Source organism: Trichoplax adhaerens, genomic scaffold (assembly GCF_000150275.1).
Source record: "Trichoplax adhaerens TRIADscaffold_8 genomic scaffold, whole genome shotgun sequence".
Taxonomy (NCBI): Eukaryota; Metazoa; Placozoa; class Uniplacotomia; order Trichoplacea; family Trichoplacidae; genus Trichoplax; species Trichoplax adhaerens.
Genome location: NW_002060950.1, coordinates 2,572,074 through 2,644,162, shown reverse-complemented (window position 1 = coordinate 2,644,162; position 72,089 = coordinate 2,572,074). Strand labels below are relative to the sequence as shown.

Genomic DNA, 72,089 nt, shown 5'->3' with positions numbered 1-72,089 from the left:
AGGTGTTATTCATCGCAAGAAAATCTCAGTGATATGAAATGATGTTCTGTATTGATTATAAAAGCAAATAGCTTCTATTTCATCCATAGCAATCTGGTTACATTGTAGATTGCTGAAAAAGGCAAAGATTGACTTTGAAAGGGAATTTATGTAGAAATAGGGATACAGTAATGTAGTACTTTTGCTTAATTTGAACTGATTTATTTCATTTCACATACGTGTTATCTATATCCAGAAGAATTTCATCATTAGGATTTTAATAAATTGGTTTGAGCGTTTCAAATGATAAATGATAGGCTCAACAACGATCAAGTTTTTTAATGATATCGTAAAATATTTGCTTACTTGAATGAATAAGAAATTAAAATTGATGATTTTGTTTTACTCATTATAATGAACCAATAACATCATATCCGTAAACATGTGCATACGTATGTATACAGCCTTTTGAAAGATTCTTTTATTTCAATAACAGTACAGTACTAATTATTGCTCATGGCGACCTCGATTTGTATAATTACGTTGTCATAGATATTAAAAATAGTACATGAATCAGTTTACAAGTACCAATAGCATTTCTAGCCATAATAGATGTATTGATCTGATCAATCCACCTAGACTAATTACCTTCAAAACCGTATAACAATGTTCTTATCACTGTCACTGTGATTTAAAGCAATAAAAAATGAAATAATGGCATCGCTTTTACAGTAAAATTTATTATTACCTACTATAAATGAACTCGAATAAATAGACTGGAGTTCTATTAAAGAGCCACTATCAACGATTGTCACAAAACAGCTTTGCAACAAGATAACGCAATATACGATCAATAAGTCAATTCCTTGAACCACGTATCAAGGAACGATATCTGCACTATCACAAACACTTTTGCTCTACTAGCAGACTACACAAAGACTTAAACACCTCGTATTTTACGTTAAACACTAAGTTGGACAATTCTCTTTATTTCACGATATACTGCATTTATATACTGTTCCTCAATAGTTCATGAGTCATAGTTAATACAATTAACCTCGGAATCATTTACTGAATTAGATATTAATTATAGCTACTGCTCCCTTAATGCAGACAACAGTATTTACGAACATAGACATATAATGACTAATACAGAATAGTCAGATTACGATATGTCCTATCACGGAACATTTCCATGATAATTTACAGTCTACCATAAGTAAATTACAATCACAATGATTCGAACTGTAAGCAGACGATTTGCATTCCCTATTATAACTATTAATTTCAGTATGTGTATAAGTGTCACTGTCATAAAAAGTCAGTGCTATATTAAAACACAGTATATCCAAATTAGAAGTTAACTAAATAAGGATAGTCTAACAGAATTATCCTAACATAGTTATTTCTACTGCAATACAGTATTTAACACTGTAACAACGATTTATCAGAATGAAAATTTTTTATGGCTAATAGTGAATTCAACATAAGCTCGATTGGATAACTGGAGTAGCTGCTAGTAATCAAATCACATAGAGAAACCATTTTTACGCAAGCAGCAACTTTATTGCTATATTTTCTGTTGCAAATAATGCTTAGATTCTTCAATATATTTATATATGACGCTTAATAAATCATTAAAATTGAGAAATAAAAGAATGCAAAGCAATAAAACTGTAGTAATAAAAAAGATCATTTTGTCTATGGATTATTGTATAAATTACCGTATATTATCAACTTACATTGTAGAATTACTAATAGAAACAGCCTTCAATTGGTATATAATTATATAAATACAGATGCAATGTAATTACTATTTAGCTATACTTGCTTCTTAAGCATTTGCTACTTTTATTGTACAACTACATGCGTTTAAATAGATTTCTATGGTGAATTTCAATGTTAACTGAAGTGAATTCATATTTTACAATTTACTAGATTAATATATATATACAATTACTAAATAGACATGTAAATATTCTGAGACGTACATAGCTACGGGCTATTCGGCATTGAAATGCTTATTCTCCGACCATAGACGGTTTAATTGTTAGAGCTTAGCATATCTATTAATCGACAGTAAATTCATTCGCAATAGTTTAGATTTCATATCGTAATTTTACTACTGTAGTATCAAATAGAAGCCCTGTAAAATTAGACTTAAAAAATAGCGTAGGACTTTCTTTGCATTATTCAAAAGTATTCATTATTCATGAACCAATTATTTTTTAATTCTTAATGCAGTGCCATGTCACATATATAGTCTATTTCTTGCCTATGTTGCTAAATACAACCGCCTACACATATTTAAATGCAGAAATAATTTTGCGCAACGTTTTCAATGAATATTTGAAAATATTTCTACATGCGATAATTATTGTATCAATTGAAGGGACACTTTGGCAATATCAGGATACAATTGAAAGCTTTAATTTTTGCGGGATTATCTCATCAAAATCATCGAAGATAATGTGCAAACCTAAAATCTTAAATCCATATTTGTTTCCAATAAATTTAATGCTTATGCTGTCGATAAAGACTTTCTTTCTTAACGAAAACTACGTATTGACAAATATTTCCTGTCAAACGGCTACGAAATACTATTCACTCATAATTACCTTATAGCAGTTATTCATGACTTTTGTTATGACATTTTATGGTAAGGGTATTTAATGGTAGAATAGATGAATCATAAATAATTTGCAAAATCATTCCTAGGGAATGGTTTCCTGCTAGTGAATTTTCGGCGCTTGTATAATTTTCGATCCTGTGTGCTACTTAAGCTTTTTTTAAGTTGAAGAATTAAATTTGCGATAGCTCCGTCCTGATACAGTACTGTAATAAATATCCGATAAATGAACGATTTCATATATATTCATAAAGGTACGCGCTAAATTCTGATTAAAACGCTATTTGTACATGAATACAGAATAAATATTGGACTGTAATATATTAAGGATTTAAAATACTAGAAAAAGTCGATCTTAATTATATATATAACATATATAGATTAATGGAATAAATTCTCATCTCATTGTTCAGTTCAAAGGAAAAAGAATTTGGAGCTGAAAGGTCTTATAACTTGGCCGAAAGAAAGCCAAAATTGATTTGGATAGAATAGAGATTTCACGTATGAATTTTATAGCCGTATAGGTGGCAAAGTATAACAAGGCTCCCGTAGAAATTACCAAAGCTAGAAATTGTAGAGAATATCTGTACCTTTTTACTTAACAACAAAGACCTTTAGGGGTAGAATTAACGATAACTATCCGTCTCATCTAGCCACTTCTTCGCGGTATTTTGCGATGGAAACGATAAGTGGAGGACTAGTGGACTAGTTAGACTCCGACAACAATAGATCGTAGCATGATCTACTAAAAAAATTTCAAGTACGGTCTTAAGGTTTAGACTAAAATCAAATCAAAACTATCGCAATTTTACGAATTATGCCATATTTACAATTTACATATGGGTGTCAATGTTGTTGAAGACCATAATATTATTTACTAACCATATGTTAGAATAATCTTAGCAATAGCAATATCAAAGTAATAGTTATTATGTATAAAAGGTAAATTATGTATTTCTTAAAATTGCTGTAGTATAATAGAATCTGTATAAGAGCGCTTACTGTATCTCTTTTATTGATGCTATCTTAAACGAATTATTAATTTTATTTCCTAATACTACAGATAGATGCATGTTTTCGTGTTTTAAGTTGTAAAGTCGCAAGATATCGAAGGTATTTCTAAGTATATTGCTTCAATTCATGGCTTTAACATTGACATAGAAATAATTTTTAGGTGATTAAAGGATATCAGCAACCCTATCGCAGAAGATAGGTGTTAAAGATTAGAGCCAAAGTTTTTCGTACCTTAATCTAGTAAGTGCCCTATTTTAAGGATACGCTATTGCTACCCTCGTAGAATTAAATTCTGATATGCAAATCGATCAATCGTTCTCAAAATAAGGTTTTGGCGGACTTATTCTCACTCATCTACTTCGACCACTACATTAGCTTAAAATCACAATTGCAACTGTATTGGCGAGATGTGATTATGTTGCTGAAAGAGTTATTCTCTAACTAATAGTATAAAACTAAAGAACTTTGCGGTAATAACTTAGATGACCTGATTGCAGTTAGATAGTCTTTAGCAGCTGTAAAACGAACCTACTTTATGTAATAAAATGAAACTTACGAGTATGTGTAACGTAACTATTTTCAGGATTATAGATTATTGTTCAAGCTTAGTATGATGTACGGTAGCGTGAATTTCTATATTTATCTTAAGACATATTTCATAGCTTATGACCACAGGCTATAGTGGAAAATTCTATGCTAGTGTATAGATTACAATATGCAGCAGGGTGTCGAATTGCTATTTAGGTTAGAGGTAAGAATAGAGCTGTAAATCATATATTAGGATATGGTTACTTCACCTTACTCCGACTGGTAGAACTAATATCTACGTGAATACTGTAGTAGTTTCCATATTGGATTAATGATGGTCCGCTGTAAAACGTTGTTGGTAATAATAATCTGAATATGTGTAAAATACGGTAGGATGTTGCTATGCTAATTGTAACTGTGAATGCTACGAAAAGTATATTTGCTGGCATTTAAGATTATTCCAGAAGTCCTTTCTAGAAGTCTTTAGTAGTTGTGTTGGGCCGGGCTAGAGCTTTACATACATTATCTTTGTATAAGATATAGTAAAGTTTCAATTTCTTTAAATTTTGGATTTTCGTGATCGGTTATATCAAAATATAGTTATCGTTTTTTATTTTTAAGACACATCATCAAATTGGTATCGAAGTAAGACACTGAAATGTTATTATGGAGAGAAAATGTAATAGTTTAATACTAGCTATAAACCACGAACAGTACGTCATAACTTGTGACAAATTTAAAGATAGTAATTAATTTTCGTCCTCCTCACAGGTAAGGGAGACCCAGGTAGATATGCCATACTTTATACTGTAAGCCCTATATGGTCACGTGCAATCCAATAAAAATTTATATAAGGCCTATGAGTCCTTCATTACGATAAAATATAACGAACCGGAAGTAAAAATTATCTATTAAAGATTAATTGAACAAAATTAATCTTATTAATACACTAATCATTATATCATGGTGTTTTTGAAAATGGGTCTGTATAATGATCAATGTTGTGGTTGGATGGATAAATCATATAATTTAATATCAAGCTGTAAAATGTTAGAACCATATGTTAAATTCTAAACTTCTGAAAAGATAGTAAACTTTTCTTGTTAGTTAATAATACAGCTCTATGCTCATTGATCTACAATACAGGAATATTACTTGCTTATTATTATAATTGAGAGTATTAAGAAGAAAATATAAAAATCGGCATACAAAATATTAATATCTACCTACGTTACGGAATTGCCGTGAAGATAATATAATGCATATCAGTAACGATTAATAAATTTTGGTAAGTCATAGACCCAACCATTTCTATTACTAAAGTCAGCTGAAAGCAACTGCGGCAAAAATAAACTGCTCGAATGGCTTAAATACTTTCATGTCAGGTTGTCATAGAACAAATACTGATAGGTGCTAGTATGAAAGAGAAAGTAAACTGAATGAGATTGCCGCTAAGAAACAATCAAGATATCAATAATTATTTATTTGCCTTATCTAAATTCCTTTATTTTTCATTAAAAGATTTCTTAAAGTTGCTTTCTTTAAAATGTTAAAATGTAATAAGAATTATTGTTGATTTGTTGACTATACGACTGCTATCTTGACAATGTGGCATTTTTGAAATGATAAATATTCTATCATGATTGTTAGCTATTATAATAGCAGATAAAAGCATAAGTCCATGCCGACAACGGATTGCTTTGATTATAAAAATTTATTAATTAATAATCAGTTTGAGACAATGTCACAATTTCACTTCTGCGACAAGGTAACGTATAGTAAAAGTCTATAAGTAGCTGCTGACTTAAACGCCCCTTTACTTAACGTTAAACACACACAGCAAAAGACTGTAAAGATGAAACTTTTATTAGCAAAGATTCATCTACAACTTTTTACCACACCACTCAACTCAAATGTTCCCATTTATATAGGAACCGTCTAATTTGTAAACAACAACAGTATTATTATTATACCTTACTAGGAGAAACGTCTCGAACTGAGATGTTCCTTCGTAGCTATTCTATCAGTAAATATTTTGAATCTCTTGCTCATACTTAATCTTAATCTAAGCTCGTAGATTGTCTAATTCAGCTATCATCAACTAGAACTTGAATCATCTTACTGCTATCTAACACACAATAGCAATCAATATCAAATATGTAATGAACTATTACAAACAACATCCACGTTCAGGCATTACTTATCTTACCTAGCACTACTAATATGGATATTCTCCATACTAGCTACTACTGTACTTATTAAACTATCCTAATGACAAGACAACACCGTAACAGACAATTTTATTTATTACGGATGGGTTGCAATCGTTACTTGATACTAATTGTGTTTCTAAGCAAGCTATTAATCGCCAAAGTGATAATTGTTTACTGGTTGAAATGAACATGAGAGACTCTTGTTCCCAATAATGAAAATCGTGAAAATACATGGCGGTAACCTTGCCGAAAATCTTTATGAGTGAATCCAAATAGAAATGGATTGATTGTTGTGTTGAAATAAATTCCCCAGTGAATTAAAATTTTATACGTTAATGGAGACGCAATAGGTTTACAATGGATAATAGCTAATAATGTAAAAGCTGAGGACGGAATCGTGCAAATTAAAAACGCTCCGATTAACAGTAAAGTTGTTCGTGTCGATTTTCTTAACCATTGCCTCCTTTCATTTAATGACGATTTTAAGAGAACAAACTTTCGATCTATATGTTGAGCTTCAACTAATATCACGATATATACTATAATAACTACCATTAATATAGCGATGACCATAATTGAAATAAAGATGGACATAACAATATTTTTAGGATGGTTAGTAATATCTAACCAACAACTAGATATATAATGGACGTATTCAAATTGGCCTAAACCTTGATCTTGTAATCCCGTTAGAGGCAATGCCGCAGATGATGATGCCATTATCGTAGTCACGATAAAAGCTTGAAAAACTCGTCTATTAGTGACATAAACTTGATAATGCAATGGTCTACGAATAGCAAAACATCGATCAAGAGCAATAACAGCAACCGTGATATAAGATAAGCCAATAAGAGTTGTGATAAGATATCCACGGATTATACAAGTAGTTTCAGAAATGATATATCCATCCAACCAGTGATACATCACAGAAGTTAAAATACCAACTATTCCCACAGCTAAATCTATCGATGCTAATCCAGCAAGAAGAATACCCGATGGATTGTGTAATGATCGAGTACGATAGACAACAAAAATTGCTAGCGAATTGCCGCCTATCGCTAAGACGGCTAGTGTAGATAGTATACTTAAAAGAATAGTTTTGATTACTGGCGATTCTTCTGCGCGATAGAAAGATATATTGAGGAAATAATCTCGAGGAGAGCAGTTAGGATACAATGCCATGATGAAAGGCCAGAAAAAAATCTCTTGCCTTTACTTTATGCGTACAAGGAATACTGATGAAATTAGTATTCGAATATACGATTAGTGTAATAGTAATGAACCAGAAACAGACTTGATATCTATGATAGGCTAATTGATAAAGTGAAAGAGATGCAGCTCCATCTTCCTTATTGAACTAGTTCATTTTTCTATTCCGGATATACCAGGTATTCAATAAATGATGGATGATAATAGAAGTTATACCAAAAATGAATTTAATGACAGCTTGATTTCCTTGGCTGATATGTCTTATTAATTCGGATTAGGTTACTGTTTAAGATTATATTGAAATTGGAATACTTTACAGCTATTACGGTACCAGTTATACTCTAGAATACGACGAGAATACTTTGAAGTGCATTTACCATTTAGATTTTTTCGACCCAGACTCTTATCGTTTTCTCTGTTGTGTAGTACTGATAAATACCTTTAGCACTATTTGACAAGAGCGTTGTGTTATGATCTTTAATCTTGCTAAAATCTGTAAGTGGTAAGTATTTATAGGAAATTTGCATCATGATAGACGGATAATAGATTTTTCGACCTATTTATAAATGAAATGAAATGCTTGTTTATATCTTTTATTCGATTTAATTGAAATTATACGGTATATCCATCATTATCACTGAATTGATTCGATTTCTTAACGTATCAAATCCCTTTCGCTGATAATCACTACACCAGACTGAATATCCGGGATTAATATAATACTCGCAATCATAAAGTAACTCTATACCTATTGGGCTCTAGACATCCGGTGAACTGTAAACTTTGAAGAAAATATCAATATCAATCAAATTAATCTTATTTTATTTTCTTTTTTGCTATTATCTTAGATAATAGAATAAATTTGGCGATAATTAATATTCTATCATGCCTTATAAAATTGTTTAGAAGTGAAACAGCATGTTTACCATGTATATATATTCCATGGCATTTTTTAATGATACACTATTCCTGGTCAATTTCAACCACAAATGAACGAGAAAGAAACGACAAAGTTGATTACTGTAATCTTAAAACCTTGCAAATGAAAATCGATAGACATACTGGTACTGACTATAATATTATGAAAGAAATAGGACAATAGTTATAGAAATGATTACGATCTGGAAAGATGATCATAGAATATAAAAGGAAGGAATAAAATATTCGCATTGTACTATAAATTTTAATAATTTGAAGTCATACCATTACGCATCCTTCTTTTCAGTAAATAATACATATTAAACTTATTAAAACTATTATTGAAAAATATTACTCCAATATTGTTTACGTCAAGAAATTTACAAAAAATTTTAAATCAGTCTATACTATTTTAGTAAGTGGAATAATTTGATCCTGACAAGGAGCTGCTGTAAAGGGTAGCTAGTGTGTGACTATTAATGAATATTAACGAGTAATTAGAATAAATTGAAGGTAATCACGACTGGAATAAACTATACTAATATAGTTTATATTGTTCTATGTGAGTAAATACTAGGATATATCGCTATGAGAGAGTAAATTATAACCGTAAGACTACACTTAAGACGAAATAGAAGTATTTCATTTTATGTTTAGCCTTATTCGCAGTCCATTTTGGAACATCATAATTAAATAACTTTTACAGTTTTATTTTGTAAGTAAAAAGGAATATCATTGATCTAATATAGAAAGGCTATTATAATGATGACGTCTCAAATAAGAAAGAAAACCAAAAGCCATGATACTTGACAATTATAATATCAGATACTCTTACAAAAGATAATCATGCTGAAAACTGATTGTTATGATTGTAGGCAAGCTGTGCAAGACAGTTTTGTTCATTAACAACGAGTTACTATCGTTAGCTTGATACTAATTGTATTTTTAAGAAAGTTATTAATCGCAAAATGATAATTGTTTACTGATTGAAATGAACATGAGAGACTCTTGTTCCCAATAATGAAAATCGTGAAAATACATGGCGGTAACCTTGCCGAAAATCTTTATGGGTGAATCCAAATAGAAATGGATTGATTGTCGTGTTGATATAAATTCCCCAGTGAATTAAAATTTTATACGTTAATGGAGACGCAATAGGTTTACAATGGATAATAGCTAATAGTGTAAAAGCTGAGGATGGGATAGTGCATATTAAAAACACTCCGATTAACAGTAAAGTTGTTCGTGTCGATTTTCTTAACCATTGCCTCTTTTCAGCAAACGACGATTTTAAGAGAACTAACTTTCGATCTATACGTTGAGCTTCAATTAGTATCACGATATAAGCTATAATAACTATCATTAATATACAGTTGACTGCTAGTGCAATAAAGAGAGAAAAAAGAAAATTTTTAGGATGGTTAGTAATATCTAACCAACAACCAGATATATAATGGACGTATTCAAATTGGCCTAAACCTTGATCTTGTAATCCCGCGAATGGCATAGCAGATAATATTCCTATTGATACTATATTCGTAATAAGAACTTGAAGTATTCGTTTATTAGTAACATAAAGTCGATAATGTAATGGCTTATGTATAGCAAAACATCGATCAAGAGCAATAAGAGCAACCGTGCTATAAGATGCGCCAATAAGAGTTGTGATAAGATATCCGCGGATTATGCAACTAGTCTCGGAAATGATATATCCGTCCAAGCAGTGATATATCACAGAAGTTAAAATACAAACTATTCCTACGGCTAAATCTATCGATGCTAATCCAGCAAGAAGAATACCTGATGGATCGTGTAATGATCGAGTACGATAGACGACAAGAATTGCTAGCGAATTACCGCCTATGGCTAAGACAGCTAGTGTAGATAGTATGCTTAAAAGAATATTTTTTGTTACTGGCGATTCTTCAGCGCGATAGAAGGATGTATTGAGGAAATAATCTTGAGGAGAGCAGTTAGGATACAATGCCATGACGAAAAATCAAAAAAGACGATATCTTTCGCTTTTATTCTACGTGTATAAAGTATTACTGATGAAATTAGTATTCAATTCTGCGATTACTTAATAGTAGTTAATTAAAAGCAGATTATACATCAATGATAGTTTAAAGTATAAAATGAAAGAGGGAGAGCTCAATTTTTTCTTGTTAAATTGTCTTCTTGAACCGAATTAATATTCATATTTCGAATTCAGCAATTGTTCAGTAATTGTTGAAAAAATCGAGTTGATATAAGTAATAGCCTTTACCATCAAGCAAGTTTAATTTCTTTGGTTAAAATCTTCTTTCGAGCTCGGTTCCTTCACTATTTGAGAAATGTTAGAATGGAAATTTATAGGACGGTTGTAAGGATAGCGTGGATAGATACTATTTAAATTATCATATAATTTCGAAATTTTCCTGTTTTAAAACGAACAGGTTTTTAGCTTAGTTTCTCACATATAATTCTTTTCGGAGCTGTTTACGAAAGTTATTGCTTCATGTCTTTTACTCTTGCTCTGAAATCATTCACTGATATATTTATAATGCTAAAATTGTATCATAGAAGCAAACGATGAACAATTGATTCTGTTATCGAGTTGCAAAGGAAAGAAAAGGCATAGTTTTAATTTTAATTTTATTTAATTTTAAATGAAATTGTATTCAGACGTTGTTCTTTATAAAATTAAATTTCCTATTCGCCGCTGCTATTGTCAATTACAAATCTAATTATGCATGTTGACTACAATAACCAGGTTACTGAAGAGATGACAATTTTACCTGAATTACTAACATGTCTTATAATAATGCATTGCCTCAATAATTAAGATAAAATGAAACAATTAATTAATTCATAAAGGGTTCAAGATCATATTGGATATATGTAAAGGGATATATGTTAATCAAGTAAGTTAGTTATTTTGCCACTGATTTAATTGCAATAATAACTGCTTTTATTTAGTTTACTAACATATTTATACGTGGAAAGCTAGAAAAAGCGTCAGCAAAGATTTATGAGTATATCACGGTAAATTTGTAAATTAATGGCGAATAGAATGATGCAGATTACTAATACGGTAGCACTCATGTGTAGGTAGATTTCAATTCTGATTATTGAGTTCATACATTATTTCTATGGACTAATCGAAATTCTGTAGCGTGCTATGAAGTTATATTAGTGCTGAAGTGATCGTATCTATTACGCTGCATAAAAATTTCCTCAAGAAAATTTCACTCACTACTTTATGAAGCTAAGACTTAATGATTGTAACATCTTCATCAAGGCTATAGAACCAATCTGTTATGGTACATTATTCCTATGAAAATGGATAAAAATAGATAACTATTTTTGATGTATTTACAGGGAGCGGAATCAACATGAATGTAATTCCATGGTAACGATTTATTAATTTTGTCATATAAAATGAACAGCTGGTATTTCTGCTGCGATACATGCGTAAATCTTATACTTGCATGATTTATGAATCGTTTCATACTCTTAAAACATTTAAAGACTATTACTAAGACCCAGGATTGCCTATTCTACCCTAATCTAAAAGAAGAAGATGACCTTTATTTTTCTATAGTTCTATCTCTTTGCGCTTTACTGGCTCCATGAAAAATACCAGGCTATGGAAATGCTTTATTTCACTAATTTTGGTTATTTTACGAAATGATAGCAATAGTAAATGTCTGCAAGTTTCATCGTTAGAGCAAATAAGATTAAGTGGTAAAAGTTTTGAAGTTTATGTATATATATATATGCTATATAAGATTGACAGGAAGAGTATTTGTAATGTTGTATATTCAATTGCTTCAGCAGCGATAATGAGTTTAATACTCTATCATGATCCTGCCTGCTTATATCGCATATTTATTATTATAGCGATGTTCTAAATACTATTGTATTCTGTAGTCAGTATCAGACTTGTTTTTATGGTACACACGCATCATTATTTACAGTAAGTAGACCTGTGATATATACCGATCACGAAATTCCAAATTTTAGAAAAATAAGGGCTTTATTGAATCTTATACAAAGATTAACTACACACAGCTCTACTCTAGCCGAATACTACTACTAAAGACTTATAGAACGAACTAACAGAATAATCTAAAGTTGCATGCTTTTATACTTTTCGTAGCATTCGCAGCTACAATCCGCATGGCAACCTTTTACCTTATTTTACACATAGTTAAATTCTTAGTAACACTACTCTACTGTGGACTATCATTAATCCGATATAAGTACGACTACAGTATTTACGTAGACATTATTCACATCAGCCAAAGTACAATGAATTAACCATATCCTAATATATAATTTACAGTTTTATTTTTACCTATAACCTTATTAGTAACTCAACAGCTTACTGTATATAGTCATCTGTACTCTAGCATAGAGTCTATACCACTACAGTCTATAGTTATAGCTACCAAATATCTCTTAGGATAAATATCTACCGTGCATTATACTAAACATGGCTAACAGTCTACAATCACAATGCTAGTTACATTACAAGATGTTATATAAATGTGATCCATTCGTAGCATTTAGAGGCTAAGACCACATAAATGGGAAGGAATATTGGGAATGAACGAGATTATGCTTAGCCCTACCAGACTTCTGAGCTTATTAGAGTTCAGCATTATTATTAGCTGCGAATAGTATGAATAAATTAAATACAAGATAAATAAGAATGATAGAATATATTTAATGTCTAATTTACTTATGAAAAGAATAGCCGGAAAAACTACTTTAATTTTTTAGTAGTCGAAATACTGAACATAGGCCCTCAAGCATAAATGATCGTAACTAATTGTTTATAACATATAATAATCAAACACTTAGACATGATTGAAATCATTATATTTCTTCTCTTCATTAAATTATAATTAGATAAAAATTGCGAAAAATCCTTAGAAGCTAATATAGTTATTTCGATTAATTACAGTGAAAATGTGCTATGAAGTCGAGATAGAATCACGAAGTAAATCGATATATAACCATGATATAACGTAAAAAACTTGCTTGTGCTTGATGAAGTAATTGTTATTGATGAAGCAGTATAATGTTACTATTTGTAGCATGTAAGATTGATCGCAAAAGATTATAAAACCCATTTATTACCGATATTTTACGATTTCTTTATCATGCAAATATGTTTTGTAATTATGGTTTTAATTAAAGCACGATGCTGTGCAAATTGCATTTATATTAATTGATTACCTGATATCTTACCAATCGGTTGGAATTATTCTTTATGAGCAGATGAAAGTTAATTTGACTTCATTCCAATGTAACATACTGCGACGGAGCTCGCTCCGAAATGAATAATATTTTGATCTAATATGTGTAATAATGTTATTATGGAGGTTACCGATCTCGATAACAACCTAGTTGCTAATTGAGTTTTGTTATTAATTATCGTAGTAATATACAGCGTGGATATGGTGTTAGCAATTAAAATGTCAAACTGTGAAGATTATTATGTTAGTTAATAAGGTGCTAATTAATAATATTAATTTGTGGCAAGTAATAAGTAACAATCGATCTAGTCGAATCTATAGTAAGCCTGTATTGCACATTCTATAATATAGTGTGAAAGATTAGCACCGATCTTATTTGTGTGACATATGAAACTGTATATAAGCTTGATTATTACTTTTTAATCTCAGTTCCACCGAGGTTAACGTAGGATACACTGGTACAAACGTAAGCAAGCTAGTAATAAAGATATTGATTAACCTAAACCTATCGTTTTGACTTGATTACTATAGTATAGGAATAAGTTAGTTTTCCCTTACTGAGGATCTCCGGAGTTAGTCGGAGAACCATAAGAGTAGATAGACTAGTTTAGGTACGTTCACGAAAGCTATTTTGTGACACATACCTAATGACTCTTTGTTGATTATTAAGAAATTGATTTAGTCAGCTATTACATCTGCAATGTTAAATAGCATAATTAAAATCAATATTTTAATATGTACCAATTGAATATTTTCCAATTGAATAATAGTGGTTAGTTACTATCTGCGATAAATTTTAGTAAAATCGGATGGTGGCCATTATTCGAGGGTGAAGTTTCTTGCGATAATTTCGTAAGAATAAGCAAATATTTGTAAAAATTATTATAATTCTGCTTAATTTATTTATTTATTAGCGGATGATTACCCATTTAATAATTGCTACTAACAATTGAATGCGATGTTACTATTTATAATTTAATGCCATAAGTGGAGAAACGGTACAGGTAAGAAATTGTAAATTTTAAAATCAGTGCAATCATAGAGATTTCAGGAAACAAGACGCTGTTAAATCTAAAGTGTTTTGCGCGCTTTATTTTTGTCACCAAACCTTGGTTGCGCAGTTATACTGTAGTTCAAGATTCTACTTTGTTCGATACTATCTTATCGTTACCTAGGAAGTGATTTTACTGTCTCAATATATACTATGCGACAAGGAAACCTAAAGTTGAAGTCTATAAGTAACTACTGACTTAAACGCTCTTTACTAAATGTTACAAACACACAAGAAAATATCGTAAACTTTTATTAGCATTAAGACATCTACAATTTTTTAAAACACTCTCTACTCAACTCAAAACTATCCGCTTATACAGGGACCATCTAATTTGTAAAAAAAATTGATGTTATTATACCTTACAGGGAGAGACATCTCGAACCGAGATATTCCTTACATAGTTTTTCTATGAGTAAATATTTTTAACCCATTACACATACTTAATCTTAATCTGAGCATATATATTGTCTAGTTCAACTATCATTAGCTGGATCTTGAATCATCTTACTACAATCTAGGCATAATAATAATCGATATCAAATATGTAATAACTATCACAAATAACATCCGCGTTAAAGCATCACTTATGTTCTCTAGCGCTACAAATATGGATAGTTTCCACATTAACTGCTACTGTACTATTAAACTATTCTAAGGGTAAGGTAACACCGTCACAGTTACACTTACAAATAGACTAAATTCTAAATGGCAACATGGTAAGTAGCTATGCACTACAAAGTGATATATGAGCATTAGAATGAAAGAGCTTGTATTTGGAAGTAAGATTGCAGGCGGGATTTGCTAGTTTAAGTATTTATGTCCGTATATGTTACCTAATTTCGATAAGGTCTTCATTGTTGAAAATGTATTTATTAATGAAGCAGCGCATAAAATTCGGGAGAATAATGCTATATGAAAGTCAGCTAGCGAGTAAAAAACATGTAACATGTGCTATGTTGTCTTAATAATTAGGTGTATATTTTTTATCTTCGATGTAGGATACCATGGAATAGAATTATTGTAACACTCAATTCATTTCCTTTTTACGAGAGTGTTTATCGCATGCATATGAAGGGCACGCTGTATTTCTTCGGATTTAGCTAGGAAAACTTATCATCGCCTATTAATAAGAAAATATCAAAATAAACACAATGTAAGTTACTTTTTAAAAAAATAATGCATGGGTCATGCAGTATACTACTATATCAGATTATTTCATGATTCTAAGAATATTTTATTTTTGACGTATATTGTTATAGCTAGACAGAACTTGTCGCAATGATTCTAAATATCGGCAGATAATACAATTTACATCATCTACCTAGACTTGAAGGACAATGATTTATCCGTAGGCAGATTTAAGAATGAATTAATACGATTTTAAATGTTATCGCGTGACAGTGTTATATACAGTATTAGAGTAGAAATATCTATGTTAGGATAATTCTGTTAGCCTATCCTTATTTAGTTAACTTCTAATTTAGATATACTGTATTTTAATATAGCACTGACTGTTTATGGCAGTGACACATATACACATACTGAAATTAATAGTTATAATAGGGAATACAAATCATCTACTTACAGTTCGAATCATTGTGATTGTAACTTACTTATGGTAGATTGTAAATTATCGTGAAAATATTCCCTGATAGGACATATCGCAATCTGATTATTCTGTATTAGTCATTAGATGTCTATGTTCGTAAATACTGTTGTCTGCATTAGGGAGCAGTAGTTTACACTAATATATAAAACCGTCAATGATTCCAAAGTTAACCGTGCTAACAATGACTCATGAACTATTGAGGAATAGTATATAATTGCAGTATATCGTGTAATAAAGTGGATTCTCAAACTTAGTGTTTAACATAAAATACGAGGCGTCTAAGTTTTTGTGTAGTCTGCTAGTAGAACAAAAGCGTTTCTGATAGTGCAGATATCTTTCCTTGATACGTGGTTCAAGGAATTGACTTATTGATCTTACATTACGTTATCTTGTTGCAAAGCTGTTTTATGACATATCGACAGACTCTAAATTTTCTGGAATACCCCTACCATAGCCAATTTTATTCTTTAACATAACAGCAACCTATTAGAGATCTGTTTATCAAGAATTTATTCTCAATGCAGATATGATATCTGAACTATCATTCTAATTCCTTCCTTTAGGAAACAATACTATTGAGTCAACACTAAAAGGATTATTCGTTAGATGAGCTCAGGATGCTATAATAATGATGATTCAACGCCTGAAGAGTTGTTGACACAAGATCTTTGTATATGCAAAAATTTATTTGGATATTATTACTCCCCAATTTCTAAGAAATCCTAACAATGACTACCGCACATTCTTTCTTGAATAAATGATTGCTAATGTTATTTCTGAGAAACACTTAAATAGAAAGTATAAAAATAACAAAAATTAATACTATACTGAAGATAGCTTTATTCGGGGAATACTGATAATCAGTGAAATTTTAACGTTCTTTCAATAATTAAAGGATGAAAATGTTTCTTTTCCGAAATAATGAGCGGAATTTCGGGTTGGATCAAAATGAAGGTAAATTCAATTGATCAGATTAGTTTATGACATAATATTTTTATCCATCATGCCATATGATTGTCTTATGATCATTAAAAACTGACTTCATGCTAAAGTAAGAGCATTATATGAATGTAAACAAAAACTTGTACCTAATGGCTGACATATATGGACGACTATACCAATATCAAAGCCTTCTAATCATGAAATTATATCTAAATTTGTACTCTGAGGCATTTCAATTTAAAGTTTTTATTTGATGTAACGGTTCATTTCGATAACGTAAATTATAGATGCACATGTCTATATAAATTATAATATCTTAAGTTTGATAGTGACATCCATTGAATGTAGTTCAATCAATTTTTAAAGGATCATTTAAATTACAGATTTCAAATTACATATTTCAAATTATAGCCGTATCTTAATAGAATTATATCAGCTAAAAATTGATTTATTCACTTACGAACTTCGTAATAAAAGGTCTTCATACAGTAAATATAAGAAAATACAAGCATTGCTTTATCTTCAGGAGACAATAAACATCCTATTATAAAATGACATGAAGATAGTACTAAAGTTATTTATTTTCTAGACCTAGATTTAAAAGTTGAATACAGATTATGGTACTAAGCTGTCAGAAAGCATAATTAGCAATTCTATTCGTTTATTCACTCCTTTTGGTACCTAAAATAGAGAGAATTAATTCAAAATAGGATTCGTTATTCTTTAGATGTATACTAATGGTTAAATTTACAGTAATGTTCTATAGCAACTTATTCTACAGTTTATCCGACAGGTAATTTTTCTATCAATACAAGTAGCTGTACTATCGCCAGCTAGAGCTACAGCTAAAATGCAACTCAGTAACTCTTTACTTTATGAGAATAATATTCTACTCAAAGATTTTTCCTTAATTGATTATAGAATTAGTAAATAAATCAATTGACATTCGCTATAATCATAATAATAATATTAACATGCCACAAATACGAAAATGTGCTGATCTACTATGCAATTTTGCTTTATTAATAATAATATCGATACTCTATTTTTTGTCATCTGAGTAAAATAATATGTTTGATTATTATTTAATATACTCATGCCCAAATTCTGTTTATTTCTGTTCTATAAATAATTAAGAATTTATTTTTTATGAGTTGGTTATTATCACTAAATTACAAATTTCTAATTCTATTAATATAAACATTATAATTTTGGCTTTTTTACGATAAATAAAGGTAAATATAATTCATCCCTTTTTAATTTGTTTATCTCAGCATTATGCTTTATCAAAGAATAGTATAACTTTTAATTTCATTCTTAAATGTTTATACCTTAGCCGGAAAGTCTTTGATTATGAAGTTCATCTTTATTCCCAAATCATCAATACATTGCTTTTAGGGTAAAAATGTATGCGCTGCTGTAGGTTGGCGTAGGATTGTGTTTTGATGCATACCACAACTTCAAATTACAGCAGCTATAGGACATTATAAAATGCAAAGAAATGCATATTAAGAGTATTCCGAGCCGCAGTAGATTATTTTATATTTGGGAACAAGGATAATTTATAGTATTAACTACTATATTTACGGAGAAGAATGATAGCAGGATATTAATAAGAGCTATTAAGGTAGTGCAATGTCTAGTTTGATTCTCGATAAGGACTTTGCCTCGCTGCCTCGCTGCCTCGCTGCTGAACTACAAAATTCTTTAAATGCTATTTATAGCATTTGTAAATGCAAATACTGTCGAGATTTTTAAGAGAAATCTGGGACTGCTCACTCTGCATGCATTTAACTGTTCGTTAACTTATATGTTGAGGCTGTTTCAATAAATTGGTCTCAAAAAACTCGAATAGTCTGCCAGCAAAGGTTAATACTATTTAAAATATAAATTTAGTATTTTAGTAAGTTATTAGACCTCTATTTCAAGCCTATAATATCTTTAAGTGAAAGGAATATTATCCGACCAATACTAAATATTTCGTAGGTCCTCAATGGAGTTTTAAGGATTGGGTTGGATTCAGATCGGAAAACTGCTAGAAAATTCCAACTTTGTATACTCACATATTTGCAATCAACTTGAAAATTTCACTAAATCAGGGCGATTTTTGAATAAGCGTAGCAGTAATTACTCTAGTTTTCTTCATGCCAATCGCTGTCGATTGTGGTAGGTTAGCTTTACAATATTGTCGGTATTGTAATGTGTAAATCTTGCAATTTTGGACATTAAAATGTACTTAAGTAAAAAATAATTCTAGATAAAAAGGATAACGTAGGATAATCTGTTTACATTTTTACTACGGCGATGAATACCAAATTAAGAGAAAAAGATAGCAATAATAACATGTTTACACGTATGTCTTTTCTATATAACCAGAGTTTTCCTTGAAATAAAGATAACTGCTATTAGCGTTAGTAATTCTAAAATTTGATTTTATGTATTAAAGCTAACTTGCGTTTTTCTTGTTTCTACTACTAAGTTGTTAAAGTTAGAGATCTTAATAAAAAACCTAGTTTCTTGACTTTAGAATATTGGTGATTCTACTGTAGGTTATATAATAGTTATAGAATGCTAATATCGGTGAAGAGGTACCATTATGATCAAAGAGTTGTTGACAGTAAAGGAATTACTTTCACGCATTATACTTCTATAATGGCATTGATCTATAGTTTCCAGCCTAAATCAAGATTAATTAAAATCTTTTCAAACGTTTCTTGACATTTATTAACTTTTAAGGCGATTCAATTCTTAATCATAATTCTATGAAATCCAGTAGTGAAAAATTTTCACTGCGGATTGTAAGGATTAATATGGATGTAATTTGATGCTGTTCTCATATTAAAAATAATCAATTTTTTAATTAAAATATACGATTAACTGATAGTTTCAGTAACCGATTAATAGGAAAAATTTACGAAATTCAGGTAGGCACAAGGATGAGATGATGTTCTGCTGTTGATACGGTGGGGAAATCAAGTTTATGCTTTATCTCTATAACAAGATTTCATCCACGTTTTATATATCACTTGACAACAGAATTGAATTTTAAAAATCAATTATACAGTATTGGCACTTATTATTTTACGCATAAAATTGAATTATTTTCACATCTATGACATGTAAAGATGTAATATTTTCTTTCTCATATTGTTCAATAGCTTATGGCAATACTGTTATCTGTAGAATTTTACTGTCGATGTGATGATTTAGCTGATACTAATGATCAATTTGCGTTATTTACGCTATTAAATGTACAAGAGCTTCCATTTTACTTTCTACATGTAAGAATAGACAATAAGAGTAATAATTATAAATATGAGAATCGATGGCTGATGGAACAAGATTTTAATATTTAATGCGGTACAAAATATTGCAATTTTTAATAAGATTAATATTTTAATCCACCCTATTTTTGTTCCATGTTTGAACTAGGATAGAAAGGATCTTAATGTAACTCTATTCTCATTTTATTAGTTATTTGATGCTGGCTACTCTTTTATAATTAGTTTTTCCTATAACTTATTACTATTTGAATGATGGAAATGATTAGGCTTGGGATGCATATTTGTACAGTATATTCATTCTGTAGCTGGAATCTTACTATAAAATAAATCCATAAGGATTACATTATTGGCGGTGAAGAATCTCTATATTTGTAGTGCTATTCTTGGCTACCAAAGGGCTTTTAGGATAAGTAATAGCTGTATTGACCATGAAACTAGTACTAAGACGGCTGATAGGTGTCTTTCTACTTCGAAAGCAATAGGAAATCATCTTAGAATAATTTTGTCGAAATTCTTTATGTGAAAACCCAAAAATGATTGGATTTATAGCTATATTGCAATAGATATTCCAATGAAAGAATATGCTATAGACGACAGATGGTACAATTAATTTACGATGGTATATGCTGGCTAAAATGACTATAACCATAGGAATGGCGGTAACTAAGAAGATTCCAACGATTAATAATGTTGTGCGAATGGATTTCCTTAATATTTTGAGCTTTTCTTTATTTATTTTATTGCGATGGTATGATTTTCCTAAGTTATTTTGAATTGCTTGAGTTAAAATAATAGTATAGCAACCAAAGACAAGACATAAAACCAATGAAATAGACACATTGAGGATGATCAGGAAAATATAATTCTCGCAATAATTGATGATATCGAGCCAGCAACCGGATACGTAAGGAACGTATTGATATTGACCTAAGCCTATGTCTTGAAAGCCCATTAATGGTACAGCACTTAAAGCAACAACAAAAAAGCAATTGGTGCATAAGTACTGTATTGCACATCGCTTTGTAAAATAAATTTCATAATGTAGAGGTAGACATATAGCAAAGCAACGATCAAAAGCGATGACTGAAACTACTGTATAAGAAATGCCTACGGTTGCAGTAGTTAAATAAGCATGTATAACACAGCCAATATTAGAGAGATGATAAGTTTCCGAATTGTAATGAAATAGTGCTGGTAAAGCAGCAAAAAGTGAAATTAAAATATTGGATACACCAAGAGTTGCGATGAGAAGACCTGAAGGATTATGTAAAGTATTTTTCCTATAGATGACAATGACGGTCAGTAAGTTACCTACTAATGCGACGATGGCAAGAAGAAATGTGACAATATGGATGAATATTTCATCTCTTGATTTTGAAGTAGTATAATTCGGTGCGATACTGCTATTCCTATAGTCACATCCAGATAACATCATACTTTGACTTTTTCTATTTTCAAAATCTTCTCGCTGAAGGATAATAATTTTGAATCATTTAGGAGTAAAAGTGAAATGTGACTGCTCCTTTGACCGATATTAACCTATATATAATCAACGTCAATACTGTCCCAAGCTTACTTATACTGCCGTTAATCACTGATATTTATTTACTCTGACCTGTCGCTAATTTTCAACATATCAACAATTAAAAGGGCTATTTTGTTGTTGTCATAACATACCTGCATATCCTTTATGATGGAAAAGGCAGTAAAATAATGGTAAAAGGAATACCTTTGTCTTACAATCGAGTAGAAATTTTCTGACGATGACATTTGTCTATATTCATCAATTGATAAATGAATTATTAATAATTTCATTGGTAATATCCACATTAGAAAAAGGAATAAAGTAGAAATAATTTCATATCTAGTTCAGACTTATAGCTAGTACTCATTTTAGTCAATAAATGACTTTTCTTTATGATCATTTAAAACAATTCATCAGGTAATTTATACCTTTATTAGTCTAGTCAATAAATAAAATTTTTAAAATAATGGATCTCACTCAAGATTAATAGAGCCAAAGCGAAAAATTGGAAATACTTGCTGGCTGACAAAAGTTTAGTTAAATAAGTTTATCTAAGAAATTCAAATTGACTGATATCATGCAATGGTAATCTGAGGCTTTTTAAATTAATTTAATGTAGCTATAAATTGAATTATTACTTACTAAAATTTTACATTGTCGTAGTTTAGTCTATGGCTTAGTAGGCGAATACTGAAGAGCAAGCTTGATAATCAAATTTTAATCAGAAATAATGACATAGCAATATTAAATGTAATTATAAACATTGTGTTAAGGATAGAAAAATTCAAACTTTGAATAAATAGCCTCATCAAGAATTGTAATAAGTCAATTTGTAATTATATGCTTATAAAAAGTAGCTAATATACATAATGTGAGGATAAAATATAGCGAGCAGGTAGTAAACAAGATAATAGAATGAACGGTCTGTAAAATAAACCTAGCGCCAAGTTCTAAATTTGTGAAGGCGTTTGTTAAAAGCTGTTATAAAAATTGTAACCGCTGCTATACAAGATAGTAAGCGTTGAAATTAAATGTATTTCAATAATAATGGATAGTATGCAAGCAAAACATATGGTAATACCTAGGATGTAAAGATGAACATGTTTACAAAAGTGTTTGGTTAGACGAAAGATTACAAAAGCAGAAGAAGAAATTGAGAGTAGGAGCAGATAGTAACTCCATATTCACTGCTGCAGAGAAGTGCTATCAAACTTTTATCTACTAGATTTGTGAGTTTATCTTTTAATACGTCTAGTAGAATCTAGAAGTGACTAGAAGAGTGTCTTAAACCAACTTCGTAACGAAGATAACGTAAAACAAACTTCTAAATTACTATAGTCTCCGGGATTCAGTATCCCTTAACTATCTCACAAAAATTTAGATGCCTTTGCTTCTACATTAAACAACTATAGGACTCTCATTTTATTTTGCTATCTGCCGACCTTAAATACCCATCAGCAACTGCTATCGTGTATGAGTCATAACAGTTCATGAAATTTAGTTCATATTGTATAGCTAAATTAATGCAGAAATTATTCATAATCTTTGACTTTACTGCACGATTCTAGATAATTAGATTACAGTATACCCATACACAGAATTACTTGTAGTATCATCCATCTATAATTGAATATCTTCAGGATATTGATCACAAGTGTTACAAGACATAACTCTATAATCAATTAGCATTAGTTACCGTATAGGACCTCTTACTACAGTACAACATAGTTTACTGTATCAAAATAATAACTATTGAAGTTCTTACTGTAAGTCATTATTAGTTATCTCTATAAATAATCGTTAATCAATAAATTTAGTCATCTACTCTTCACGGTGACATGACAAAGAGGTATTATAGAGCTATAAAATGTTGATCATAAAATGTTCAGTAGTTGGTGTATACTACAGTATCATGCGAGCTTAAGTAATAAAAATATTATTTTATGGCATTAAACTTGTGCGTTTCTCCTTCCAGATCCTTCTAGTAGAAAATATAGGTAAGTAAAAGAGATATTATTACAGAGCAATAAAATATTGATCATAAAATATTTAGTAGTTGGTGCGTACTACGGTTTTATACTACCATAAGTAATTACAACATTACTTATGGCCAATAACAATCGTATGAAGGCTTTATGAGAATAAAAGATTGGTAAATATTTTATTTCTCATGTTCAAAAATCGTATTCATTGATTTATCCCGTCATAATCTAATGATTCGATATATTGTGATCTGAAATAATAACTAAGCGAAATAAAAGAAATACAAGGATAGTAGAGTTAATTTAGAGAGATAATAATGACAATTGAAATAGTGAATAATCGTATTTATTCTAAAGTCGCCATTGAATAGATTAAATGAAATAAAAGAATGAAGACTAAGATCTGAGAACTTTGACGTTAACGCTCGATTATTTTACTATAATGAGAGCCTCCATTACCATTGTAGTGGATGATTAACACGTTTAATGAGTAAAGAAATCTTCATATTAATGATAATAATAAAGGTCACGAAACAATTGATCTAAAGGTAAATGATAATCAGCTAAATATAGCTTAATTTCTTCAGCTCCACATGTTAATATCTTAACAAAAAACACAATACGTGACTAGAATTAATCGAAACAACCGTTTCTGTTAAACTGGCTAGACTGTCGTAACGATTGAGATTAGAAACAGTTATTAGTTGTAGTAAATCATTTTTTATAAGCTTATTTATGCATTGAATGTATAAGAACAATGAATTAACTTTAATATGATACAGTTAACAGATTTATTTCACAAATTTTATTTATAGCGATATTTAATTGCTACAACTGAAAATTTTTTCGAAGAGTTTCAAGCCTGATAAATTCACACAAGTTTTTGAGTATTTCAGCTATCTAGAAAAATAATATTTTCAGTAACCTAAATTTTAGATTAGCATTGAAATGTTTTTCATTAAGAAATGTCTTTAAGTGAATAGAATGTAGCTGTACGTATATTGCAGGCATCTAAAATAATTGCCATTTAGGCCATCAGTATTTCGATAATATACGCGTTCAAGGAATGTCTTGGACATACTGTATCTGTTAAAAAACGGTTAATATTTATAACAGTTAAGAATGGATCGAATATACTGGCTTATTTAAGATGACATTTTGTTATTGCTCATATTTTACGTAATGTTGGAGATAATTTCATGAAATTGAAACTAATCGACAGAATATCTTCTAGCATTAACAATGACTATCACCGCCAATATGAAACTGCGTAATAATGATCTATTAATATAATTTCGTAAAATGTCTTACTGTTTTCCATTGGGCTACAAATGACAAGGTTAGAATGCGATGACATCCGTACAGCAACCAAATGACTATAATTCGGATGATTAGAAGTCGGTAAAATGTTAAAGGTAAATAAAATTGGTCCGAAATTATTGTCGTAAACATTAATACTCTATTTTATTGTAAATTCTTATACTCATATTCATATAATAATATTTTCCGAATATTAACCTTCTAAAAGAAAAATAGTTTCAGAGCACGGTAGTGATTGCTAATTTTTAACAAAGTTATTGAGATTATATTAATAAAGTAGACATAGAAATGCCTTTATTGCCAGTTTTGGTAAAAAATTAGCCGTGCCTTGAGCCCAAGTTATAAATAGCAAAGGATAAATGCTTTTATTGAAATTGGATCATAATTTACGGCATGAGCAAGTCATATACCATCTTTGATATAAAACTGTGAAAGATACTAGTGAGATGATTTCTGCAAACCAGTAAATCTTACAAATTAATTATGCCTGGATAGATTTGTCATCAAAATTAGGTTTTCTGTTCAGTAATGACCAGACTTCTATTTACATATTGTGTAAATAGCACTAGAGCAAGGTCATAAATTGTTATCGTGGAGGATATAGCTACTTTTGTTTGAAATTGTCCAATAAAGAATTAGGAATGATCGCATCAATATTGGCGTTTGCAATCACTTTCCGACTTTGCGCGAATAGACCAAAAATTTTTAGCTATAAAATTAGTTCAGCGTTTGTCACAGTGTTATATACAGTATTAGAGTAGAAATATCTATGTTAGGATAATTCTGTTAGCCTATCCTTATTTAGTTAACTTCCAATTTGGATATACTGTGTCGTAATATAGCACTGACTTTTTATAACAGAGACACATATACACATACTGAAATTAATAGTTATAATAGGGAATGCAAATCATTGTCACAAACCAGCTTCGTGACAAAGATAACGTAAAACAAATCTCTAAATTACTATAGTCTCCGGGATTCAGTATCCCTTAACTACCTCACAAGAATTTAGACGCCTTTGATTCTACGTTAAACTCAACTAGACAATTGAGAACTGCTTTATTCAACTATCTGACGGGCTTATACACCCTTCTACAGCAGCTAACATTCATGAGTCATCTTATAAAAATACTTAGGAGAGAACATCTACTAACTAATTTTTCACAGTCGGACTACAACATGTCCATTCACAGAATCATTTCAGTGCACATTACAGCACAGCATTAAATTTACCGCAACACATTTGTAATTAGAGTAATTCCTATTATAAGGAACTAGTTGTAATATATTATCACTATATTATATTTACCAAATTTAGATATCTATTTCTTCACTGTAGTTTGTACCATGACAATCATCTACTTACAATTCGAATCATTGTGATTGTAACTTACTTATGGTAGATTGTAAATTATCATGGAAATGTTCCGTGATAGGACATATCGCAATCTGACTATTCTGTATTAGTCATTAGATGTCTATGATCGTAAATACTCTTGTCTGCATTAAGGGAGCAGTAGCTAAAATTAATATCTAATTTAGTGAATGATTTCAAAGTTAATCGTACTAACTATAACTCATGAACTATTGAGGAAGAGCATGTAAATGTAGTATATCGTGTAATAAAGTGGATTCTCAAACTTAGTGTTTAACGTAAAATACGAGGCGTTTAAGTCTTTACGTAGTCTGCTAGTAGAGTAAAAGCGTTTCTGATAGTGCAGATATCTTTCCTTGATACTTGGTTCAAGGAATTGACTTATTGATCGTGCATTACGTTATCTTGTTGCAAAGCTGTTTTGTGACAGCGTTACAACTTGATGACTAGACAGCGCAAAATCTACAACTCTAATTTTCCGAATTTGAGGAGCTGCGTCTCGTTAAGTAATTTTTTGAACTTATTTCTACTCTTGTTGATTATAAAATAACTCAAGCGCCATTTTGGCTTTATATTAGAAAGCGGAAGATCAAGAAGTATAATAAAATTCTACTTCTATTGCTCAACTCCCGTTCATTAATCTAGGACCATATTACAGGCATATATCTTTAAACTCTTCAATATGCTTTAGGAAGGAAAATATGGCCTTCGCTATTCTTTATATACCTCCACCGCTACTAATTATGCTCAATATTTTAATCTTAATATAACCTTTTTAAATCAGACTCTTGTATGCTAAGATAAATTTATCCTATTAAGTTTTACGACCTCAAGCAATTACCAATATCGAATATACTAACGGTATATCAACCTATCTTAATAATAATTAGTATAAAGTATTAGCTATAAAATCTAGATTTACTGTTCTAGAATAGCTTAAATTGGCTAAAAATCCGCTAAGCTATTTTGAAAGTGAACGAACACCACAATAACGTACTTGGTAATTTTGAAATTATTGAATTATCAGTTCTAGTTGCAAACAAAAGTTTGCTACAAGAATATTTTCATATCACCAGCTTACCAATAGGCTTGCTCTTCTCAATACTTGGATACAGTACAGTAGGTTCTTTATCAAAAGCAGTATCAGATGCAGTTTAAAGTATTTTAAATTACAATCTAGGCAGTTGTTAATAATGCGATCTGTTATTGAGTAACTTTTGTATTGTTGCCTTAACATAGTTTCCTCAAGATTACTTGTACAGGAATGTGTTGACATTAATTTATCTACAACATTTGACATCTATTTGAGATATTTTAAATGGATAGGTGCATAGATTTATGTTATCTATTTACTAATAAATACTGTACTCTTTATGCCGATTGACTATAAATTGAATGATTTTTCAATAAAGTTTGAATTTAGGATTGTTTGAGAGATACTGGTGATGTTATTGTTTCTCCTGACGATAGAAGATCGTCATTATGTAGTGGGTAGATGTCACTGAGGACATACCTGATGATAGACTCGTAGTTATAGTTTTCTGTAGTAGTTTAAAGTTTCTTACATTACAAAATTTTGATTTATATCTTGACCAGAATTGAATCGTTCTTTTCCTTCACATTTTTATTAAAACGATTAGCTATATGTCTGTTACGTGATCACTTTTAAGCTTTACCGAATCTATTTTTGTAAAGCACCCAGGTAATTCGTAAAGTATTTAATTACATTGTCACAATTTCTTTTATAAACTATTCTTTGGTAAATTTGTGAGCGATACTAATCTACTAGAATAGCTATACTTCCTTTTTACTGATGGAGATCTATTGTAAGATACAACTACTTAAGTATAAAGCAATTCTAATAGAAATAGTAAATTAATTTTATAGGCGAAGGTAGGTATCTCTCTGTACAACAACAACAGTGGAACTGAACTGCTAAATTACTGTTCAGCTTTATATAGCTTTTGATACTAATAATTAGCAACTAATAGTAAACAAAATCAATACAGTATCACTAATATCACTCCTTGACATACATATAGACTAAATTAGAGGTCATTCTATTGTAAATAAGTAATCTACAGTATGTCTTGAATCATTTGTTATTCGATAGTCGTCGTGCTCATGGCATATTGTTTCTACATCGTCTACCTAATTAAATTGTTAATATTCCGCTACAAAATAATATAGTAAACTAATCTCCAACTAGCGGCATTGAGAATGATATATTATCTAAATTGCATTAAAACCTTTCCAAATTTTCTTGATATTCTTAATTCTTATATCACTATAAAGAATTTTATTCTGCACAGCAACTCAAGACAGTCCATACTAAACAATAAATACAGTTTCTGCTAGATTGCTTAATCATCATTTTGTTGTTAAAAAGCAAGCTAATGATTTTAAAATTAATTCTATTAGAATATAACGTTGAGTATTAATTGGTCGTAGATAATAATTATAATTGACTGTCTGACATCATTCCTTTTTCTAAGAAATATCATTTCTTTGCCGAAAATAAGTATTTAATTTCAGTCATTGAATGAATTTTGTGCTAGATTTTTTAAAACATCTAATGATATTAATAAAGTATTGTTATCATTTAAAATTATTCAAGCGAGACGACTTTCTGATGTCATATAATTATCAACTAGCTATTTTATAAAATTGATACTATTATTGCGACAAACATTTCTCGTAAATTTGTTTCTGCTTTACTTCATAACGGCCGGAACTTTATTGATAATACAATAAGACAATTGATTAAATTCTAAGCCTGCTTTCAAACGAAAGGAGAACTAGTAGCAATTTGAGGTTAAGTATTATTTTTTTCATTCGATCAATACTTTGTTTCTTTTAGGATTGAGATTGTCTTGCATGGCTGTTTGAAAAATTTTTTAAAGTCGGAACATAAGTTATTAATTCATCCATTTCTGCTCTAGTCATCAACTTATTTCTTACAATCAATGTTCACATTCGCAATGTAATCTATATGACGCTAGCAAAGACAATGCGGTAAAAATTATTTATAGTCATAACAACTATTGAACTTGTAGGCAATGTGATTAATCCTAGACCCGCCTAGACCCTAACCGTTTCATCTTAGCATGTGAAGAAATTACACAATAGAATGATATATTAATACTAAATCTGATACATTAAATTACAGTTTGAAATCACAACTTGGACTTGCTCTCATTTAATTTAGAAAAGGGATATAGTTAAGCTGAGATTATGCTAAAGGAATTGTTAATACATCACGAATATTAACATACACGTATCCATAACAGGAATTCTATTATCAACAACAGCTAGTTTACGTAGACATGATATTAATACAGCTGATAATGCCCTAAAAGTAAAGCTAATCAGATCTTTAAGTATGCTAACCAACATTAGCCTAAAGTGTATCTGGGAGCCTTGCAATATATATTAAATTTTTAGTAGCATCTAAACTTTATACATTAGCAATTTTTATAATCCATAAATAGTGCTGTATGGTATCTATGAAAACTCAAATGGATTTTAGACGATAGGTGTCACAAACCAGCATTGCGACAAGGTTTACGAAAAAATTTCTAAATTTCTAAAGTTTCCTAAATTTAGTATCCATTAACTATTCACAAGAACTTAGACGCCTTTGCTTCTAAGATACAAAATTAGAGAACTGATTTTATTCAACTATCTGCCGAACTTATATATCTTTCAGCGGTAGCTAACATTAATGAAGCATCCTATTTCAATAAATATCAACATGGTCATCTACTGACTGATTTTACATAATCGGACTGCAATATGTCCATTCTTAGAGTCATATCAAGATACCAACAATCTACAATTAGTTAGAATTTCAGCTACAAGAGCATGTACTATATTCAATTGCTATATAAGAATTTTATTACAGTACAACACATGATTCATTATAACAGATTATAGCTTCACTGCTTCCTCCTGTAAGCAGCTAAATGTAATCTCCATATATTAATGTTAAATTTGCTAAATTTAGTCATTTTAAGTCTGCGTGTTAGTTTGTCCGAGACATTGTGCTTTCTTAGTATCATTGAATGATTCTTCCATTTCCTCAACAGTCCTCGAAATTTTAATAGAGGATAAATAGGGGATTTAGTCAATCCCTAAATTGCTCCGTAACATTTCGGTTCTTCCAGCAATAAAAGCTGAAGGCGATGGCCTGCTAAATTAAAATCGAATACGTGCACTTCAATACGACTAAATGGCTATATTAACTTTAAAGTAGATAATATAATCTAGAAACTTAAAGCACCACTTTGCGCGGGAAGATTATTTATCATTTAAAGATATGATTTATACTATTCAGACATTACTATTTCAAGTTTAAAGATATCCTTTGATAATCTGAGGATATACAAATATAGTAAATAAGCATTATAGGAGGTTTTAAATTTCCGCGTGTAAGAGAAATTGCTGAACATTCCATATACGAAATAAAGTAGTGCTGCAGTTTAGATAAGTTTCCTTTTACAAAGTCTAGAATAGGAATTTTTTGGTCTGCGATATCTAGAAATCGTAGATACATTTTTACAATTAAATAAAATTTTGCTCATTATCTTATATATCAGTAACTTAAATGATATATTCTTTAAGTCATTTTGATGTTGAAATTTGAAAGGAATATGATTGCATTAATTTTAATCGAGGCGATATAAACTATGGCTTTAGTTAAATATCTATTTCATTAGTCTTTTTCGTTAACGTAAACAATCTACTTTTTAATATTGATACTGAAAGGAATATGATTGCATTCATTTCAGTCAGACCATTTAAAGCTTACCTTCAGTTAAAATTTTTTTCATCGATCTTTATCGGTAAGGTAAGGAATCTATTTTCCCCAATTTTTGATCTTGAAGGGAATATGATAACATTCATTTCAACCAACGTAATTTAAACTACAGCTTACGTTAAAATGTTCTTCAATAAATCTTTTTCTGAAAGGTTAAAAATCTTTTTTCCAAATTTATGATCTTGAAAGGAATATAATTGTATTCGTTTCAATCAAGCGATGTAAACTATAACTTTAGTTAAAATAAATTTCATTAATCTTTCACTAAAACCTCCAGAGTAAAAGTTATAAGGTACAGGAAGTGGAGTTGTTTTTGGCAATAAACTCGTTGATAGAATTCATTGAACTTCAATTGCAGCGTCATGAGTTATCACTATTTTCTTTTCTTGAGGTATGTACTTTATTAATTATCAGTGTTGAAAAAGAGAAATGTGCAATGAGATATCTGTTAGAGAGAAATGCCTACAGGTAAATTGATCCACTGCGACTACCGTAGCTAATGGTGCTTTCAGCTAACAAAGAATTATTTTTTCTTTGAAATGGACAGTATCTTAAATTACTGTTCTCAATTTTAATCTTTATTGATGGTTTAAAGTTTATGCTTTTAGTTAGTAGCTTAATAGATCATTTGTTATCGGTCAATTGCTATATCAGAAACAATCTATAATATATAATTTAATTATATTTGCAGATTTTATCCAGAATAGAATAGAAATGTATAGAGTGCGCTGTGCATGGATCTCAATACTGACATTAGCTAACCTGGTACTTGTTGATAATACTATACTTTTATAAATTCGTATAAAAATTTTAAAACGTACGAAAAAGATCTTACTATGAGTTATTTTATCTTATAATCGTACTATGTTTGCATATCGTAGGAAATTGCTAACAGTAAATTCAAGGTATAAGAATCAGTTTAACTCTTTCTGTTCGACCAATTTATTACGAAAATTTTTGTAACGAATCTAAGTCCTTAAATATTTTTAAATCTAAAATTTTAGCTAAAAATTATTACTATATTATGCTGTTACAGTGTTAAATACTGTATTACAGTAGAAATAACTATGTTAGGATAATTCTGTTAGACTATCCTTATTTAGTTAACTTCTAATTTGGATATACTGTATTTTAATATAGCACTGACTTTTTATGACAGTGACACTTATACACATACTGAAATTATAATAGTTATAATAGGGAATGCAAATCATCTGCTTACAGTTCGAATCATTGTGATTGTAATTTACTTATGGTAGACTGTAAATTATCATGGAAATGTTCCGTGATAGGACATATCGTAATCTGACTATTCTGTATTAGTCATTACATGTCTATGTTCGTAAATACTGTTGTCTGCATTAAGGGAGCAGTAGCTAAAATTAATATCTAATTCAGTAAATGATTCTAATGTTAATTGTATTAACTATGACTCATGAACTATTGAGGAATAGTATATAAATGCAGTATATCGTGAAATAAAGAAGAATTGTCTAACTTAGTGTTTAACGTAAAATACGAGGCGTTTAAGTCTTTGTGTAGTCTGCTAGTAGAGCAAAAGTGTTTGTGATAGTGCAGATATCGTTCCTTGATACGTGGTTCAAGGAATTGACTTATTGATCGTATATTGCGTTATCTTGTTGCAAAGCTGTTTTGTGACATATGCTTAACGAATATACGACTAAATTATATTTATTCCTGCGTCAAACATTATCCAAGAGACCAGAGGCTACCAATTTCTATCAGTATCATAAGAATTCAAATTTATTAAGCTTGGTGATTATTTATTAATATATATCGCAATTGAAAAGACACTTTTTCATTTAGAAATGCATGAAGTGTTAAATTCTACTAAAAGACCAGATTTTAATTTTCATATCAGTAATCGAGAGGACCTGTATCATCTTGTTCCAGTAAAAGTACTAGTACCGAAATAAATAGCCTAAATACCGGTATTTGCTATTATATAAATTAGACAGATTACGAGATAAGCTAAAAAAATTATCCACCACTTATTTCATGTAAGGATTGCAATTTAAATAGCTGATAAGATTTGATTAATCATTGCAATATCTCTAGCAGTAACGCTATTCATTATTGTTATTGGTTTAAATAAACTGTATATCAATGAATATAAGTTATTAGTTCAATTTTATATACGTATCTTATATTTTATTCTAGCGGATATTTTGGATAAGTGTGACTTGAATAAATTTAGTATACTGTAGCTTAGTATTGTACTCCAACTTTAACATCATTATATTACCTACAACTGTTGGATTTAGGAATATAGTCTTGATCATATTTTCGCAATAAAGACATTAAAAATACTGGTATCTTTATACATCCATGATCAGTAAGGACATTAAATAGCGCGTGTTGACGTATAATTACAACAACATTCAATTTAAATGATTTCTCCTATACAGTATTTTAATTTGCTCATCGAAAATCAAGTAGCTTAAACTTTGTATAAAATGATAATTTTTACATTAAAGCACACCACAGATCTTAGTTTATTATGAAGATATTATCTGTATTGCATTCTGATCGTATTTTGATTGTAATTTAAAGTGTACTATTTTGAACTAAATTATATCCCGATAATATTGAAGGATTGACAGATGGTCGTATCGGTAGACTGATATCAGAAATTTTTGATTTTTTTGAGTAAAAATGTGAACATATTTCATGATAGCCATGTCTAAAATCTTTATGAGAGAAACCAAATAATAAAGGATTAACCGTAATATTGACGTATATTCCCCAATTTAATAAATATTTATAGGCTTTACCAGACACAACAGATCCTTGATTAACTAGCGTAGCAAATGTTAATGCAAGGCCTGGAGTTGTACATATAAAAAAGACACCCACAACAATAATAGTCGTTCGCGTTGATTTCTTCAGTAATTGCTTATTTTCATTATAGATCCAACCTGAAATTGCCATTCGTTTAAAAGTACTATTTGCTTTGAGAAGAATTATAACATAGCATATCATGACAAGTATCAGTATTGAGAAGACAGGCAAGTAAAAAACAATAATAGCCAAGTAATTTTTACTATATGCAGTAATATCAATCCAACACGACGTTAAATAGGGAACATATTCATATTTTCCTATACCATATTGTTGTAATCCCATAATCGGTAGAGCTGCTAGAGCAAGAATACACAACCAATTGAAAAGAAGAATCTGAATTATTCTGGTGTTTGTAACATATTGTCGATAATGTAAAGGTTTACAGATTGCAATGCAACGATCCACTGTAATACCTGCTATAGCTGAGTATGTAGAGCCGATAAATGAACTTGACATGAAAGCGAGAAATACACAAACTGCATGATTTAGTCTTGAGCAAGGATTATCATAGATTATGGTGGAAATAACACTAGAAAATCCCACGCCAATATCAGAAACTGCTAAAGCACCTATTAGTATACCGGAGGGATCATGCAGATAGCGATTACGATAAACTACTACAACAGCAGCAATATTGCCAACGAGTGATGTTAGTAAAAATATTAAAACAACTACTGTTAATGTTAAGGCCTCTTCGGTAGGAATATACTCGTAAGTTATATTAACGAGTAAGGTGCTGCTATAATTCTCGCAAGTGTACTTGACTTTTAATTCATTCATTTCATTAGATAGTATTCCGTTATGGAAACTATTTATCTATCCACGGTAAATAGGACAAATACAGAATATCTGCTCAATTGATGTTGCTGCGTATATTGAACCGTTTTTGATGATTAATGTCGATACCTAATAAATTGTATTGACCTTAAGAGATATAAAAGCAGATTGGATAAATGTCTTGCTTAGAAAATAGTGCAAGATTTTTTCAGTCGATATCCACGATGATCTCACTTTGCGTGCCTAAAGCACTAAAGAACTATTAAGAAAAAATTAAAATCTGGATTAATTGCTTTTGAAATTGTTAGAATCTGTGGCGATATGAACATCGACTGATTTTACCAGATTTTAATACCAGTTGGATGAATAAGGTGAATAAGTTGCTGACTGAATACTCTTACTTCAATCATTTTATGTATAAATACGTTGAAAGAAGATTTTATATACTATTGTTGAAGATATTACGACGTTTAAAAAATCGACAAATAATCCAGTACAACTTGGTTTTAAAATTCGTATGGTAAGAACTTTTACAGATGGTATCATATAGAAATCTAGCTATAACCTTGGCATATATCGAAGAGAATTGTTGGAAAGTTGTTCGTATTTGTTAAGAAAATGGCCACAAGCTATTTACAGGAAATATTTCAATAAGGCATCTAAAATTGAAATAAATGATATCGATAATTTAGCTGATATAGAAGTAAAAAAACTGATAATGCAATGCCATTCAAAACAGCCTAATTTTTCTGCCTGATCCTTTATAGCTAGTAATAAAATCATCTTTCTCTCAACATAGCACTAGTATCAGCAAGTTTTGCTTACTACATTGCAATTCTTAAGCATCAATTTTGTTAGTTAGTGCTACAAGTTAAATGATACGATAATAAGCTTTACCTATTCAATTTTATCATAGCTATACCACTAGATTGTGTCGTTTAACATCGCTATAACTGGCCCCTTTTCCCTTCAATACTAACTGCAATAAAGACTAGTACCATGTCACGGTAAGAACTACCGTGAAGAAATAGCTATCTAAATTTGGTTAATATAATATAGTGATATTATATTACAACTAGTTCCTTACAATAGGAATTACTCTAATTATAAATGTGTTACAGTAAATTTATTGCTGTGCTGTAATGTGTACTGAAATGATTCTGTGTATGGACATATTGTAGTCCGACTGTGAAAAACTAGTTAGTAGATGTTCTCACCCAAGTATTTTTATAAGATGACTTGTGAATGTTAGCTGCTGTAGAAGGGTATATAAGCCCGTCAGATAGTTGAATAAAGCAGTTCTCAATTGTCTGGTTGAGTTTAACGTAGAATCAAAGGCGTCTAAATTCTTGTGAGTAGGGATACTGAATCCCGGAGACTATAGTAATTTAGAGATTTATTTTACGTTATCCTTGTCACGAAGCTAGTTTGTGACATACCAGTAAGCCATGCTTTCTACATCGTAAAAGTAATTCTTGAGCATCGATATCGCTAGTTAGTACTATAAGTTACACGGCAAACTTGTATACTTTATCTTTGCCATTTTACTATAACCACTTGACTAGATTACATCGTCTCGCTACGCTACAAATAGACACAGTTTCCCTTCAAACCTAAGTATAATTAAGGCTAGTGCCAATAAACTGTGCTCTCTATATCGTAAAAGCATTTCTTAAGCATCGATATTGTTAGTTAGTACTGCAAATTACGCGGTAAACTTGTATACTTTACCTATTCTGTTTGACTATAGCTATACAAATAGATCGTGTGATCTAACTGCGCTAAAGCTAGGCACAGTTTTCCTTCAATTTAACTGTAATAAAGGCTAGTACCTATAAGCTGTACTTCAAATATCATAACGCAATTCTTAAGCATCCATTTCATTAGCTATTACTATAAATTGCACAGCAAACTTGCATGCATTACATATTCTATTTTACTATTAGCTACTTAACTATATCGCGTCGTCTAACTACGCCATAACTGGGTGCAGTTTCCTTTACTAATTACAATCTCCAATAAAGACTGTTCCCAGCAAACTGTAATTCAAATATCATGACAGCAATTCTTAAGCGCTGATTTCGTTATTTAGTGCAATATAATATTCGATAAGCTAGTATATTCTACCTTTTCTACTTTACTATAGCTATTTATAACACGTAGCTACCGTAATTAGCTGAAATCATTACACTACTCAAATAGATCACGCCGTCAAATTATTTTACAACTAGGTACAGTTTTTCCTTGAATAGCAATCGTAATAAAGGCATTATTTATCCTATGAAACCTTTGTAAGGTCTTACTGTTATGATGGACCCTGTATCCTTTCAAATGTCGCATTTAATATTTGACAAATTTATAATATCAGTAGGAATCTATTCTACCTATTCTGCTTTACTATAGCAACTAAACTAATTGGATCGTCTATCTACGCTCTAACTGGTTACAGTTTTCCCTTCAATATAATTATAGTAATAGCTGCTACTGGTATTTATCCTATGAATATTTTGCAAGGTTTTACTAATATGATAGATTCCTAATCCTCACATCGCATTAATAATTGGACAACTTTATAATATTAGCGGAATCGCTAATATTACTATTATATAACGTGCAATAAATTTCATTATGTTGCAGAATGCTTCATAAATGAAAGCCTTAAGCGAACCAGGAGGCACGATAAACAAAATTCTAAAGTTTTAAGCACAATATAAATCGGTAATTAAAAGAACACCTCAAACTGCTAGCATTTTCTTACTTTAGCGTGACTTTTATTATCTTTAGAATAGCTTATTGAATTTAATTGCAGATCATTACCTATAAATTATAAATTATATAGTGTTATTGGCGCAATACAATACTGTTTTTAATGTCATAGTCTACATTTAATGATACTCAGGATGAAATTAATTACGATAGAAGAATCCTACGCCTTAGTGTTCGATTGCCAGCAACACCTTATGATCGTTTGAAATCGATTTTAAATTTTTCATGGATACAAAGTGCAAGATAGGATCGCTTTGCACTTCAATAGTGACTGTAGTTGAAATAAATAAACCAAAGTGTTTAAAATTGAATCAAATATAAATAAAAAATAGGTTTACATTGCAACTTAAAATTCAGGTTTGGAGTGGTTACGAATATTTTTTTCTATAGCAAGTGCAGGAATACCATTCAATTCTTTGAAATTACTTAATGAGTTGATATTGACTCTATTGTTATTTTAGAATAAAAAGTATCGAAATCTAAATCTAATCAATCAGACTAAGACTAGAAAGAAATCGATGAAAAATAAATCAATCGAGTCTACAAAAAATATCTAATTGTCCTGATCTGAAATATAAGATTTAAAACTACAAGTACGAGTTAGCAGTATTAGTCCAGTTTTAGAACGATAAATGAAAGAGATATTTCAGAAAGGAAACTAATGTGATGCATTGAAGAACTAGAATTTTAAAATCTGAAAATTTAAATTGTTTAAATAAAATCTTCCTTAAACAAATCCATATAGTCATTATTAAAGCAGCGCAATTAAACATATTTAATTTGTCAAATTATCAAAAAATGAAAATTGAGGAAGAAAAGTGAGCTAAATGGTGCTATATGCAAAGATCAAACTAACAATACGTTCTACAGTAAAAATTTCTTAAATCTAGTCAAAATCGCATCAAACTGAAGCATGAAATATTGTATTTAGTATGTAAATATCAAGGAAAAAATAAAATAAAGCTTCGAAGTATCAATATTTCATAAATGTTAAATAGCAAAGTTCAGCAAATCTCCTTCGATAGCTGCAGCAATATCTATCGATACACATGAAATATATACGTGTATATATATGAAACATATTTGATTTTATTCCTGAATGTTGGAATTGTAGAATTTTAGTAGCTAGTGGCTTATAGAATTAAATTGTATCTGATATCATGTAAATTAAAATATTGGTGTTGATCTATACTTGATATATTTGGTTGATCAAATTCTTAGACATAATTGATAACTACGAGTTATTAGTATCCATAAAAGAATATTTCGATCATTTAATGATTCTAATCGCTTAATTTTAATTAGGTTAGAAAAATTATGATTTGAAAATTGAATAACTTTATTCATGGCTATAGTTATAGGAAAGGTAAAGTAAGGTAGTTTTTAGTAGCTATTTGGCTATCATTAAATTTCAAAGAGAAATCTTATAAAATTAAATATGCGGTAATAGTATTTCATGTAACATTAGTTACACAAATTTGTCTCAATATTTTTCTAAAAGTTAAGCAGCTAAGGTCTATTGAAAACTCCTTTAATTTACGCGTATTAATCATTTACTTATGGAATTGCCACGATCTAATGCAGTGAGATAGAATAAAATAATTACTTACAATTTTAAGAGATGATTTAAGATTTTCATGGGTGAATAACACCGCTTAGATTCAATTTTTTCAATTTGATTGGAGTACTTGAAAATTCCCTTTCCTATTTATCTTTGTTTTCATGTGCTCTGTAACAAGAAAGTTTAGTAAATATATTTTTCGAAGAAAACTACACCAGACATACCTCAATACTCACCTAGAGCCTGCTATACAAATTATAATAAGTTTCATATTAATGAATGGCGATATTCTCCCCAAATAAATTTCAATTAAATCTGTCACACACACTAAATGACGATAAATTATTGAAATAATGAAATAGCAAAGTCAAAAGAAAATTGAACTATGAATAATGAGTACAGAATAGATTTGCGAGCGATTATATCTTTAAATGCAATATTATTAATTTTGGCTTTCATTTATCAAACAATTGATTGAAAGCTGTTGCAAAAGTTTTCTTTCATCAGTCTTTAACTTGATTATTTCGTTCTATTTTGGTATAGATAAACATAATATCTATTGTTTAAATATCTGAGATTCCTTGATAAGTAATAATTTTACATCATTAAATTGAATAGCTTCTATATCCTGATCACGATTGCTAAATTGATCAAAACTCGCAATACAAATTTTATAAATAGTTAATTACAATACAAGTATTTGCTAATATTAAATTCAAACTTATACAAAATAATTCTATTTCTGTAGTGTGGGCTGGTGCACATTTGAAATCTGATAGAATTACGATAACATGAATCGAATATCACAATAAACGGAATTTTCAGCTGATTAATTGATTACTTCATTATGAATCTAGATACTATATCGCTTCTAACTAGAGCTACCGAAGATCAATTTCAGTGGCTCTTTACCAATAGTACGAGCGGGAATTCTATAAGTATAGAAATTGTTATAAAGCCTGGAAGATAAGCACAAACTATTAGCGCTTATAGAAAGAGAATTTATTCGGGCGTTTAAGATCCAGAGCAAATGATAGGCGTTGACTTTAACATCAAGCTACACCTAAAGGAGTTCAGAATCCTATCATAACATTTTAAATGCTTGGAATAATAAAATCTTAAACTAATCTCTTGGATAGATTGGGAATTGTGATTAAAGATCTTGTAATAAATGCTACTTTTTGAAATTCTTTTCAAAATTTTGTAGCGTAACAAGTTTTGTAGCTTTAATTGTAACTAATTTAGTCGAATTAATTATTGTAGGTTTTATTTGATGTCTTGATATATTGTGAACCAGATTACTTTAATTTAGAATTGTTAGATAGAATAATTTTTTTGGAGCATCATACCAGCAAAATTATAATTTAATCAATATATTTAGATGGTTTTATATTTGTGCTTAATTAAGATAAAACTTGTAGTGGCTTTTATCCGTAGTGATAGCTAATTTTATCGATAACATACAGCAGAAAGTTAAATAAATTTGTCGTAGAATGTCATATGATCCCGAATGTTAACCTGGATTATAGTTTAAGAATACTTTTCTGCCATATTTTTGGGATTGTACGCTTTCTGCTGTAAACAGGGTTAATTTATAGTTAAATGACGATTATTATTAGTTAGATAATGTTGAGAATCCATCTTAATGTATGTAATTAATAGTTTGATTTAGAATGATTTAAAATTATAATTCAATAGTCTAATAGCATTGATTGCTCCGGGTGGTACTTAAAAGGTAGTATAGCAGGCAGATCAGTAGTCAATTAACCTAAAGTTAGTAAATTTCAAAGCTAAGAAAACATCTGTAGTTTATCATTGATCATCAGCAACTCTTATTTTTGATAGTTTGTTTGCTTAAGCCAGCGCATTCGCCTTTTTATATTTCTTTCAAGTATTTTTGCTAGTTTTATTATTAAGGCTATACTAAACTGATGTTTTCCTCTCGTTTAAAATTTTGATTCAAGCGCTTAATAGTTTCAATAATTACTTTTCCATTGTTATTATCTAACTTATATGTAATGTTACCTACAGTATGAAGATTAACGACAAAACTTTCAGATATTCGATTACGGACTGAGATGCTAAATATTATCTCCAATCTAGATCTATGCTTAAAAAAATCTCTGATTTTTCACACATGTTTCTTACAAAATAAAGGATGAAATTGTGGCAAAAACGAAAGTTTGCTATGAGACATTAATAGCAAGCCTTTTGCTGGATTTGTTCCCTTCAATATTTACTATAGTATCAATAAAATAATATTACGGGTCTCTTATCATGATATTAGTATTAACAATAGCATATTCCCTCTTCAAATAAGAAAGTTGAGGAAGGATAGTAATTTATAGATCCTTGAAGATTTACCCACCTATTAGCCATGAGCAGCTTATAATGTCAATAATCTTGTAAACAGGTATATTTCTAAAAGTAATATTCTATCTATGTTACAGCTGACCCGTATTTAAACAATTTAACGTCTTATTCGAATTCTTAGCTCATTACGGGTGTCGTATTTCAGAAATTCCATCACTATCTATAATTAATTCATGAATATTATAAATGCCTTTATGAATATGAATCGCTAAACATGTTGCTAAGTATAAAGTCTTATCATTTTTAATGCAAGTCGAGAATGGTCATTGCAAATGTAAATGCCTTCGATATTAATTGCGAATAAAATTGATTATTTTACTTGGCTAAATTACTTATGTAGCCTATACTAATTTCTACATAAAGTGGGTTACCTATTTACATATTAATCTCAGATAAGCTAGCAGAATAGTATACTCCCCTATTATTTACTTATCTTGAAATAATAGCTACTATAAGGACAGAAATTGATATATGATAAACCATAGATATGAGTGAGATACAGTCACTTTTATATATTAGTAACCTAACAAATTATTAAAAAATAATGGCTGCTTGTCTATATTACATATCCTGAGCATCCAGCCATTTGGCTAATAGAAATAAATACAAATACTCGTATAATTAGTAAATTCTGTATGACTGCTAATGTTTATCAATCAATGAGTTACTTATTGCCGTTATGCTAAACATAGTTATATATACGTAAGCTGGCTAAAATGCATTATTATACTCTGAAAATGGTTGCATTTGGATGGTTGTACAGTATGTATATTTTTATTTCATCGTAGTAGATATGATGTAGTAATTCATAACGTTAATAAATTATGCTGCCCTAGGTACTGCAATATAAAATTTGGCCGAGGAAAGAGTTAAAATCAAAAAATAAGACTAATTTTTAGTTCCTCAGAATGACTCTAGATGTGATGAAATCAGTGAAAATTTATGCCCACTACTGTGAAAAAATTGCACCAATTCTCCATATGGGTATGCAACGATCTGCGTCCAGTTTCTTTGGGGTCGAAGCTGCTTGTGGTCCAATACGGTTTTAAACGTATTTAAGCTCATAGTTGTCCTAATAATTTTGCATAAAATTTCAAATTTTCGAAATAATACACAAGTTTAGGTAGAATGCTTCATGCAAGTAGAGATTGGTTCTTTATCATAGTATGAAATAATACTAGTATTACATTAGCTTTATAGTTATAACGCTAATAAAATGCTAAAAAATCGGCTTGTCACAATCTTAGTTGTGACAAGTATTCGTAAAAAATTCTAGTGTAACTACTAATTGGGCTACATTTCCCAGAATCTCTAATTTTTATATAAGTGATATATGAAAGTACGGTTTCTCTTCTGCGCTCAACAAGCAACTGAATAATTCATCTTGCATCACGAGATAACCGTTGAAAGCTCCATAAGCAATTATTGTTTCACTATCCGCATTTAAATAGGAATCTGCAATTAATTCTCCTGTCAACTGCTTTAATTTAATATTTTATAAGTTATAAATCTTCGCATCATACAATTACTAATTTAACATGTATCAATAAATACTTATTTGGCATCATAGCATCTTGACAATGATAAATTATAAATTCAATTTATGATCACTCTAGTGAGGCTATAAATTATAGATAGTTTTTTGTAGTAGCCTTAGTACGCAATTTGAAGTATAGATACAAGACTAACAATCTGCCATTGCGAATCTGTGTCTTATACTACCTAAATTTATAGTATAATTACTGCATCTATCCAAAGCTTAAGTATGGAATAATATTGTTCGATCATCCGTCGCATACGCATATTTATAAAACGTGTTTGTATGAAGATAGCAAATAAACAACATACTATTTACTGGGCCGCATGAACATATATTTTAATTTACTTTAAACGTATGAAAAGCTTACATTGATAATCTATATGAATAACTTAGCATTATGGAAAGATTTTGATTATAGTTAATGATGGAGTATTACTATATGCGAGAAGTTTAAATATTATATTTACTATCTAAACATCTATAAATACATTTGCATGAATTTCAATCCTATTGTTGAATGCGGTTGTTATTCTTCATTAAGAGAGACTGATCCAGATAAATTGTCATAATTTGCAAACTGAAAATTCATTAGAATGTGGTACATTACAGTATAGTAAAACATTTTAAGCCATTCTCAAGTTCCAGCCAATGATGAACCAAATTAAATTCAAATTTACACAGCGAGATGTTCAAACAAATAACGGCTTTAGTGTTATTGATAGATTAAATTCAATTTCATTCTTTCTCTCATAATAAGTCTCAGACTTAGAATATTACATTTTTAGACTTAATTTTCCGTATAATTAAATGTTCATATTATTGTATATGATTGAAATTATCATCTATCACACCTTAATAGAGATATTCTTCCTTAATTTTGGATATTTTTTAATCAATGACGGCATTTTTGATCTGACTGACAACTGCAATATGTAATTAATTTTTCTTGGCTTTCTGATCGCAATTCAACTTTCAATTGAATATCGTAATGTCAGTTCTAGAACCAATTATTTTACGGGCTACGAATTGTTTTAAACTGTTCACTGATTTAATTGGCTAAAATATTTGGTCTACGTGCATGTTTTAATCAATCAAACCAATATCTGTTTAAAAGCTTGAACTGTTAAGCATTGAAAATTTCATACCTGATTGCTTTCAGTGTGACTAATGCTCCAATTATCAATGATTGTAATCTTAATTCTCTGCCTCAATAAAGTGACTTATTCTAGGTCTTGAATGTTCATAAATATATACAGAATGGCACTGTAATTTTTGGTCAACTCTGTTAAACTTATAGTCAATTTATATTCGTCAATATTCCATCAACTTTGAACTTGTCGCGGCATTATTTTCATTGTTTACGTTTTAGAACTGAAAATAGTACGCTGCAGTTTTCTTAAAATCTTACCCGTACCTGTCAGTCAATTTACAACTCAGAAAATTTAAAAGATTTTTTTTTGTAGGCTGGCAAAGTCAATACGAGGCATGAGCATCTCCTAAATTACTCCTCAGTCTACGCCTTTAATGTAAAAAGATCATAGTAGAACATCAATACCAATTCTTGATTTCTAAATTAATGCCCTGTCACGGTTTAGACATATGTCTATGGATACTAAGAGTAAATTTTAGTATAAAGTTCATCTTCTAGACAACAAAGTAACTAATAGCAAACAATTTAGTTTTAGTGGATAGAAATAAATTCCACGAATACTATCAATTACAGTACCAAGTAAAATTTTCTCGACGTATCGTAGAACAAATTAGACAATTTCTTATCAAAGTGGAAATAATTCTACTTGCAACGTAACTTTTTGCAAACATTAAAATGATATTGAGGAATTTAATACTCAGACATCAGTAAAACTGATCGTGAATTGTAGTTAAATTTTTTCGGCTTTTAAAATTATCTTTGCGTCATTTGCAATCAACATTAAGAAGATTGTAATTTTAAATATCATATTTATTCCTTTCAAAAATGAATGCAACTTCGTTCGTAATTGTAATGGGATAAATAACTTTAACTGTTCATAAAATTTAGAAAATGTCCTCTATACTACTTCCATGTTGTCACACACCACTAGTGACAAAGTAGTCTACACACGCCAATCCTTGCGTAGAACGCCACTTACTAACTTAAAGAGGCGAGATTAGCTATATCACCAAATAATTCAGTTCCAACAACCGAATACTATGGTATAATTATAGCGTCACAGATGATGTAGACGAGATAGTCAGAGATTTACTATCATTTATTACTGAAGGAATCTTGGCACCCAAGATTATAGTCTTTACAATTAAATATCAATTGAAAAACTAGTTGACTATCTAACCGACTAACGAACTAAAAAAGAATCTTCAGGCACCAGCCTTTTATAGTCTCGTCAGAAACTCCTGGTGCACATAATGTAAAAGTCTCCTTTTAAAGTTATATTCAGGATACTCGGATGTGAACTATTATTAATTTTTTACTTTGATTGTATTGTTATTACAAACAGTCTAGAATTATGTGTTATTAAACTATGTAATGATGTTTTCATAGTAACAAGCATTCATATCAGGTGCGTGGATGGAAATTAAAGAAGATTCTGTCACAGAGGTGATTAATTGCATCCATGATTTATTCCGGAGTTTAGCCATAGTGGTGCATTAGGCAATTTGAAGTAAATAATTTTATACAATTCTTATGGGTATTACAATTGATTATTTAAATAACTATATAAATATAGGTGTAATTAGAATAATAAAGGAATGGCGTATTAAGAGAATTAAGAAATCAATTTCCTGTAATAATGACATTTATTGGAAATTCAGATACTGATTTTCAAATAGGCTAATTTGTATTTAAATCTGGCATAGTCTATATAGTATGATTATCATAGTTCAATCGAATGAAGAAAGTAACTCCAAATATTAGAGACACAATCAGGTAGGTTTCAGTGAAATTGTATTATATCACGACTGCTCTGCAGAGTATGCCTTATAGGATCGTCATATTAATTGTGAATGAAAGATTGCTCTGGGAAAATCTAGACATCCGATAATATAGGCTATTTTATCCACTTGGGAACGGTTAAAATATGAATTGATTACAAAAGTACTATAATAATTGATAGCATGGAATATGAAGTAATGGCAGCAAATGGACATTCAATCAGTTTTTATTTAAAGTTGGCGATGCATATTTACTGGCTTGATGATAACTTAGAAAAGAAATTATACTGAATCAATTTATAGTATTAGGACGTGATCACGTAAGAAATTAGAAAAATAGATTCTAAGATAGTATCAATAATTGAATTTTTATGTGGAAAAGTAGCTCAATGTAGATAAATCTTCAATGACTAGATCATTATGAATAAATGATGTCATATTCATCCTGTTTTCCAATGCGGTAATTTTTTTCTGTATTTCGTACGGCTCATATTATTATTTGAATCTCGACTAAAAACAGGCCATAAAATTGAATTACTTTTGTTGCTGGCACAGCCTACCATCTAATGTACTTGTAGAGTTGAATTGAGTCAATAATTGATATCATAAGCTACGGCTGCTTAATTTGCAAATTAAATCAACTTTACTTTGCTATTCATTGTAACGATGGCTAGTGATAGTTTATAGCATATTAATAAGTCAGACAGGCGAAAATAATAGAATTATTACGTCATATAACTAATTTACAAGAAACTATACATTATAATTATCGTGATAAGATACAAAAATCCTTTCTAACCTTTCTAAATGAATTGCGTCTTACTTTTACAGTTTCTTAATCTCAAGGATGATTTTAAATAACAGTAAATAACTTTAATTCTGAATACGGCAACAATCGTATCAAGATCTATTTGCGTAATAAAATTCTTCTTTATATTTTCTATTTAAAACTTGCATTGTATCTTGTTTGTTTCTAATATGATAAATTCCACCTAATAGGCGGAAGTGTTGCTGTAATTACTATTGCCAATTCAAAGGCATCTCTGACATCGGAAATGATTGATCATCTTCGCTTACTAGCATAGAATAAAACTGCAACGTATTTTTTACCAGATAATATAAAAATGATTTGTTTATATTACATAGAGGGAAAATTTTTGTATGTATGTGTGCATTATTCTCAGATAAATATAAGCTATCCCTTAATTAACAACAATAGTCTCAAATTACAATACGATCGGAAGACTAGGTGATATGGATTCTAATTCTGAATGATAGGGTCTTTTTAATCAGAGATTGCCTACATAATTTTTTATTACCATAACTGGGACCAAATGATGGCTTTATCTTTAAAAGTCAGCATCATCATAATAGGAAGAAATATTCACTTCATTCGTCGACATAGTGTAGCAATTTACAGATATCGATAGCACCAGGATAATGATTATGATGTGCTTGATAGATGTATAAATATATTTCGAGCTTCAGCTAGATTATGTTAGTCTTAGATCATCATCAAAGTTAAACGCTAATTAGAAATTAAGAAAAGTTCCAAGTTTTCTTAATGTGAGCCTATTTCGATACTACTGATATCTGATATTTTATCAAGCTAATCTAAGCAATGCACAATACCTTAGTCAATGTTAAATACCTCGTAATAATCTCAAAGAGATTTGAATTGTCTTAATAATATCCATATATTTTATTTTGGTTCATATCTGATTCTTAGTTTCATTTTTTTACATTAGTTTTACTTGATTCTTTTACATTCTCTAATTTGCTATTGATTTGCGAATGATACTTCGTTATTCTCCGTTATGAGCTAATTAGAACATAATAAAATAGTAGTAATGCATATGGTATCTGATTGTTAATCTAAAATATCCGGCATTTGATGAATCCAATTCATATCAAGATTATAATTACGTACTACAAAGTCTTTTGTAGATTTCAAGAAAGATCTAGGTGAATGTATGACGCTAGTCCTTGGTTCAAATTTTGCGTACTAGTATAAATAATCCTAAAATCGGTTTAACCTTGCTAGTATTCTGTACTGGTTTATCCACTATATTCTAGCTTTTAATTTACTTTACATTAAATGTCACTAAACAATGTTGCAGCTATAACTAAGATCTACATCCTGTAAAATGATACAGAAATCATGGATCATCAGGCATAGTGGCGCCTTTTTTACTAAGTGGCAACGCTAAATTTAACTATCTTATTTTAGCTTTTTCTTTGAGCCCATGATGTTCAATTGATCAAGAGAATAATTACCCTTAAATGTAGAAAAAAGTGTTGGCTTTTGATTTGAAAATCTGTGCTGTTTTAATAATAAAGTTCATTCATATTCGTGTACAATATTATGAAATTTACTATCAATGATAGGTATAACCTTTAATTGCGGCCATAGGTAGCATCTGTGATACCATAAAGTTAATGTTATGTATCGGAATTTGTTATCAAGGTTACAATCTCAATTCATTTTATTTGATCAGATCTCACAGGCTCCAAAAATTGGTAATTATTGTATACTTGCCTCATTGCGATGATCTCTTTTCGTATTTACAAATTTATTGCTACGTTCAATCGTGGTTTTGTAACGATATTTATAGTCTTAAAATTCTTCAGTTTTACGATTTTCAGTGTCGGATATAAGTTCTGGCTAAGAAAAAATTAAGCGATATATATATATGTATAATATTTTGAGAATAACTGCTCTATTGTGGTTTGTAACTCTATTTACAGTCTCGCAAATTCTTTAATTTTACGCTATCTAGGTGTCACAAACTAACTTAGTGACAAGGATAACGTAAAACAAGTCTCTAAATTACTAAAGCCTCCGGAATTCAGTATCCCTCAACTATCTCACAAGAATTTAGACACCTTTGCTTCTACGTTAAACAACTAGAGAATTCTTATTTCACACAGCCATTTACCGAGCTTAAATACTCTTCGGCAGCAGCTATCATGAATAAGTCATCATAAGATTATGAATTTCAGTTCATATTGAATAGCTAAATTAATACAGAGACATTCATAATCGTAGACATAAACTGAATGATCTTAGATAATTAGACTACAGTATGTTTATTCACAAAACTATTTATGATATCATCTATAGGTAAATATCTTCAGGATATAAATCATAAGCGTTACAAGACATAGTATTAAATCAATGTAACATCAGTTACTATATAAGAACTCTTACTGCACTGCAACACAGTTTACTGTATCAAAATAATCGCTACCGTGGTTCTTATTGTAAGCCATCAATAGTTATAGCCATACCAGGATCTAATATAAGTTTTAGCTAAGAAGAAAAGATACATGTGCATGTCATATTTTGAGAATGTTCAGTCTATTGTGATTTTGTAACGATATTTGCCGCCTCACAAATTTTATAATTTAATGCTTTTCAAATTTCGGATATTTAATATTTTAGATTGATAAGATTCAAATTTTTATTTGATCAAGCTTTACCAACAAAAACTAGTGAATAAAAAACTAACATCAACAATTTCATTTCAATATTTTATTTAATAGCGTTATTAGTTCACCCAATATTGATAGCGTATATTGCAAGCAAAAGACTGTAGAACATGAAAATGATAGTTTTAAGAACGATTTTTAAGATTGCTTAGATCGATTTTACTGCTAATATCGATGATTAATCCTAGATCAAACTTTTTATTTTACTGGTAATATCTTGCTATCCTATTAGTACTTCCATACCAGTCTCTCAGCATTGCTAATCATATTTAAGTGGAACTCTTTATTTTTTGTCTTGAGTACGCTATCCTTTTACCTGGTCTATAACTGAGGCAAATATATATTCGTTCGTATCAATAATTACCATGGTATTTTTCAATGAAGATGTATGTGTTAGCTAAAAATACCCTACTATCTTGCTTCCATTGGAGAAACTTAATTACTAGCCCGTATATTAATTCTCAATCTGACGTTTTCCTTTTTATAAATTGATAAAATTATCAATCAGACAGTTCAATAATCTGTTAAAAACCATCGTATCCAAATAGTCTACAAGGTATTTAGAATAGCGAATAATAATACTACACATGAATAATTGAAATGGCATTAAGAAATATCTTGTTTATTCTTTTCAAGTATAGACAAAGGATGTCAGATACAAAAAGAAAGAAATTATTGATGCAAATTGAGTAAGTTATAAAAAAAAATGAATATACATCAAGTTTAAATATTATAACCAATTACGAAATACAGAACCAACATTAGAAATAGGATCAAAATGCATTAACAAGCAGATAGCGCTATGGAAATGAAATTTCTAACGTTACATTCTGAAAAATTTTAATAAGATATAAATTGAAGATATACATAGGATTTATTCTATAAAATGTGAAAGTATTGATGCCTAAAATTCTATTGAGCTATAACCTATTTGTCATTCATACCAGTACAATAAGCTAATCTGAACGAAATTTAATATACTATTTGCAGACAAATTTCTAGTGATATTCACACATTCTTAATAACGTACAAAGCTTTCAAAGAAATAGAAATAGTTTAATTAAGTCAAATAAGATCGGTTCTCTATCCTATTTTAACAATAAGGCAAGAACCTTAGTTATAGTTTTACGATATTCATATATCATCAATTTATGAAGTTTTGAATGAATAGACGGAAGTTTGATCTAGCATAATAGGATCTATTTTCTATCGTTTGCGACAGTAAGTCTAGATTTTAGTCTAATAGGACCTAGGCTCTATTAATATTAACGAAAAGCTTCGATCTTGATATGAAATACTTCGATAGCGCTAATTATGAATCATTAATAATGTGTCGAGAAATTTCAGTAAATGAATGATAACTATTTAATCTAGCAAGAATTATTTAGTATACAAGTTTGCTTGATAGCCAAAATATCATGAGCTCGACTGTATGACAGTAGTTTTGCTACAATATTTGAGTATCATTAATGCATATTACATTGCAATCGAATAGATCATAGTTTAATAATTCAAATAGAATAGATTTTATATGACCATTTCGGATTAAAAATCGCTTAGATTAACCAAGATGAAGGAGTCTAATTATAAATAAAGTAATAGGCTAAGACGATACTGTAATTAGCTCCGATCGACTGAATCCTGTAAATTAATAGTTAAAAAAGCATAAATCACAGCAAGCGTGGCTAAATTAATCATTTAATCAGATCAAGGAGTAAACCTATTAGTACAGTAAAAAGTGATGATTTGAAAACTTGGATAATTTTAATGAAGCCATATCAGAGAAATTTGATAATTAGAATGGCTAATAAGCCGTAAAAAATTCTTATTTCATAATTGAACAAGGTCTATAATCAGAATTAGCATGTCGAATAGTAAATATGTCTCCATGTCGGCTTCAATTCTAACAATTTATAAAACCTTGAATCAAGAAGACTGTGCAGTTCGTTAGTCGAGGTTATTTCTATAGTGAAATAAGAGGTTTTAATGGTCTATTTTTCTTCTAGTTATCCAATTTTTACAAGTCAAAATAGAGAGCAACTTTTAAGATATAAGTATCATAATAAATAGTACAATTAAGGATGAGTCTAGATTCCATTGAGCCAACTGCATCTGTTAAAGGGTGGATTCCATTGGAAATAGTCTGTAGACTTTAGTTTAATAAATGATTAACTTGGCTTTACAACGAAAGGTTACTATTATTTTGATTAGCATAATCTCTAATATGTAAATGGCAATTCATATAATTCCGTAATTAATGATGTAGTGCCATTCTTTTAATTTCAATCCTTGTACAGTACTCTTGTGCCTAGACTACATAGAAAAGATGATTAATTCATGAATCTCTCATCATTAATACAATATGAGTAGATAATTTTGATTTGCGAATTAGCCCAGCTGTTTGCTTGCTTTTTATCGTAAGGAGCTGATGATAGAAGGAATCTATTTTTGAATATAATTTTACAGCGTATTTCTAATTTCTAATGTTAGAGTCAAAAGAAAGTTGAAGTAAAATTTCTGTCGATCGAATATTTCCTTCATAAAATTCAATTTCCTAATAAGTTTTCACCAATGCTAAAAGTTGAATGTTGTTTATTCCAAAATCTACCGTTGTAACTATGTTTCACTTTTACAAGAAGGTCCTAGCAGTCTAGATAGATGAGTTATGAAATGATATTTACGAGACAATTTCTTGCCGTTACTAGCAATCCAAGATTTCTAGTATCATCCAGCTAGTTCTGCAGATCTCTTCTAGTTGTTCGAGTAAAAGTTTCGCTAGTCCATGCTTACCCTTTACCATTATTTCCATAATCTTGTATTACCGTCGAGATTAGCATTCCCATCATCGATCTTCATTGTCTAGGAAAGTAATTGATGGCTATTTTTTTATGTTTCCTAATGCTGTTCAAGTTTGTCTTTACAGTTCAGACCTTGCTAATTCAAAAATGATAATTAAAGTTATTTTTCAATTCTATCTTGTGGTATAATTCCAAATTTTTCCATTCAATTCCCGCTCATCTTGATGTCTAATTAACACATTCTTCTCATCCAGTTATCTATTAATTAATATTTCAAAAAGGACCCTTGATTCAAGATATGGTCGGTTTTACCTTCAACACATATTGTGCTAATTGTTGAATTTTCCAATTTAATCAAGTCTTAACCTACATTAGGATATTAAGGTTCTTCCAAATCAGTTCTTAATAAAAATTTCAATTAGCATCGTAAAAAATGAAATTTCCCATAGGAACCAAATCCTAACCTGTACTAGAATAATTCAGTATAAAAAAAATGATTGATACCACTAGCATACTCCAACCAATTCAACCCGTTGTTAAGGTAGCTGTTGTTTCGAATGTAAAGGATTGCTTTGAATATTTATTCCGTGGCGCTATCATAGTTGGATGGATACGAACCCGACGATGCGACTTGATCAGCTTACAATGATGGCAAAAATAACCACGTTGAATATCAGCGATCAAACGGAAATAGCTCTCCTTAAAGGTATGGTGCGATAAACCGAATATAAATGGATTAATAGCAACATTAGTATACATTGCCCAAAGTGAAAATAAACGGCATATAAGTGGACTACCGACATAACGATGCTGTAAGGCTGTAGCTAACGAAATATATACAGATGGGATACTAAAAATAAGAAATGTACCAATAACAACTGTGACTGTTTTAGTCGATTTTTGTAGCCGATGGTGTCGACGTCGAGCTATAGATGAATCCATAATTTGATGATAGGCTTTACGTGCACGTAGCAGTAAACAGATATAATTAATCACTACATAGAGTAAAATGGCAAGCAAAGCGAAGAAAGTCCCCAAAACGTAGATGCCATTTTCATAAAAATTACTTAAATCTAGCCAACAAGAGGAAAAATAACCAACATATTGGTATTTTCCTAACGCATAAGCCTGTAAACCAAATAATGGAATTGCACTAATTAAAGCAAGTATGATCCACGATGTGGAGATTATAATAATTGCACGACGACTTGTTACTAAAGTGGAGTAAGTAAATGGTTTAAAGACAGCAATACTCCGATCAAAGGTAATATAAGCAATAGTGCAATAGACCATCCCAAAAGATAACGATGTCACATATCCAATACCTTGGCAAAGATTATCTTGGAATGGATTAGTTTGATTAGATATTGATGATATTGTTGATGGCCATAAACCATAAATTAATGACGATGGCATGACACAAAAACCAATAAGCAAATCAGCAAAAGCTAAATTAGCTAGTAAAATACCTGGTGGCTCATGCAATGCTCGACTTCGATAAATAATGGCTAACGCTACTGAATTACCAATAACAGCAACAATCATCAAGAGAGAGACGACGATAGGTGTTAAAATAGAGAGGTATATTTCTGTTGAACTTGTTGTAAAATTGAGCGATGAATTGATCGATTCTACTGTTTGATTGAAGAATTCCATCATTAAGCTACCGTATAATTGCTAAATCATTGAGCAGTATTAGTCTATAGAATAAAATTATGCAAGCTTGGCTGACAATCCAAAAGGACAACAATTTGAACTTTTACTTCTATTTTCAAATTTGATGATGAAACTAATATTCAATTCGAGTTTGACAGGGCTTCTTTTACGATTGGTAGACGGTGCCGATGAAATTTAAATATGAACTTAGATGTCCAATTTCAAAAGCTTTTGATGTACTCATCAATTTTAAAGTAGGCAACTACAGACTAATACCAAAAATTCATTGTATTTAACTCTTTTCAATCCATTATTCGCTTTTTTGCCTTCAATTTTATTGAATACTCAAGGACATAGACCAATATGATTGTCCTAAATATAATTATTACCTGGTCTATAAGTTACTTAAATCTAAACAGTTACAGTACAACCAGTCCATTGCAACTACCTATTACGTTGACTGCTGGATATATATTCAATCAATCATTCTTTGTATTCTTTACATCCTATTTCCTAGTTGAATACCAAAGAAGAGAACTTCACTATTTTATAGTAGGAGTATCCGTGGTAAGACTTAAACTTCCTAATGAGAGTATTGTTAGCAACAAAAGCCTATAGCGACATGGCTCCATTTTAAATTCCGCATTAAGCTATGACGTTTGATAATTGACTTTTTGACATCATTTCATCAATACTGGATTAATAAATAAATATCCTAAAGAATGAATATAGAGTCTGAATTTAAAATTTTCCCTACGGCCATGACCTCAGCTAGTTAGATCATCCTATCGGTTAGTTATTATTGTAATGAAAGGTACCTATTCGTAAACGATGAAAAAAACGCTGAGTCAATAATTTAAAAATAAAATCTATGCAACCATCAATTTTATCCTACAAGGCGATTATAATTTATTCATTATAGTAGTCTAGCATCGATTTTGATTATTTCAGTCCTCTTTATGCCATATAAATGAACACGATTTCTTTATTATAGGATAATAGTAAACGAGATACTGTTGATGGTTTTTTGTGGGCTACGAGCAATTAGATACTAGATCAATAAGGAATCGACTAATTTCTTAAAAAGTAAACTTCTGCTACAGAATGAGCTTGAATAAAAAAAAAGTGGAATAATAAAACTTGCATAAGAATGGAATGAATATGAGAATATAATGTTGTAAATCTTAGTAGATTTGATAATAGGAAATTATATTAATCTCTTTAATTATTATAAGGGTAAATCAGGTATCTGTAAAATGAGGTAACACCAACAAAAAGAGTCAGTTAAAAGATTTTCTAAAATGTTATTATGAGGTAACATATCAATGAAGGTACATCATTAAGTCGAATATTATTATATTCGTGGGAAAGTTGCAATCTAGGATTAAGCTGATTACTAATGCGCCTGCAACATTGTAACTTCTTTATAGAATGGATTATAAATAAATAAATAATAACAATTTCAGTTGTCAAACTTTACATTTTATATCCTTATTGAATTATTAATATCACTAATTGTTGCATGTCATTAGTGTAACTGTAAAAGTTACAAATGGCGTAGACAATACAGTATGTGTGTACATTTAAATGGCGCATAAAATAAATTATTTACTCTACTCTATTATAGTCTACGATGGATAATAGCTCGTCATATTGAATAAAAATTTGTTAGGATCATTCTCGTCGCTATCCTAACATTAAATAGCTTAGATCAGCGATCAGAGAAATTTGTAGCTTATATTTGCAGCTATCTTTATTAACTAAAGCTATTGAAGTAAAATTAATCACTATACCAGTGACCTTCAAAGTTCAAATTTTGTTTATTCAATAATATTGAAATAAAGCTGACAGTAGACATTCTATCAACGATTGAAGCTATCCTTAAAAATATTATGACATGTTCCTAATGCTTAATTCTTAGACTCTATTGCAATATTTGAAAATGACAAAATTTAGTAATCAATATCAAACGATCAGAATTGGACTCTTAAAACCTTTAATTGACGAACTGTACACAGATCTACTCTTATATGTGGTTACCAGTATAGATAGCAGATCGTGATTTATAGCACATGCAGTAATATAAATGTTAGCATTAAGCTAATCAATTTTATTTTTAATCTTAATCTTTTCTGCTAAAGTTTAGTTAAATTACGAGCTGCTTAAACGTTTTATTATATTAATATTTATATGCAATATGATATCCTACGATTTCAAAAGTTCTCAACTACTCAATAATACATGAATTAAATTATTATTAGATGGTAGAAGCAAAGTTCATCGCCATTAATCTATGCAATATAGTAAATCATTAACACCTATAGAAGATGTCTCTAGACTAATAAGATGATAAAATTACAAGATAAAAGTAGCAAAGTTAAAAAAATTGAGTATTGCAGTAATTATGTTGTTTCAAATAAAGTTCTTTACTGTTAAACAGACGACTTCATGACCAAGTTATATTATGGGCTCAATAGCATTTTTTAATATTAATTTAGCTGAGCTACGCCTGCTATATTTAATATCTAATACTAGTACGATAGAACAGTATTTAATTTTAATATTCACAAATTTGATACCGTGAAATTCTATATAATTATAACCATTCAGGTACTGCTTAATCAAATACGCCTATACTAGCACGAAAGTTATAGCTTTGGGAATGTAGTCATAAATGATATGATTGATGACAAATGTTAATCAAGTTTTATTCTAGAAATTTACTTTTACATGTTAAATGATTAACAAAATCATATTTCCCGTTACTTATGGAAATTTCTTATAGTTCTTCAATGATTAAATATTTTATCTCTGTGTAGAAATAGGACATTACAGCCTTCTGCTTGAATAGATATCATTAATTATTAATGATGAGTAAATCTTATGCCTGGATTTAAACACTGGACCATCTAATTTGATAGACATTACTTCCTGCATGTCTGCAGATATTTGTCTACTTCTTCGTAGACGATGTGACTGATTACCATCTGTAATCGATATGTAATGCTTTTCGAATATTTCAAATCAAATATGAATAATGAATCTGTCGTTACTAGAGATATCAATCAGCTTATTTTGAAAGTCGTTTATTATTCCCTTAGACACTATTTATCTGCTAACTGCTGCTTATCATTGTTTGTAATAATAAGAATTAACGTTGATTTTTGTACAATGAAAATTCTACATCGGTATATTATAATATTGAAGATTGTAAAATTGCTCTTTTCATAATTTAAATTAATGTTAGAAATCTCATCCATGTTTATTAAACTTTGCTCGAAATTGAAAATATTGAAATGCATGCACAAATAAGGAAGAGAAATCAGCTGTAAGTCTTACTGTTGAATAATGTTTTTTAAATAAAGATTGATCTACCTTGAAGAATTATGTAGTCAATGTAATCTTTGTGTACAAATGAGACTCAAATAATGGAAAAACCAGTAAATTTTCCTGCAACAATCATCCCTATCTACCTGCAAACCGAAGATTTCTTGCCTCAATGAGGACTGTCATAGCGTTTTATTTCCTCGCTTAAAAAAATTAAATAACTAAAGCAGTCACAATATGCGGTAGAAATTTACGGTATTTGCTCTTTGTATAATACTGGATGGTTTATTAACGTTATGACGTTTGTAATACCAGCTGGCCAATTCATTATTGCACTTCTGCTTTCCTAAAAGAAAACAAGCCGTACTATCCTATGGAATAGCATAATTTTTCTGGCGATTTTTATAATTTTGCAGATTAGGTACGATTTATCGACTAACTGAAAACTTAAGGAAATGGGTAAGATAAACAAAGTCTTTATCTAGAAACCTTTGAAACATTAGAGGTGACACTAATAGACATATAATCATTTATTACAAATCTCTGTGGGCATTTAAATATTACTAGATATTACACAAAGCAATCACCCTGTACACGAGTTTAATATAAAGAAATTGTAAATAAAGTTAGTTTTTATTATGTATATAGTTAACTGATTTAGTTCCGCAATACGATATCAGCTGCTACCAGCAATACAGTAAACGAAATTAAGTAGATATATATCATATAACTAAATAGGAGACGGATAGATAGCATCCTTTACAAAAGTATAACATAAAGAAATCATAAACAAAAATTAAGATTTTGTTATCTATATTATTAACTTGCTTACATTTGCTACATTTTAACAGTAGTATTTTAATTTTAGTATCGTTATCTGTAATTGCTTTGGTCTCTCTAAAATATCATTTACATAAATGCGTTTCGGTATTGACGTTATAATTTCTATAGAAAATACGGAAAGGATAAACATGTGAAGTACATCTTAAGCAACATTATCGAAAGCTAACCGTCGAAAACTTTTACTCTTGTAAATAAATTCTATGTATGCAATTGATTTCCTCCTATAGAGTTAAAAACTACTTTATTAATTAATCTTCCAATGAGGTAAGGTAGAGTATCGTCTGGTATGTTATAAAATAGGAGACCGAATAAGCATTTATTGTCGCTTCCTATACACTCTTACTACGGCTTGAAAGTATAAATCTGCCTCTTAGAAGTTATAAACTTTTAGTATAAGAGTTGATTCAATTTCTATGAACAATCAGCAATTGTAGTCTATTAGTAAGGTGAATAACATAATCTAAACTCAAAAATTATCGGAGATGTAAGTATTACAGAGCTAGTTTCGTAGTAGTGCAGTAACTGCATGATAATATGCATATAAATATCTAAATTACTCTTATTAATTGATAGCGTATCAAATTTATTTGAAGACGGACTGTTGTGAAACGGTATATTTGCAAAGGTCTGGTCCTGAAATTCCCGTTGGTGATTATAATTAATAGTTAGGTTGCTTAATTAGAGTGATACAAATATCAGCTTAGAAGATCAAAGTGTCTCCTTATTGTATAGAATCATTTTCTGGTGCTTTATAGCTATTTGCAACAATGAACTTATTTATATCATCTTTTGCAACCACAAATTGTACCTCAAAGTAGGTAATGTTCGTGAATATTTAAATAAGTATATGCAACTACTTATATGTGTTAAGATATAGCAATTAAAGTTATACATTTGCAATCAGCAGCCAAATAGAATCTAAAGTTAACCGAAATTGCTAATTAAAAATAAGCTCGTTTGTCCAATTTTAGGATTAAACTAATGCAAGGGTAAATCAATGGTAGTTTATTAGCATGTTTCAAAAGTAATAGGAATCAAATTGAAAAAATTTCCTTAAATAAGATATTTCGTAACATTAGATATTTTTAATATCAAATGAGTAATATCGCATTATTCCTTACTACAACGACATGGTATATCGCTATAACTTGCATTCACTGTACAACAGACATGGTTTCAAATATTAAATACATTAATAAATGTTTTTATGCAATCGGTAAGAAATAATAACATTGAGATGAATATTTTATCGTCTAAGGCGTGATTTTATATAAGGATCAGCTGATTGTAGTAAAATGTAAATAAATTGATCTTATTGATGTTATAGACACTAAGAAGAAATTGATTCTGAAAAGTTTTTGACCTCCATTATTTACATTTATATTTAATCAAATCTCGAGACCTTTGATATAGCACGAATCCTGTGTTGTTGCATGATAATACATTGCATGTAACGAAAGTTTATAACAGTAGTAAATTTCTTTAACATTGAGGCAGTAGATCATATTATAATAAATTAATTGTTGTTCACGATATTCAACCAGCAAACAGTTCTATAAGTCAAATGACTGCAAGATCGCATAAAAAAATACAAGATATCATCTTTTTCGGCAATAGAAAAAATTTGATTGATGATAATACTCTCTGACTAGTACGGTATTTTCTCGTTGATAAAAAATCAAATAAAAAACTGCAAATTTATGAAATTTGAAATATAATCACATTTTCTATAAACCTGCATGCATTATGTAATGCAATAGCTAACTAATCAAATTTTATCACATTACGCATTACCAACGTCATCATTATTAAAAAAATGAGATTGGAAATAGTAGCTTATCTTTCAGTATAAGACTTTATACAATAGCTAAGAGTTTTAAATTGACATTTCTGGATTTTGCAGTCGAAATACGGATTAGTACAACCAAAAATTGTATTATCATTCACGGAAAAGTATAATTTTCAAAATGTGATGCTAAAGACAGAGTTGACAATAATCTCAGAGAATCTACGTGCTGATTTAAAGTTGCACCGTACTCTTTTAGGGCTGCAATTTCATTATTAAGTTTTCGCTGCATCGCCTAAATGTAGTAATTACATAGATTAAAGTTATGAAAAAATACAACCGAAATTTAACCGCTTTCGAAGTAGTCTTTTAAAAATAAAGTGCGCGGTATAAACTCTACCTTTAGATTTTCTGCCTGTTCTTGTAATTGAATATTTACACGCTGGTTCGTTGGCAATGATTTCTTCAAATATTTAATCTCGCTTTCTCGCACTGTTAAGTATAAGAAATTGCTAATCATATTGCATGTTAAGTATTACTAGAAGTCTTGGATCTAATCATGTAGGTTCCTTACATTGATTCTGGTAATAAAAATCAGCTAGTAAGCCATCAATTGACAGAGTCAAGGTACTAATTGGTTTAAATTCATCGTTATCTACAGCTTTCTGATACTTGTGCGTCGTGGTATTGTCGTAGTTGCTATTATTATTATTTTGGGAATTGCTTGCGTCTGTTAAGTGATTAACAAGACACCATATTATTACCCCACTGGCAGTATAACGTTTTAGCGCATAACATGTCAAATACTGCAATACCAGTGTATCAATTATACGTTACAATCTGATGAACTTACTTGTTACATTTTGTAAATGTTGCCTTCCGAACATATGCTCGCGCTTGTTGTGTAACGAACTAAAGTATTGATTACATACTCGACAGAATAGTTCGTCACTTTCGTCATCCTATAGTGGTGCGTGGTACGACCCAAAAACGTTATTATTGCGATACTATTTACCGGTTGCAAGATATTGGCTTTACGAAATTATAACGGATTGTAAATTTACCTCAAAGTCGTTAGCGATATAGGCGCTATTCATTCCAGTCCCTATCGAGTTTACATTAATACTTTGCATGTGTTGAATAAGGATTTTACTTCTGTTGCCTATATATAAACTAACCTGTAAATAATTTACTCTTTTTTGAAGATTCTCTACTTGCTTCTGATCGGTAACCATCACTACACTGATAAGCTTTCAGTTCTTCAACATATCGTCTCTTGTCTGCTTCCGCTTCATCCAGAAATTTCTAAAACCAAAAAAATGGAAAAGAATTTTTAGTAATTCAAAAATTAAGTAGCTAGTACGTGTTGAGATTAATCAAAGTGTGAAGAAACGTGTAAGTAATTCTATGATTTAGTTTTCGATAACTTTTTTTCTGTACGTATATGGTAAGAAATCTAAACGTGCCTGCTTAGCACTTAATTTCATCTTGCTCCATTCGTTTCCTAAAAATTTAGTTATCTCTGGAAAGGAAAGGTTAGGATGTTCTGATTTGACTTGTTCCCTCCGAGAATTTAAGAAACGCACGTAGCTAAGTTTGAGAGAAAGAAATTTTATGTCATGTTTTAATGACGTTATATTAAATCTTAAAATCAGCCTCTAGTAACTCTAATAGAGCTTTCAAAGCAGATATCTTCATAATAGGGATTAATTTGAAGTCATTTTAAAGTTCATAAACCCTGTCATTGGCGCTTTCGGTACTCCGCTTTTACGTTCGGCTCGCTTTCTTTTTTTGCCCTTTGGCCAGCCTCCTCTGCGTTTGGGGCCCTATTGCAAAATTTAAGGTAGTGAGATAAAATAAAAGCTGACAGTTAAATATGTAAATTAGTTTGCTAGTCTTTGTAGAGAACTACAGTTTCAGGACTATAAAGTATTTATATCCATGATAGAACACGTATAATAGCGTTACCAATAACTCTTCAAATTAATACATGTTGCTTTCTGTATAATTATTTCCAATCACTATCTAATTTAGCTGCCATTTAGGTATAGCACACTTTAATATTTTGACCATATGGCTTCATAACATCAATTTTATGTTTAAACTTTATCATCTATTTATATTGTTGTATAATCAGCAGCATTTCTTATACCGTAATTAATGGGATTATCTTAACCAGAAATGCATTTAAATGGTATTCACTCATTTAAGGTCGTATTTTGCAGTCCATACAATTGAATTATACTTCTACTGTGTGAAATCATATAATTGCGCGGCAATTGTACTGCTGGTAGTGGTCACGAACTGCATACCCCTTTTTCTTCGATTAATATGTATCGATTTTAAAGCGAACATCAAAAAGCGCTTGAATTCTCTGTGATATAATTGAGATTGAATTTGTAGTAATCTTATAATGTAAAGGTATCAAGCATATCGTTGCATATAGTGACATTCAAATTGATTCTATAAAAATTCATCTTGAGTATTGAAAAGAGCAAATGTAGAGTAAGACTACCGGTATAACTAACTCTTACCATAAACTATGTTCATCATGCTACATAGATTTACTAATTATCTATTTACTGCAGTTACTTACTGTATTCGCCATAATTGACCCAGTATTATTATTATCCATGTTGGCAACAGTTGCATCAGCGATATTTTGATCTACAGGTACATCGAATATCGACGATAAGCCACTACTATCTTGCTGCGAGAAGGCGCCAGACGTATCTGCAGAAACATGTGGATTGTAATCAACTTGAATACCCATACTTGTGCTAAATAGAATAAATACAGCATTGACGTTAGATATCCATTTACAAATATTTCATATAACTCGATAAGTTGTACTACTATGCTCTTTAGGATAAGTTATTAACTAGACTTGTATAACGAGTGATGCGTATTACTGTCAGTTTATTCAGTTTTGCCAACAGCTTCTATCTTTGTAGCAATTTTATAAACTACTAAATACCTTTACGGCTTCTACTAATTTTAAAATAAACCCCTCCCTTTGCATCATTTGAAAGTCTACAAACACAACCTTGTAATACCTATGCATGCTACGGTAATTTTCTGAAATAACTTGATATCAATAATAATGATATATACGTTGTATAATTAATAAAAACGAATTAGCATAGAATTTATACTAATTCGCATTTACTGTAGCGTTAATGTCAGATTCTGTTTTATTATAGCTAATACTCTATCAAGTTGATTTAAAATCATCCGTTACCGTCTAGCAGATGGAGAAATCGACATATTTTCGAATTCTCTGACTGTAGTACATACCGTAGGACTATTTACATCAAGCAGTGAATTGAATCAAAAGATCTTTCGTATGAACGATGATGTTTAATGTCATATATAAAGTTGATCCTGACTGGATTGTGTTTATGTGGCACTAAATTATGCCTTGGTAAGGTAGATACTGTATCATTTCTTGAGTAGTTGTGTAGTTGTGATATTTGCTAGGGGATATGGTGTAATAACAGTCCAATAATAGAAAAATGATTTTGAATGTTCTCATTATATATGATTCCAGTAGGATCAGTACTGGTAAGCTAATGGAAGGAATTAAGTCTAGACATACGTTAGAAACTTCATGATACCCACTACGATAAACTGATCGGTTACCTGGTGTACGTACTGTACGTAAAGATAAAGACTTCTAAAATACATTCGTTTCAAGTACGCTATCCTCAAAATTCCTATATTGTAAGTATCATCGTGGAATAGACCTGCACTGCAGTGGGCAATGCCTTTAGTATTGAGCAATATGACAATAAGTAAACTGAAGCAACTTATCTTCTACTTTCAATGTAAGGTGTGAGTAGTACTCTTGCGATTAGCAAAGGAAGAGCCAATTTCTAGTATGGTAAAACGCGTAGTCAAGATTTAAATCAAAACGTTTTGCTATCAGCAACTCCATATTACACAATCTATTTTTGATCGTAACTACAGTAATGCTATGCCTAATCGTTAAGAAGTATCTTGGAATGTTGGATAGCTTAAGACCCTTGTTATTGTACGTACATTACTACAAGCCGTGACCATTTCATTTCTATCTGTGTACCGTATACCTCTATGTTGACTAGTAATGTAGGATGGCATCAACTTGTAGTAATTTTGCACTATCCTCCACATTGATAAACACATAAGACACCATGAAGTAGGATATGTATCTAGAAATACAGTAGATTCATGAATTTGTATTGTGAGCATTACGATTTGGCAAGCATTGTATCACGTCTTGCTGGATTTCTGTTACAGTAATTGTTCATCATTGGTCGGTTGACGAGTAGAACATCCATCATGAACAAGGGCGATTACTGCTTACGAATTGCAAATCTCCTCTTATTGTAAGTAGATACTCTCTTGACATTGTACTTGTGTATGGGTATAATGTTGATGTGAATCAATTTTACTTGTCGTTGGAAGATTGGATCCAATAAGTAGAATTGACGGTATACAATTTGAATTTGAATGATTGATAATTGTACTGTGATTCATTGCGTTATTCATTAAACTGGCAAGTTGATATTAACTAGAATGTGTTGCATCTGCTGTACATGGATCGACCAAGTGAATGGTGAAATTTATAAGCCTATACTATCCAAGAGTAGATGATCATTTCCAATTGGTAATGATATTAGGAGAGAAGTGCATCATCTTACCTATCTCCTCGATCATCAGTCACCACATCGGAGAAAACGCTGCCATTATCACTGGACGGACTATCGAATTTAACTGAATGATACGCTGTCTTGATATCGCGAATACTTGCCGCATCATTGGAGTAAGACGTTAACGGAAATGCCGTCATGGTTGTGACATTATTATTGCTTGAAGTCGATGCAAGTACATCCATCTTACTCATCAATCAATCAATTGCAATGAGTTTTCCAATCCAGCTGCAAGTAGAATGCAGCAGCGTTCTTGATCAATTAATTATCCGCTAGCTTGTCGGGATGACCAAGGTGCTAACTGGACTGTTGAGTCGGTAAGTTGTCCCATTAACTCACTATTGCCTCCTCTACTCCGGAGCGTGTCCTAGTACAGTACAATACTGGGAGATACAGTATCGCCGGTGTACAGTACAGTACAGCACTGTACAGTGTACAGTACAGTACAGTACAGCACTGTACAGTGTACAGTGTACACTGTACACTGTAGTCTGGGTTACAGTGTACAGTACAATGCAATCAAGACTGTGGGAAAGTACTGTAAGCGTCACAGTACAGTGTACTGTACTGCAACGTACTGTACTGTACAGTACTATACACTGTATCTACTGTACTGTATAGTACTGTACAGTGTACTGTACAGTGTACAGTACAGTGTACAGGAGCTGTCAATTCTGAGCAAAATCAATCAATACACGAGAGACAGTACTGTACACTGTACTGTACTGAGTACAGTATCACCGGTGTACAGTCAATACTGTCGGGAGGTACTGTAAACGGTACATACTGTACTGTACTGTATTCTCAGCAAAATCAATCAACGTACTGTACACTACAGTACTGTACTGTAGATCATGGTTCGTTTCGTTGTTGTGGCAAAAAATTGCTTCTTACAAGGATCCAATTACGTTACGGTTTTGAGCCTATTCTCTAAAATCAATCAAGAAATAATAATGAGTTTATTTCTTGATTTATTCTTCAAGCTTGAAGCCGATTCACTGCAGTATTGTACACTACTGTACAGTGCACAGTACTGCTTAAAATGCGATTATTTGTTCGGGTATTAGGTTCAGAAGAGACAAGAGAATGGACCGAATCAACCACTTCCAACGTTATTTTTTTACCACATCAAATTGGATACCTGATGAATCATGCAGTACTTGTAGGACTGACAGCAGTAGTACTGTACTGTACTGTATAGGTGAATCATTCTGCTATAGAGATACTGTAGAGTATGCACAGACTTCAGAAAATTTGGATCTACTGTACAGTTATAATAGACTTTGGGCAAGGTCACGGACCACTAAAATGAAAATCGACTAAAAAGACTTGCTTTTACCTGATGAATCATGCAGAAGTATACAGTAGGTGAATCATTCTGATATACTGTACACTGTACAGACTTCAGAAAGTTTGCATCTACTGTACAGTAGTGTACAATAGACTGTATAATAGACTATGGGCAAGGCCATGGACTGATGGACCACTAAAATGAAAATCTGCTAAAAGACTTTCTTTTAGTTTTAGTGCTCTGTGGTAGTCAGTACTGTACTGTACAGTACTGTACTGTACAATACAGGTACAGTATATTGTACTGTACACTGTACTACACAGTGCACACGAACGTGAAAAATCAAGCGCAAAGTTGTACTGCTACTCTGCAACAGCCTGCTCCAACATGACATGACATGGACCTCGTAAAACTTGAATGAATCTGATCAAAACGATTGAAATAATACCATTTAGGTTAAAGCTACTCCTCTCATTCTGTAACGTATCCCTTACGCAGAAATTATACATCAGCAGCCAGCAAATCAATCGATCACTACTTGAAGTGTGTTCTGAAGAGCAATGAAAGTATGGCGCATTTACACCTCATTCTTGCAGAAATATCCAGTCTGGGGCCAAATTGTCACTACAGGTACATCAATGCAATCGATCCATTTTTACCATGCATCAATAACTCAATAGTATAGATGGCTGCATAGTGTTTAGCTAATCTACTATGCTAACGTCATAAGGATGCTTGTAATAGGTGAAGGAAAATGTAAACACCAAGTAACAGTTCGTAGCTGGTCGTAGCCGGCATCGTATAGTGCAATTCGCTGATACAGTACTTGCTGTCAACAATTCATTTTCTTCCTTGATAGTTATTGCAAATTAATCAATAACCAGCTTGCATACTCTGTAGTTATGTTTCAAATCTGACTTGCTGCCATTTCCAAAACGGATTTTAGGAACATTGAATGGAATGGGTGATGTCATAGCGCAGCAGGTTGTAGAACGACGTGGTTCTGACCATAATATTATGAGAACACTTCGAATGACAACGATTGGATTCTGCCTCACGGTATTTTGATAATGACAATACAACTCTTTCACTTAAATGATGCTAGGCATGGAAGGAATACTATAAATTTTGATTGTACTCCGTAGTCAATACTTAGAACTTATTAGATTGCAATCAATACTTCTATTTCGAAGAAGACAATCCTAGTATTTTATATGTATTTGAGTATTCAACCATTCCTGCAAAGATAGCCATTTGTGCTAAAATAATGAAATCAAATTTTGACCCTCTTGATAAATTTAGGGACCAGCCTTGGTAGTATGGTATCGATTTCTAGATAGGATTATAAAGCCACCTCTCAAGCATAGTAAGATTTAAAATTGATGATGATGCTTTTTTGTACTTTTGTTCTTAATGACACGGTGTGATTGCTGTAATTGACTATGCCTTGCCTAGAGTATTGAAAGCACGAGTGTACACTGTGTTGGTGAAAGTACAATTCTAACCTTGTTGCATGATCTCCACTAGAGGCAGTTCATGTTTTTCTTGTAATTTTAATGACTATAGCTCTGCCAAACAACTCTATATGCCAATAGCCAAATGATGTTATTTTATTGAATTTGCATTTATTTTTCTGTTGCAGTTCCTTTGCGCAAACTCCTATGTGATCAGGTACTCTTAAAATTAAATTAGGCTATCTTTATCTGTCGATCTAGAGACTGAGAAGAAGTCTGTATTTTATATTTTTGAATGAATAAGAGCTATTGTAATCTACTTTTGCATGATGTATATCCAATAATCTACGTACGGTTAAATGTACATTAATCAAGCTTTTTTATTTATTATACGACAAGACCGTATTTTCTCCGTGTATTTTAGCGACAATTTTTACTACAGCATCGTTACTGGAAGGCAAAAACTTTGCACTGATCCAAAGAAAATTTCAGCGAGTACATATCGTGCCAATTTTAATTTAACTTGGAGCTGATATTGTTTTGTATTATTTTAAAATGTACCTTTACGTTACTCTTGAATGGATAATGTACATTTTACTTAAGTACAGTAATTCGCTTATGGTTAATATACTGCATTCAATAACCGAATAACATAAAAATTAGAGCTATTATTTTCAAATAACGCTTCAATTTTCTTATTTACAATTTCTAAATTGTAATAGGATTACCTGTCAGCGTTAGGCAATAGTTACAAGGTAACAGAAATAAAAGTCCCTTTGTTGTTAATTGTTTAATGATATAAATGATTATATCCATTTAGTTTTGGCCGGCAGCACAAATTATTACCTTTTATTTTATGCCTACTCAATTTAGGTAATCCTTAATTATATATATCAAATAGAAATTCGTTTGTAGTCTGGGATAAGGATACATGCTGCGGTATAATTTTCTATTTCTGATTGGATACTGTCTCATTTTATTGATAGAGTTCCATACGTTGGCGTAGCTAGTTTATTTTGGAACACATATTTAGCCTGGATAACCAACAAATCTATAAACCATGGGTAGCTGGAAGCCTTGTTGTTTAGCATGTGAAAAGATTGCCTAAATTGCCATTCGCATTCCAATCTAGTAAAAGCCATCATTTGTGGATATTAAAATATTTAGTTACTGCAACGAACTTATTAACAACATACCATAAATAATATTAACATAAATAGATGCTTAATATTAAATATTTATACAAGTGTTATATTCGTTATTAAGGTAAGTATCCGATTTCATATTGCCTAGTTGAAGTTTGCTGTCAAGAACAATCATGAGTCTTAACAGTTATTTAGTACAGAGTAATCTTAATTATGTGGATGAAATATTCAACTTAACTGGAGTTAGAGTGTATTTTATTTAGGCCATTCAGTCATATGTATGTGTATAAAACTTTTTATATGATCCAAGTTAATCATTATCGGCTAGTTTAAAGTTAGTATTGAATTCATTTAAGCAGCACTTTATATCTATTTATTTCATGTATTTATTATCATTTAATTTGTCTTTATGTTATGTATATTAATTAATTAATAAATGGTGTCATTGTCATGCCGTCGAGACGTCCCATCTGTCTGTCATGAGTTCATCATACTAACCATGGACTACTACAAGACTGTATTCTAAAGTAGTAGTCTATAAAAACTTGATGGACAATTCCTCCAAGCGATACAGTACTGCACGTAAGTTCGAAACTTGACGTTGGTTGCCATTAGGGACTCCAATAGCAACAATTTTATCCCCCAAAGTCGCTCACATTTACTTTTAGGGTGAAATTGTTTCTGTAGGTGTCCAACTGTCCAGTGTCCATGGTTGCAATGCGCATGGAGGTTATTTACAGTGAATATTATGTTGCACGTGGGAAAACTTCTGTACGCTGGCTACAAAAGTACTGTACGGGGCGTAAATCGTGAAAGCGATTCAACGGCTTTCTCTATTGACATAAACTAGTGTTTTAGCACTATATTGAACGCAATACCGCTTCAGTCGCGTACTCATTGTAGTCGTCTATCATCGATGGTTCAGTATTGCGTTCTGTACAGTCCAGTACTGTACTCAACGCTACAAAGTACTGTAGATACGGGACTGTACGTACAAGCGCTCAGTACTGCACAATTTCAGCAGCAGGTTAACCTTGAGGCTGGAGGCCTAGAGCATCAGAAATCTCCTCCACAGTTTAAGAGAGAAAGCCTAATTATGGGGAAATCAAAGAAATCAGCCAAGGAAGACAAAGCTAAAACGAAAGATGATAGTACGATAAATACTGATATCAGCGATAGGCCTGAATACGAGGTTCTCGTTAGCCAGGTGAATGTCATTGCAAAGCCGTTGGCCGATAAAAAGTTAACGAAAAAACTTTACAAGACTGTCAAGAAAGGTAAAGGCATTTCTCTTCACTTTTCCAATCGGCTACAGTATCTTACGATAGATAGTGTTAGACTAAAATTAGAACAGATTGGAGATCAATATTCAATTTTGTGCCTATACACTCGTATAGGGGTATTTTACTCCTTATAATAAAATATCTTGGATCCATTACTCTGCCCGTGCTCTTGTATCAACGTGAATTATAGAGTGCATGATTGGACATGTCCTGTCATATAGTGGCTGTTTCGATAGTATGTTAATTGCGACAAATTCTAAGCTATAAAGTCATTTCTGTACCATCCTTAGTCACTGATATCATGTGTCGTTTGTTAAAGCTGGCGTAAACCTGCATACTTTTTGCAATGTATTCACGGTGCAATTTACTTTAATTTAGGTGCTAAGACTAAACATCTCAGACGTGGAGTGAAAGAGGTGGTTAAAGCTCTAAGGAAAGAGGAAAAAGGCTTTGTTGTTATAGCTGGAGATATATCCCCTATCGATGTGATCGCTCATGTTCCGATTTTATGTGAAGAGAAAGGTTTACCTTATGTATACATACCCGCCAAGATAGTAAGTTGTTCTCTTGTGTTGCTACGTTGGTGACCTGAATGATACTCCTTTGTAGTAATAAACAGGATGCGTTGTGTTAATAGCAAATTATATGGATAGTGACTGAGAGCTGCTTGTTCCTCTCTTGATAGGATTTGGGCTTATCCAGCATGACTAAACGCCCAACTAGCGTGGTATTGGTGAAGCCTAATCAAGATTACCAGGAAAATTATGATGAATGTCGGAATAGTATTTTAAGTTTACCAACAACAGTATGATTTAGATACACGATATAAGGAGTTTTATTATTTAGGTAATGTTGTGGAACATAGTTGTCACCTTGCTGCGGATTCCAGTACAGCTATGTCGATTCAATTTGTATCCCCATTTTGTAAATGTATGGAATAATCATTGTAAAAAGTATATCACGTAATTGCTCCACTCATGTATAAACAGATTATCTGTTATATAATATATAATTTTAACATGCAAAAAAGTAAATGTAATGAAGACGTTGGATGACTTTTGCAGTCAACATTTATAAATGGTTATGATTATTTTAAATCTCCGTGATGGTTTAACACAAGACAATTGATAATATGGGCAGCATTCCAATTCTGTCTACGACTTCGAAAACGATCACTTTGAGAAGGTGTGCAACGCGAATAATGCCTATGTTGGATTGGTACCATCATTTTACTTGAGAATTGAAGATACATCCTTCAATAGCCTCGATTTTTATAGACTTGAAGTAAGCGATCGCCTCAACTAACTGCATAAATGATTTGCTGACTGTAATGACTCATTATGGCACTAAAATAAACCTATTAAGGTATTTCTATTTCGAAACATGCGCTTACTATTGAAAGGGTTCTCATGTAAAATGGTCAATATAGGAAAGTTTGATACAATAGTGTATAAGTTGACGCAACACTGTAAACTGTATCATTTCTATGAGTTTGGACAGCGCTTTGTTTTAATAGTACTGCACCACCGATTAATATTTGGAGCTGAATAGTCCCGAGATACGCGTATAGTCATTACCTCTTCTGAGATCGAATCGTTCGGTTTCTTTCGTATCTCCTTTTCAGGGATTCATATTTGTCATTACTGCATATGGATTGGATTAAGCTGTATTTAGATCTGTATAACGTTTTGGCTTATCAGTGAACAATCATCTCTTTAACACAATATGTGATGTCTGTGCTAGTGAATGATTGTTAAAATAGTTGTTGAAAAAGAATTGTAAATGAGTCTGAAAACCTTCAATACAGACTTCCAATTCGCATTCGTATTCTTAATCCGCTAGGGCAAAATGAAACAATCGC

General features: G+C 30.7%; 6 protein-coding genes across 6 annotated transcripts; 1 reads left to right on the top strand and 5 right to left on the bottom strand.

Annotated features, from left to right (window-relative positions):
* Positions 1–6,534: 6,534 nt before the first annotated feature.
* On the bottom strand, positions 6,535–7,545 carry TRIADDRAFT_58724 (uncharacterized protein; the record flags this gene model as incomplete). The annotated part of the gene is made up of 1 exon (XM_002114623.1): positions 6,535–7,545. One exon carries the CDS (start codon positions 7,543–7,545, stop codon positions 6,535–6,537), a length of 1,011 nt encoding a protein of 336 aa, XP_002114659.1.
* Positions 7,546–9,469: 1,924 nt separating this feature from the next.
* Positions 9,470–10,480, bottom strand: TRIADDRAFT_58723 (uncharacterized protein; the record flags this gene model as incomplete). The annotated part of the gene is made up of 1 exon (XM_002114622.1): positions 9,470–10,480. One exon carries the CDS (start codon positions 10,478–10,480, stop codon positions 9,470–9,472), a length of 1,011 nt encoding a protein of 336 aa, XP_002114658.1.
* Positions 10,481–34,217: 23,737 nt separating this feature from the next.
* On the bottom strand, positions 34,218–35,294 carry TRIADDRAFT_58722 (uncharacterized protein; the record flags this gene model as incomplete). The annotated part of the gene is made up of 1 exon (XM_002114621.1): positions 34,218–35,294. The coding sequence occupies one exon, from the start codon at positions 35,292–35,294 to the stop codon at positions 34,218–34,220; it is 1,077 nt and encodes a 358-aa protein (XP_002114657.1).
* A 17,983-nt stretch (positions 35,295–53,277) lies between these two features.
* TRIADDRAFT_58721 (uncharacterized protein) lies at positions 53,278–54,408 on the bottom strand (the record flags this gene model as incomplete). Its single annotated transcript, XM_002114620.1, has 1 exon — positions 53,278–54,408. One exon carries the CDS (start codon positions 54,406–54,408, stop codon positions 53,278–53,280), a length of 1,131 nt encoding a protein of 376 aa, XP_002114656.1.
* A 6,113-nt stretch (positions 54,409–60,521) lies between these two features.
* On the bottom strand, positions 60,522–63,137 carry TRIADDRAFT_58720 (uncharacterized protein; the record flags this gene model as incomplete). Its single annotated transcript, XM_002114619.1, has 9 exons — positions 60,522–60,659; positions 60,765–60,856; positions 60,939–61,094; positions 61,218–61,326; positions 61,429–61,469; positions 61,543–61,669; positions 61,792–61,954; positions 62,102–62,190; positions 62,961–63,137. The coding sequence occupies 9 exons, from the start codon at positions 63,135–63,137 to the stop codon at positions 60,522–60,524; spliced, it is 1,092 nt and encodes a 363-aa protein (XP_002114655.1).
* A 6,979-nt stretch (positions 63,138–70,116) lies between these two features.
* Positions 70,117–71,024, top strand: TRIADDRAFT_7686 (uncharacterized protein; the record flags this gene model as incomplete). The annotated part of the gene is made up of 3 exons (XM_002114799.1): positions 70,117–70,222; positions 70,607–70,782; positions 70,914–71,024. Coding segments are annotated over 3 exons (393 nt in total), but the record flags the coding sequence as incomplete, so codon positions are not given.
* Positions 71,025–72,089: the final 1,065 nt, after the last annotated feature.